Source organism: Heterodontus francisci, chromosome 41, assembly GCF_036365525.1.
Source record: "Heterodontus francisci isolate sHetFra1 chromosome 41, sHetFra1.hap1, whole genome shotgun sequence".
Taxonomy (NCBI): Eukaryota; Metazoa; Chordata; class Chondrichthyes; order Heterodontiformes; family Heterodontidae; genus Heterodontus; species Heterodontus francisci.
Window position 1 is genome coordinate 16,233,252 of NC_090411.1, and position 71,779 is coordinate 16,305,030.

At 45.4% G+C, this 71,779-nt stretch overlaps 3 protein-coding genes across 6 annotated transcripts in view; 1 reads left to right on the forward strand and 2 right to left on the reverse strand.

Moving 5' to 3' along the window:
* Nucleotides 1-3,243: 3,243 nt before the first annotated feature.
* Nucleotides 3,244-44,009, reverse strand: LOC137353269 (alpha-N-acetylgalactosaminidase-like). 4 transcript variants are annotated; one of them, XM_068019358.1, is made up of 9 exons: nt 43,726-44,009; nt 28,082-28,259; nt 26,621-26,795; nt 23,944-24,121; nt 22,200-22,294; nt 14,951-15,112; nt 11,927-12,124; nt 10,410-10,553; nt 3,244-7,879 (listed from the first exon to the last, which is right to left on the reverse strand). In XM_068019358.1, exons 2-9 carry the CDS (start codon nt 28,234-28,236, stop codon nt 7,712-7,714), a joined length of 1,275 nt encoding a protein of 424 aa, XP_067875459.1. In that variant the 5' UTR covers nt 28,237-28,259; nt 43,726-44,009; the 3' UTR covers nt 3,244-7,711. The 4 variants fall into 4 exon arrangements, with proteins under 4 accessions (XP_067875459.1, XP_067875457.1, XP_067875456.1 ...); XM_068019356.1 differs by lacking the exon at nt 43,726-44,009 and adding an exon at nt 29,192-29,250; XM_068019355.1 differs by lacking the exon at nt 43,726-44,009 and adding an exon at nt 29,070-29,170.
* smdt1b (single-pass membrane protein with aspartate-rich tail 1b) lies at nt 43,789-59,158 on the forward strand. The gene is made up of 3 exons (XM_068019361.1): nt 43,789-43,982; nt 52,518-52,662; nt 57,826-59,158. Exons 1-2 carry the CDS (start codon nt 43,821-43,823, stop codon nt 52,653-52,655), a joined length of 300 nt encoding a protein of 99 aa, XP_067875462.1. The 5' UTR covers nt 43,789-43,820; the 3' UTR covers nt 52,656-52,662; nt 57,826-59,158.
* Nucleotides 59,159-62,037: 2,879 nt separating this feature from the next.
* The window catches only part of ndufa6 (NADH:ubiquinone oxidoreductase subunit A6), a 16,533-nt gene continuing 6,791 nt past the window's right edge, over nt 62,038-71,779 (reverse strand). The window contains exons 2-3 of the mRNA XM_068019359.1: nt 71,127-71,242; nt 62,038-62,232 (exon numbers count right to left, since the gene is read on the reverse strand). Coding sequence (XP_067875460.1) covers nt 62,101-62,232; nt 71,127-71,242 — 248 coding nt within the window. The 3' untranslated portion in view covers nt 62,038-62,100. The remainder of the gene's footprint in view (nt 62,233-71,126; nt 71,243-71,779) is intronic.

Genomic DNA, 71,779 nt, shown 5'->3' on the forward strand with positions numbered 1-71,779 from the left:
TGGCTTTCCTGCTATTCTAGTCAGTGAGTTGCTCCCTCCATGTGGGCTCCGGATGGCCTTGCAGTGTATCCTGATGGTCCTCATCGATCTCCACCTCCTCCGATGAGGCGGAGCACTCTTCCACATAGTCCTCATCCAGTTCTACTCCTCTCTGCAGGGCCATGTTGCGCAGCAGACCCTTGAAAAAAAAAATTCCTCAACCAGAATCACGTAAAAAAAATGAGCTAATTGTGCACGTTTGTTGTATACAAATTAGCAGTTCCAATTATTTCTGATTTCTAAAGTTTACACTTTAAAAGTTGGCTGAGTTTGTTTATTCAAAAAAATACTTTGTTCATAACATTTGTATAACATAACAGTTCAAACTTGATCAATCAGTTTTCTTCCATACAGAACATGAGGTACCTCACTACATTTGCCATTACAGATTATATTTACAACGTACATTTACATTACATGTCAAACATTTTCTGGTGCATACAGCCCGAGGGGTTTTCAATAGGTTCCAGCCCCTCAGTTCACTATGGTTGGAGGACCTTACACAGTGGCTTCTGCCCCAAACTTTAGTGCGTCCCTCAGCACGTAGTCCTGGACCTTGGAATGTGCCAGTCTTCAACATTCGGTCATCGGCAGCTCTTTGCACTGGAAGATCAGCAAGTTTTGGGTAGAACAAAGTGCGATGTGAAGCCCACAGATAGCATGGCCTCCTAGTCCTTCTTGTCATCTATCACGGAGGTCTTAGCTGACAGGACGCGGGAGAGTCTGGATAAACCGCTAACTGGAGTTGACGAGCTGACAAAGCACGTCAGAACCTTCGAGACAAGTAAAAATCCTGGAAGTGACGGTTAACCGGTTGAGTTGTATTCGGCCCTGCGGGACTGGGTCGGCCCGGACCTGCTGGAAGTATACGAGAGTATGCTCCTGGCCGGCAGCATGTCAGAATCCATGAGGAAAGGCATCATCACCCTCATCGACAAGCGGAAGAGGGAGAGGGTGGAAATCAGAAATTGGCGGCCCATCTCACTGCTTAATGTTGACTCCAAGATTCTGTCCAAAGTCATCGCCAGTCAGGTCAAGTCTGCTCTGGAGTTGGTGATTCACCCTGACCAGACCTGCACTGTACCCAGCAGGAAGATCTCTGATATTCTCACGCTAGTCAAGGATACGATCGCCTACGTACGGGACAGGAGGGTGGACACCTGCCTCATCAGCCTGGACCAGGAGAAGGCTTTTGACAGGATATAACACACCTACATGATGGACGTGCTCTCCAAAATGGGGTTTGGGGAGGGAATCTGCAGTTGGATCAAACTGCTGTACACAAACATCAGTAGCACAGTCTCAATCAATGGGTGGGAATCAGAAAGTTTCCCAATCAAATCTGGAGTCAGACAGGGCTGTCCTCTCTCCCCGGTCTTGTTTGTTTGCTGTATTGAACCCTTTACTGAGTCTATTAAGAAGGATGCGAGCATAAGAGGGGTGACAATCCCAGGCAGCGGAGGCACTCAGGTTAAAACCTCCCTGTACATGGACAACATCATCGTCTTCTGCTCAGATCCACTATCCATTCGCAGGCTGATGAGCATCTGTGACCAGTTCGAACTGGCCTCGGGAGCCAAAGTTAATCACGGCAAGAGCGAGGCCATGTTCTTTGGGAACTGGGCTGACCGATCCTTTGTTCTTTGTACCCTCAAGTCAGACTATCTGAAGGTGCTGGGGATATGGTTCGGAGGGGCCGGGACGTGTGCCAAAAACTGGAAGGAACGAGTAGCCAGGGTACAACATTAACTGAGCATGTGGGAGCAGCGATCTCTCGCCATTGTGGGTAAGAACCTGGTCATCAGGTGTGAGGCGCTCATGTTGTCACTGTATGTGGCGCAGCTCTGGTGCGTATCCTACTCCTGCCGTGGCGGTCACCCGAGCCATCTTCCATTTTATCTGGAGATGGAAAATTGACCGGGTCCGGAGGGACACGATGTTCAAACCTCTGGATAAAGGGGGGTAAAGTACCCAATGGATGCATCAAGCTGTGCGTAGAAACCCAGTACGCAAACCCCAAGTGTTATTACATGCTTAGGTTCTATCTGTCCCCGGTGTTGCAAAGGATGGGTCTGGCCACATTGCCACGGAACGCTCCATCCAGTTGGACCGTGTCGTACCACCTATCCCTCGTGAAAAAGTTTGTGCAGAAAAACACCTTTGACCACCAATCCATCAGGCAGTGGTCCGCATGGAATGTCCTTGAGGCCCTGCAGGAAAAGGATAGGGTGAAACCTGTCGGATGGTTCCCCAAGCAGACTGCCAAAGTCATTTGGCGGAATGCCTCATCGCCAGAACTTTCAAACAAACACCAAGATGTAGCTTGGCTGGTGGTGAGAAGAGCCCTCCCAGTCAGATCCTTCCTGCACGCCCGGAGTTTCACCGCCTCCACACTGTCCTCAAGGTGGCTGTGGTGGGGAAGAGACAGTTGCCCACCTCCTTCTGGAATGTGTCTTTGCAAGGCAGGTGTGGAAAGAGACACAGGGATTTTTGTCAAAGTTCGTCCCGAGCAGCTCTGTAACACAGGAGTCTGTGCTCTACGGGCTGTTCCCAGGAATGCACAAGATAAATGTTAACTGCTGCTGGAGGACCATCAACTCGGCGAAACTTGCTCTTTGGTCTGCTGTCATTCCAGGGAATATTTTTCCTCAGAATTTAACCCTTGGAGTTCAGCAATCATTCTGGTAAATCTGCATTGCACTCCCCCCAAGGCCAATAGATCCTTTCTAAGGTGTAAGACCCAGAACTGCACTCAGTCCTCCCAGGTTGGTCAGCCTCTGTGTATTCAACCAATAACAGGTTTTAAATCAAATATGTAACAGAACATCACTAATAAATCACTAACTTAAACTGAAAAGGAATCTTAACAAATCCAATTGAAATAACATTCCCAGGGATGGTGATGCACTCCAGACCCTCCGGTGCCCCAGCTGTGGTCTAACCACGGTTTGTACACGTGAAGCATGACTTCTACCTCCTTGTGAAGAGGCATTTTGCTGCAGTGCCTGTTAAGTTACAGCAGTGAAGGGGGTCCAGTGCCCACTGCAGGCTGCTTTCATAGAGTCATGATTACATAGGAGGCCATTCAGCCCATCGAGTCCATGCCGAACTGAAGTACATATTCCTGAACGGAATCCTTTGCAGTGTGGGCTGAAATTCAACATCATTGATTCTTTGAGACTTAAAAAAAAAATAAGCTGGAAGAACTTTGGATAACGAAACTTTAATGCAAAAATCACAGAGGTAACAATTCAACCGAAAAGTGTTATTCATTATATAACTAACAGGAAATTTTAAACAGCTTAACGTTAAAGCAAATCAATTTTGCTTCCTGTGAGTGAGTAATCTCCCTTTGTTGCAGACTGGCACATTCCAAGGTCCAGGACTACGTGCTGAGGGACGCACTAAAGCTTGGGGCAGCCGCAGCAAAGGCTCAATGGGGAAAGACCACAGTGTAAGGTCCCCCCACCAAGCTGAACGGAAGGGCTGGATCCATGGGAAATCCCTCGAACTGTATCGGGAAAATTTCATGCGCTGTAAAATGTATATGGCATGAGAAATGAAATGGAAGGATTGTGAGGCAACTCATGATTGGTTTGAAGGAAACTGACCTCCTTTGCACTGTTTGTAATTTTTGACTTGGTGCTTTTTGGAACTGTTTTGTGATGTATTTTTGTTTTTTTTACAGATTTTGATGAATAAAGTATATTTTGGAAATAAAAAGTAATCTCCCTTTGTCAGCCTCATTGTTGTCTTCAATAGAGGCTGACTGGGAGGTTAAGGGGTGATTTGATCGGGAGAACTGACATGGTAGTTAGGGAGAAGCTATTGCTGCCGGTTGAGGAGTCTAGGAATAAGGAGCATAGTCTAAACATTAGAGCCAGACTTTTAAGGGCAGAAGTTAGGAAACACTTGCATACACAAAGGGTGGTAGAAGTTTGGAACATTCCCACAAACAGATTTCAAATGATCTACAATTTAGATTTACTCTGTATTTCTCTTGTAGCAAAATTTTTAAAGGCACTTCACAGAGGTGTGGTCAGGTCAAACTAGACACCGAGTCAAGGGAGAGATTAGGTAGAGTGACCTAAAGCTTGATCAAACAGGGAAGTTTTAAAAGAGGTTTACCAGGATGTTGCCTGGTCTGGAGGGCGTTAGCTATGAGGAGAGGTTGGATAAACTCGGATTGTTTTCACTGGAACGACGTAGGTGGAGGGGCGACATGATAGAGGTTTAAAAAGTTATAAGCGGCATGGACAGAGTGGATAGTCAGAAGCTTTTTCCCAGGGTGGAAGAGTCAGTTACTAGGGGACATAGGTTTAAGGTGCGAGGGGCAAAGTTTAGAGGGGATGTGCGAGGCAAGTTCTTTACACAGAGGGCGGTGAGTGCCTGGAACTGGTTGCCGGGGGAGGTGGTGGAAGCAGGTACCATAGCGACGTTTAAGAGGCATCTTGACAAATACATGAATAGGATGGGAATAGAGGGATACGGTCCCCAGAAGTGCAGAAGGTTTTAGTTTAGGCAGGCATCAAGATCAGCGCAGGCTTGGAGGGCCGAATGGCCTGTTCCTGTGCTGTAGTGCTCTTTGTTCTTTCTTGTTCTTTGTTTTAAAGAGGGTCTTAAAGGAGAGAGAGAGAGAGTACAGAGGTGGAGAGGTTTAGGAAGAGAATTCCAGAGCTAAGAGCCCAGGCAGATGAAGAAACAGCCGCCAGTAGTGGGGTGCAAGGAGTGGGCGATGCACTGGAATTGGAGGAGCGCGGGAGGCTTGTGGGGCTGGAGGATGTTAGAGGTAGGGCAGGGTCATGGAGGAATTAGAAGACAAGGATGAGGATTTTAAATTGGAGGCATTGCCAGACTGAGAGCCAACATAGGTCAGCGAGCAGATTGGCAATGTGCGAGCAGGGCTTGGTGCGAGTTAGGATGCAGATGGCAGAGTTTTGGATGAGCTGAAGTTTGTGAAGGATGCAAGATAAGCAGCAGGCCAGGAGAGTAATGGAATAGTTAAGTCCAGAGGTAACAGAGGCTTTGATTGGAGTTTCAGTGGCACAGTAAAAGTAGGTGGACCTATGGAGGTGGAAATAGGTGATCTTTGTGTTTTCCCAGGATACTAACATTCCCGGAGCTGTCACTTGACTCACCCTCGTAATCCCACCCCCCCCTCTTCCCCACCCCATGTCTGAACTCAAAGACATAGGTGAAAATAGCTGGGTTGTATGTGCCCCCTGCCAATGTGGGGCACATCAACACCATCTCACCCCAGGTTAAAATGTGATTAGTGACTCCCGTCATGGCGGGTGCCCCCAATAGAGCAGCAAGATCCCACTTGCAGTCACCGTATCGGTGGAGTTAGCTGATTGCTGTTAGGGCAGAGTGGGCCAGTCAATCTTGACACATGACATAAAGGGACCATTAAATAAAAAGAGAACAAATTATAACCCAGACATCACTGCGTTTGCGAAACTTGGGGCTTAATTGACAAGAGGTGAGACAGGGAGAATTTGTTTTGAACTCGGTGAGTTGCAGTGATCTGGAATGCAAGGCTTGAAAAGGCGGTGGATGCAGATCCAATAGTAACTTTCAAAAGGAAATTGGACGGCTCTTCTGAAGAGCCAGCACAGGCACAATGGGCCGAAAGGCCTCTTTCTGTCCTGTATCATTCTATGACAGACATTGTTCAGCAGCAACAATCCTTCCCCCAGTCAGATCCACTCAGTAAATGGTTAGCCACGTTCCCCTTGCACAGTCCTGAACGGCACGGATGAGATGCAGAGTAAAACTGTCTCCATTCACCCCCACTCCCTCTCTCAAGGTCATCCAACTGAGGCCATGGAAGCCGTTTCTGTGTTGCAGATTCTGTGAAATGTGTTCACCTTGATACAGTATAAACACATCAGGGATTCCACGTTGCCATATTTAAACCAGTCAGAGTGTACTTGAAACACAAGGCACTGACTTCAAATTGAAAGGTCAAACTTTTCTTTTCCCAAAAGCATGGATCCCATTCCCGCCAACTTGAAAGCCCGGGAGCGGCTGACCCTTTCCGGGGTACAAGACCACTGGTACAGGCTGCTCACCATAATCGTGCTTCATCGGTGAGGGGCAAACAGGAATATCAGCAACATTTTCGACCATGGAATGATACATCTGAGAAATGATCCTTTTGCAGAGTCTCAGACAGCAACCTGCACACAGCAGGTCAAACTCGGCATATTATCCTAAGTGCAGAGATTAGGAAACAGGGAGATGTTTAGTTCGAAGCAAATTTGGGAGAGAGACAGACAGAAAGAGGGCATGGTGGGGAGGGTGGCGAGAGAGAGAGGGGGTGGGGGGGGGGGTGTGAAGGGGAGATCATGTGACCGAGCAGAGGGCATCTCCACTGTCAGTTTAACCAGTACTGCCACATGTGTAAATGCAGCCTCATCGACTGAAACTGTCTGTGACGTCTCAGGCAGCTGCCAGTAATAAAGATGGCACAGCTCAATTTGGCACAAAAAAAAAACAGAACTAAACCCAATTCCCCTTACCCCTCAATGGCCACGATCACCGTGTCCTCAACCAACACTCCCCCCAACAGTACCCCGCTTCCTCCTGCGATCTCTGCCTCAATTTCCCGCTCCCTCCCACGCCCACCTTCTCGCCGCTCCATCCTGCCGCTTGCTCTCCACCAGGAGAAGTGGCAGGCAGGAAGTGAGCAGTAGGATGGAGCAGCGAGCAGGTGGGAGCGTGAGCAGTCGGGAGCAGCGGGATGGAGAGTCGAGCAGTCGGGAGCAGCGGGATGGAGAGTCGAGCAGTCGGGAGCAGCGGGATGGAGAGTCGAGCAGTCGGGAGCAGCGGGATGGAGAGTCGAGCAGTCGGGAGCAGCGGGATGGAGAGTCGAGCAGTCGGGAGCAGCGGGATGGAGAGTTGAGCAGTCGGGAGCAGCGGGATGGAGTGTCGAGCAGTCGGGAGCAGCGGGATGGAGTGTCGAGCAGTCGGGAGCAGCGGGATGGAGTGTCGAGCAGTCGGGAGCAGCGGGATGGAGAGTCGAGCAGTCGGGAGCAGCGGGATGGAGTGTCGAGCAGTCGGGAGCAGCGGGATGCAGAGTCGAGCAGTCGGGAGCAGCGGGATGCAGAGTCGAGCAGTCGGGAGCAGCGGGATGCAGAGTCGAGCAGTCGGGAGCAGCGGGATGCAGAGTCGAGCAGTCGGGAGCAGCGGGATGCAGAGTCGAGCAGTCGGGAGCAGCGGGATGCAGAGTCGAGCAGTCGGGAGCAGCGGGATGCAGAGTCGAGCAGTCGGGAGCAGGCAGGCGCGGGAGGGAGTGGGATACTGTTGGAGGGGATGGAGACGGCGATCACAGCCATTGACGGGTGAGGCGACACTTGGGATTCAGAACGTGATGATGTTGATGTGCGCATCACACAGGCAAGCAGGCAAATGCTCGGATGCACTGATGACGTTGGCGATCGCTCTGCGCATGCTCTGCATTGTCGGGAAACACTCCGAGATCAAAACAGGTCCCCCAAAAAGGAAAGAAACCCAGGAAAGCTTGACAGAAAATCAGCTGTCGCTTGGGTGCATCACTGAGCTTTCGAAATATGCTCAATTTAAATAAAAATGAACATTCAAAGTGTCAGTACACCTGAGAGGAATAAAACAAATAAGACTAGCTGTTGCCATGGTGACCAAAGCCTCTTTACAGCAGCAATGGGCCGGCTTCAGATCTCCTATTGCCCTGGTCCAGCCTCAGTCGCTTTTCGGGATACAGATAGAGCATCACCACGCCGCTCGGGTTGATAGTGACGGTGAACGTGGTATCGACCTCCAGGTCGTGCAGGACCCACCCAGTGTACACGTCTTGCGCCTAAGTCCAGAAGAAACAGAAAGAGAGACAGAACACGTCAGGGCATCACCCACACACTGGACAACACACTGGTTTCCTCTTGCAGAAAAAATGTTTCAGAAATAGAATTAAAGAAAAAGAACTTCCATTTCACAACCCCGAGATATTTCACAGCCAGTGAAGTATTTCTGAAGCACAGTCACTACTGGAATGTAGGAAACCCTTTGCAGATAATTTGTGCACAGCAAGCTCCCACAAACAGCAATGTGATAATGACTAGATAATCGTTTTTTTTAGTGATGTTGGTTGTGGGATAAATATTGGCCCCAGGACACCAGGGAGAATTCTCCCTGCTCTTCTTTGAAACAGTGCCAGGGCATCTTTCCCGTCCACCCGAGGGGGCAGTCAGCACTTCGGCTTAACATCTCCTCTGTAAGACTGCTCCTCCGACAGTGCAGCACTCCCTCAGTACTGCACTGGAGCGTCGACCTAGATTACGCGCCCAAGTCTCTGGAGTGGGACTCGAACCCACAACGTTCTGCCCAGAGACTCATGTGCTGCCCCCAATGAACCACAGCTGACACCCAGGTCCGGGGCCTGGGCTTCCCGACTTGTCAGTGAGTTCTATTTTGACTACTGGATGCCCGCCAATTCTGGTAGCGAAGGGACCACCCGTATTCGAGGCCTAATGATCGGCTGGGGAGTCACCAGCAACGTAAGCTAAGAGCTCGTGATTGCGATGGGTGGGGTGGGGGTCACAATTGCAGAGGGTGGGTGTTCCCGGGACGACAACAGCCCGGATTATCTTTGGGGGACCCCAGATGTTCAATCCTGCCCACAAAAATAATTCGACACTTAGCTTTGGCCAGGCCACTTCTTTCTCCATCACCTGCAGGACTGGACGGAGTGACCATGGCATGGGCTCCCACCAATTCCAACCTAAAATGGCAAATCGGGATCCTGTTCACCTCAGCAGCCCCTGATTTCCATATTAAAAGGGGTCAATCAACTGAAACAGGCGCTACCTTGGACACCCAGGGGAAGGCCCCTTTTAAAATGGTACCAGTGGTAATGGGCCACTGAGGCGACTGACCCCATTTTGAGGCCGTTACACCCTCACCCCATGAACGCCAGGCGAAAGCAGTGAAAGCCGACTGCAATGAGTTTACTCAATGAGTAATGAGCTAGATGGACCAGGAGGAACCCTGGTCTGTGCTGACCTGAGCTGAGCTACAGTTGGCCACAAAATCAGCCATAGTTCCCACTCTTGATGGTTGTCCAGTGATTCCCTCCTGCCTGAGTCTGACCCGGTGGTCCAAGGTGGAGGAATAGCTGGCACCCATTGTCCAAGTTCACACCTGAAGCATGGGCACTTGAGTCAAGTACTAATGGGTGACAGAAACCCAGCAAGACCCAATGCCTTCAGTAACTGTGATAAATTGCGAATTAATGATTTCAATTGATTATAAATATCAAACTGGTTCATTTGGCTTGTTTCATTGGGGAGGTCTGTCCAATAGCTACACTAGTCAATCTCCTATATGGGCAGTTGTAGAATCATACAGCACAGAAGAAAGCCATTCAGCCCAATTTGCCTGTGCAATCCAAGAGCTATCCAATTTAGTCCCACTTCCCCCAGTCTAAAGGTGAGGCTGGGTTACAGGGTGGGGGGAATAACTGCAGCAGAGCATGCATCAGAAACATTTCAAATCCCATTTTAAAGACGTACACATTGTTCTTAATGTTGTATTTCCATTATAAATTTCCTTGTCCGCAATTATAAGGAAAACAGCCTATGTAAACTTATCAGGCTGTGATTATAGCCTCCGGCCAGTGAGGGTGCTGCAGAGGGCAGGGTATAAATACTGTGACAAGTTTACATAGGGAGTTTCCATAGTGGGCCTCTGATTGATGTGATGTGTCAAGTACGTAAGCACAGTTAGTCTGCTTGACACCTCTCACTTGCAGCTCTCACCGCTGGCTAGCGGTATAAGTATTGCAAAAAAAGAGCTGAGTATGTAAGCTTCTCCCTGCCATTCTACAGCATCTCCATCAGCAAGTAGCGTCTCCCTGTGGCGACTTGCGTAAACTGGGTAACCCGCAGTACCAGGCTAAACTACAGGAGACTCTGAGGAGGCCCGACCCCCAGAAGCATGGCATGCAGGCCCATGAACAAGAACACCAGCTATGGGAAAATAGCCACACTGCCTTGTGGGTGTCTCGGGAGAGAAGGAGCTAAGGGAGTAAACCAACAACAGGAAATCCAGAGTGGAGTCCTGCAGGAGGTGACCCAGTTCCCTGGGGGACGGCAGAGAGGTGGCGCAGTTCCCGGGGGAGCGGCAGAGAGGTGGCGCAGGCCTGTGGTTGTGGGGGGGCAGCAGTAAATCAACTGTTCTGGTTAAATGTGGAGAAAATGCCTCTAGTAAAAGGTCACTGATGCCCCTTAAAGGTGCTGTTCAGATCCACACCCTCTGAACAGAATCTGTGTATCTGTTTTGCACTCTCTCCAGTGCCTCTATACCCTGCTCAAACTACAAAATGGAACACTCACCGCAAACACCTCAGGGGCAGTGATGTTGAGCTGGCTCAGTGATGTACTGTAATGGTAAGGCAGGTCTGTGCGTTGACTGAAGAAAGCCAGGGCCATGGCCAATGAGGAGAGTTCTCGCATCCAGACTTCAATATTGTTCTTACCCTAGAGGTGGAGAACAGGAATAATCAACACTGGAAACAAATCAACCGTAACTTGCTGGAAAAAAGTGGCATGTTAACGACGCACAGCATTATTGATGGGAAGATCAGCTAGCAAGTTCATGGGATTAAGAGATACGCCATGAATTACAAATCTTGAGAACTTGCTGGTTGATTTACTTTGTGTATCTGCATTACACCAGTAGCCTTAGCCTCCCCGTTATTTTAAATAACTTGCTGGATCCATACATTAATTGCCCATTAATCTTGCCACATAAAATTAATTCTGCTTAACAATGTAAGTACCTTACAATGACATGATAATGTTAATGACTCTCAGTCAACCTCTCTGGCCCAGAAAAGGAACAATTTAAACTGTTCAATCTCATTCCTTCAGGTAGTCAGTTGTTATTGAAGGTTTCAAAAATATCAAATGTGACATTTTATTCTTTTCAGTTCCTTTTTTCTTTCCTTCTCTTATTTCTCTTTCGGTACCTGATTTGACTCGAATTCACCCTCCTTCTCAGTCCTTTCTCTGTTTATTTCACATTTCTTAAATCTCATTGGTTAAGGAGAAACGCTGTTGGTCATGTCATTCACTAAGGTCCCAGATGCCCCATTGCCATCGCCCCACCGTTCTCAGCTCGCACTCCCAGCACAAAACACTGTTCAAGCTGTAGGTTAGATGAACAAGCCTTAATAAATGACGCACTGCGAGATTCCCCACTCCAGAAAGTTCCAGCTAATTGTGTCACTATAGCGGTCAGTGTAGGCCTGATTTCCGACGAGTGAGCAACCATCAATCTCTCCACTCTGTACCTCTTTCAAACAGACTGTTCCATTATAGCTGGGGTCACAATCATGGTTGCTAAGCAAGACCTGGTCTCATGACCTTTGACCCCTGTTGCTAACCTCTAACATCCATCTCCCGCCAAGTCTCTGCCACATCTGGGAACCAAGGCTGGGACCATGAAATAAAATGAAAAGTGCTGGAAATACTCAACAGGTCTGGCAGCATCTGTGAAGAGAGAAGCAGAGTTGACTTTTTGAGTGAGATATGACTATTCTGCATAACCATGAACTCCACTGTTACTGGTAGTCAAACTGAAACTGCACATTCGTGCACAGATGTCACACACATGCCTATTCTAGCGCCTCTAATCTCGGCCTAACTGAGAATGGATAACTCAAAGGTTCAAAAATGACCTGTGACCTTTCAGCCCGTGTGGCTTAATGGCGCCCTGGGCCTTTACTCTTTCAGCCACAGGGAAAGCTGCAATCCCACGTTCCTTCACTCTTATTATGTACTTTGGTACTGGGCCCAATCCCTCCTAAAGCCCCTCGTCTCCACGCAGTTCCCTTCTACCTGTCCCTCACCTTCAGTAACATACGGCCCTGCAGTCCCAGTGGATCCTGGTTAATCTTGATCAGCAGTTTGTTCTGTAGAATAGATGAGTCCTTTTCGGAGATAGCTCGCAAGTCATTGGACATGAAGAGAGGAGCAGCTAGAATGGCCCACAGAGCCATCTGCGACTTGGACTGCTCATAGCTCAGGCCAAAGTTCCCAATAATTAACTGAAGAGAAAAACCAAACAGTGTGAGAGGGATGGAGTCAGCACACCTCTGATAAATGTAATAAACTGCATTTATATAGTGCCTGTAATGTAGCAAAACATCCCAAGACTCCTCACAGTAGTGTAATCCCGACATAATTTGACACTGCGCCACACATGGAGACATTGGAGCGGATGAGGTCAGTTTTAAGGAGTGTCTTAAAGGAGAGGCAAGAGAGGTAAAGAATTGGAGAGGTTTCAAGAGTCAAGGGCCTAGGCAACTGAAGGTACGGCCACCAATGGTGCAGCGATGGAAATCAGGGATGAGCAAGAGGCCAGAATTGAAGGAGTGCTGAGATCTCAGAGGGTTGTAGGGCTGGAGGAGGTCACAGAGATAGGGAGGGGCAAGGGAATTGAAAAAAAAGGCAAGAATTCAAGGCACTGTAGGTTAGCAAGCTCAGGGGTGATGGGTGAACGGCTCTTGGTGCGAGTTAGGATATGGGCAGCAGAGTTTTGGATGAGCTGAAGTTTACGGAGGGTAGAAGGTGGGAGGCTGACCAGGAGAGCATTGGAATAGTCCAGTCTGGAGGCAACAAAAGTGTGGTTGAGGATTTCAGCAGCAGATGAGCTGAGGCAGGGACAGAGCTGGACAATGTTTCAGAGGTGGGAAGTAGGCGGGCTTGGTGATGGAGAGAATATGAGGTTGGAAGCTCAGCTCAGCGTCAAATAGGATGCCAAGATTATGAATGGTCTGGTTCAGTCTCAGACAGTGACTAGGGAAAAGGATGGAGTCAGTGGCAATGATGCCAAATGTTTGAGATTATGTTGTGCGATGAGGGATAAGAACACAAAGCGTTAAACCAACCAGTTAACATTTCCTTTAAGGAATTTCACACAAACCCTGATGGACGTGGTCTACATGGACTTTAGCAAGGCTTTTGACAAGGTCCCACATGGTAGGCTGGTCCAAAAAGTTCAAACACATGGGAACTAGGGTGAGCTAGAAAATTGGATACAAAATTGGCTTGGTGATAGGAGGTAGAGAGTGGTAGTGGAGGGTTGTTTTTCAGATTGGAGGCCGGTGACCAGTGGTGTGCTGCAGGGATCGGTGCTGGGCCCTCTGTTGTTTGTCCATATATATTAATGACTTGGATGAGAATGTAGGGGGCATGATTAGTAAGTTTGCAGATGACACCAAAATTGGCGGTATAGTGGACAGTGAAGAAAGTTGTCTAAGGTTACAACAGGATATAGATAAACTGGGAAAGTGGGCAAGGGAGTGGCAAATGGAATTTAACGCAGACAAGTGTGAAGTGATGCATTTTGGGAAGTTAAACCAGGGCAGGAAATATACAGTGAATGGCAGGGCCCTGGGGAGTGTTGTTGAGCAGAGACACCTTGGGGTGCAAGTACATAGTTCCCTGAAATTGGCAACACAGGTAGACAGGGTGGTGAAGAAGGCGTATGGCATGATTGCCTTCATCGGCCGCGGCATCGAGTACAAGAGTTGGGACGTCATGTTATAGTTGTACACAGCGTTGGTTAGGCCGCATTTGAAGTACCGTGTGCAGTTCTGGTCGCCGCACTAAAGGAAAGATGTGTTTAAGCTAGTGAGGGTGCAGAAAAGATTCACAAGGATGCTGCCTGGTTAGGAGGGCTTGAGTTATAGAGAGAGATTGGATAGGCTGGGTCTGTTTTCCCTGGAGTGAAGGAGGCTGAGAGGGGACATGATAGAGGTATATAAAATTATGAGAGGCATAGATAGGGTAGATAGCCAGAGTCTGTTTCCCATGGTAGGGGTGACTAGAACTAGAGGGCATAGATTTAAGGTGAGAGGGAGGAGATTTAAAGGGGATCAAAGGGGTAAATTTTTCACACAAAGAATAGTGGGTATCTGGAATGAGCTGCCAGAGGAGCTGGTGGAGGCAGGAACAGTAACGACATTTAAGAGGCATCTGGACAGGTACTTGAATGAGCAAGGCATAGAGGGATATGGAATTAATGCAGGCAGGTGGGATTAGTATAGATAGACATTATGGTCGGCATGGACGCGGTGGGCCGAAGGGCCTGTTTCTATGCTGTACGACTCTATGACTCTATTACCTCTCCCCCTTCCTCCTCCTGCCAATGGGATTAGCAGCGCCATGAGGTTCCACACAACTGCACAGAATCCAATCTCCAGCTGCCAAGGCTGGTTACAGAGACCACCTGGGGCTGACTGTAAGGTCTGTTACACCCAACACTACTGCAGCAGAGCTGTGCCATCTGCTGTAAGGACAGAGAGAAAGAACTTGCATTTCTATAGCGCCGTTTACAACCTTTACTTTTGAAGTGTAGTCACAGTTGTAATGTGGGAAAGGCGGTAGCCAATTTATGCACACTGCAAGATCCCACAAACAGCAATGAGATAATGACCAGATAATCTGTTTTTAGTGATGTTAGTTCAGGGATGTACTTTGTCCTGGGCACTGGGAAGAACGACCCTTCCTTGAATAGTGCCATGGGATCTTTCACATCTACCCAAGATGGCAAGTTGAGCCTCGCTTTAACACATCCTTCAAAAGGCAGCACCTCCAACAGTGCAGCACTCCCTCAGTGCTGAGAATGAGCCTGGATTATGGGTTCAAGTTTCTGGAGTGGGAACTGAACCCACGACCTGAATCGAAATTGGCAGTTTCCATTTTAAAAGTGGACGCAGAATGTATAATAGAAATATACAAAGGACATTAAAATAGGGACTGAGTTCCTACGGCGACTCCTGGCCTTTATTTAACCCTGCTTCACTGGAAGATTCCCATTATGTGGCAGCGCAATATGTGCAGCAGCAACGTAAAGTGAGGCAGGGTACCATGTCTGGGTCGTTCCATCTCCCTGGGCCAGCCACGGGCTGCAGCACATCCTGGTGGCGTGAGTACCAGTTAATGATGCCACGAACACTCTCCCACGAGTCGTCAATATCATCGTAGTTCCTCCAAAGGTTGCAGATCTGCCCCAGGAGCGTGTAGTTCACCTGCCAACAGCACATTGGGACAATGAGTCAATGTTAAACACCCGGATACCAGAACCCACTCTTCATTCAGATCAGAGTTTGCCCGCTAATCCGTCAAGGCCATAGTGCAGTGCGGGGGAGAGAGAGAGAGAGAGAAAGTGAGGGGGTGTATAAGTATGCCAGTGAGAGTGAGTGTGAGAGAGAAAGGGAGTAAAAACGAACTGTATGTTATATGTTATATATTGTTATACTATCTGTAAAGTGTTAGGAACTAATTAACTAGGAACTAGTTGTTATGTGTAAGTGTTCCGGTAGGGGGCCACATTCACAGCTGCACTACGGAGTCATGTTATATGTAACACAAGAACCAGTGGAATCAGGTTCTACAGCACAAAGCATGGTGCTGAATAAACAAGACACACTCCAGTCTTTTCCAAGTTTAAAGTGTGATTCTTTCAAACATCTGGGAACCAGAAAACAACATAAAGACGAAACATGGTGGTAGAGAGTGTCTATGAGTAGAAACATTGAAAATAGGAGCAGGAGTAGGCCATTCGGCCCTTCGAGCCTGCTCCGCCAATCATTATGATCATGGCTGATCATGCAACCTAGTAAACCTAGAACATTTTTAAAAGCATCAGTGAGAAAAGTGACCCAAATTAGTGCCAGAGAGAAAGAAAAACTGAGTGACTCGTGCGAAAATTCTGGAAAAAAAAACGAAATGTCAGCCGAGACAGGAATGAATGCACTGCTACAGCCCAACATGAATTGGGAAGCTGATGCTGTCGTAGAGGCATTTGAGAAGTTTAAACAAAGGTGCAATTTGGCATTCAGTAGTTTCCTAAAAGGCACTAGTGAAGAGGAGAGGGTCAGCTATATCCTTCTGTGGGCTGGAGATAAAGGATTAAATTGTAGCAAGATTGAAAAATGCAGCCAGAAAATATAAGTTTAAGGACACAGATGAACGGCTAATAGATCAGCTCATTTGGGGTTCTGCACATCCTGAAGTACAGAAAGCTCTAATCAGACAGGAAAAGCTCACAATATCGCAGGCTGTAGACACTGCCAGAGCAGATGAAGCCATGAACAGACAGATGAAGACTCTGACCTTACAAATGGCTAGCCTTCAGTTAAACCAAGAGACAGGCAGTGGGGTCGATGCAGTGAAACAACAACTAAAGAATGTACACCAGACGTGCAGGAGCTGTGGATGACCACATGAATTGACAGATAGAAGGAAATGTCTAGCAGATGGAACAACCTGCAGAGCTTGCGGAAAGACCAATCACTGGGGAAAGATGTGCAGAACAAGGCAAGAAGGTGGTAGACGAATCATCAGAGCCAGAGTAACAGGGTGAAGGAATAGTGAAAGAAACCAAAACATCCATACCCTGGAAGATGACGATGGGTTTGAGAACATGATATAGACACAGGAACCATAGAATTTGCATGAAATGTCTGGATGTGACAGTTCCCAGAGAAAAGAAATTCACACAACCATTCAGATCAGGGAGAGGGTGAGAAATAAGCCCACAATGATAAATCTGAAGGTGAAGATTGATACTGGAGTGCAGAGTAACATCATCCCGCTCAGACTATACCAGAAGGTCTTTCCTGAAAATCTGGAGAAAAATGGTTATCCAAGGGAAGGTGCTCTGAAACCAAACGACGTCATGCTAACAGCATACAGGGGAACTGAGATTCGACAACTAGGAACAACCCAAATCAGAGGGACACACAAAGGAAAAGATATTAACTGTATGTTCTGTCACAGAAACAGATGATCCAGTTATCCTGGGGTTGAGCAGTTGTGAAGAGCTGCAGATTATCTCAGTAAACCATGAGGTGAAGGAGGCGACACTGAGGGTTGAAGACAGTACACCCATTGAAAAGCTCCCTCCGATAAGAAGCAAAGAAGATCTGGTACAAATGTAAGCAAAGTGTTTTGATGAGACGGTTGGATGCTTCAAAGATTTTGAGTATCACATCACTATTGACCCAGCGATGAAACCAGTGATTCATCCCCCATGTAAAGTACTAGTAGAACTAAAAGGAAAGTTTGAAAGAGAGCTCCGAGAAATGGAAGAAAAGGAGGTGATCGCTGGAGTCACAGAGCCTATAGATTGGGTAAATTCCATCGTGGTGAGAGAGGAGCCAAATGGACGGCTAAGAATTTGCCTAGATCCCAAAGATCTTAACCAAGCAATAAAGAGGGATCACTACCCTATTCCAACACTAGAAGAAATCACACCAGCACTGGCAGGGGCAAAAGTTTTCAGCAAGCTTGATGCCAGTAATGGCTGCTGGAATGTGAAACTAGACACAGAATCTTCACTGTTGACAACATTCAATACACCCTCTGGACAGTACAAATTCCTGCGCCTACCCTTTGGCCTCAAAGTGAGCCCGGATGTGTTCCAACAGGAAGTAGATGAGACATACAGGGAATGCAAAGGAGCAATCAGCATCGTTGGTGATATCCAGATATATGGCGTAGATGGAAAAGATCATGAAAACCATCTACATGAAGCCATGGAGAGAGCCAGGAAAGCTGGGATTAAGCTAAACACAGACGAATGCATTGTGAAAGTGACAGCATGCCAGTTCTTCGGATGGTATACACACCTGCCGAGCCCTGAAAGAATCTCAGCCATCTCGGGGATGGAAGCCCCAAGAGATAAGAGAGAGTTGAGAAGTTTCCTTGGTTTGATACAATACATGAGCTCCTTTATTCCGCACATGTCGGAACACAAAGCGAACCTGTGGGAGCTGATGAAAGAAGATGTAGAGTACCAGTGGTCAGAGTCACATGATAGGAGTTTCAACAAACTCAAAAAGGTAGTATACAAGGAGACAAGTCTGTCATACTACAACAGAAAGAAACCTGTCACTCTGCAAGTAGATGCTTTCACAAAAGAACTGGGAGCAGCCCTGGTGCAAGAGGGAAAACCAATAACATCTGCATCAAAAGCTCTAATATCAGCTGAGACAAGATATGCCAACATATAGAGAGAACTTTTGGCAGTTGTGTATGGATGTGAGAAGTTTCACACATATCTCTATGGGAGAAAGTTCACAGTGGAGAGTGATCACCGTCCACTGGAGCAGATCTACAAGAAAAATTTATGTAAAGCACCAGCAAGACTGCAGAGGTTACTCTTGAGGCTTCAGAGTTATGATTTCACCCTGAAATATAAGCCAGGAAGAGAAATGGTGCTGGCAGAAACCCTATCTCAATTGGCACCACAGGAGAAACACGAGATAGAAGATTTAGGTATAAAGATTCATCACCCAGTGAATGTAACACCACTGAAACTGAGTCAAATTAGAGATGAGACCAGCAAAGACGAGGAGTTACAGATGCTATCTCAGCAAGTGATCCAGGGATGGCCTGATAGGATACAGCACATACAGCCAGCAATATGGCAGTACTGGTCTATCAGAGATGACATCTCACTAGAAGATGGTGTTCTGCTGGCTGGATCCAGAATAATCATAACTAAAACAATGCAGGAAGAACTTCTCCAAAAGATACACAAAGGCCATATGGGAATGGAGACGTGCAAGCTCAGAGCCAGATCAGCTGTGTACTGGATAGGCATATACAAAGACATTGAAAATACAGTGTCTACATGCAATGTATGCCAGAAGTACAGAAATTCACAACAGAAAGAGGAGATGATAGCTACTGAAGTACCACCCAGACCATGGCCATACTGTAGGAGTCGATTTATTCACACATAATCAAGAATGGTATCTCATAGTCGCAGACTACTACTCAAAATTCCCTTTTATCCGGAAGATGAAAGACTTGAGAGCCACAACAATAATCTCAGCAGTACGAGTTCTGTTCACTGAGCAAGGGATTCCTGAAAGGTTAATATGTGACAATGGCACACAATTTACATCCAGAGAATTTAAGGAATTCGTTGACCAGTATGAGCTCAACACCATCACCTCATCACCATCACTACCCACTGGGACATGGATTTATAAAAAGACACGTCCAGACGGTCAAAAAAACACTGTGAAATGCCGAGAGACGAAGGAAGACCCAAACCCGCCCTTATTCTCACTCTGATCCACACCTTTCAAGGCTGACATGAAACCACCTGCAGAGATGTTGAATGGAAGAAAATATAAGACAACTCTGCCAACCAGGAGGAAGCGAGACAACAACTCACTGAAGCACAGGTAAGAGGAGAGCAACACTTCAACAAATATGCTAAATCCCTACCCAAGCTGTTGAAAGTACAAACTGTACACGTACAGGATCCAATCATGAAAACCTGGAGCCCAGCAAATGTTGTTAATGAAGCTGAGACTCCAAGGTCATATATCATTGAGAGTGAAACCGGTAATCAAATGAGAAGGAACAGAATCCATATTCCACCTACAGCTGAGCTGGAACAACAGAAAAGACCATTAACAACACCGGAAACATCACTATCGAGCGAGACAACATTAACAACATCACCAGCAAGTGACACAACATCACCTGTAGTGTACCAACTCACCACTGAGAGCAACAAATGCCAAATCTACAAGATGGAGGCACATCTTACCACCCAAGCGATATCATGAATAATATTTTTTTTAAAGAATACACGCTATAAAAGACTCTAAAAAGGGGTTCAGATTATTCCCACAAGTCGGATAATCATCTTTTTTTAATTTATATTGCCAGTTATATTGATTTGTGTTTTAAAGAAAGAGAGATGTTATATATGTTATACATTGTTATACTATCTGTAAAGTGTTAGGAACTAATTAGCTAGGAACTAGTTCCTATGTGTAAGTGTTCCAGTGGGGGGGGGGGCCTCATTCACGGCTGCACTGGGGAGTCATGTTATATATAACACAAGAACCAGTGGAATCAGGTTCTACGGCACAAAGCATGGTGCTGGAATAAACAAGGCTGACTTCAGTCTTTTCCAAGTTTAAAATGTGATTCTTTCCAACATCTGGGAACCAGAAAACAACGAAGACAAAACACTGGATTTCTATAGGGTCTTTCGCAATCTCAGGACATTGCAAAGTGCTTTTATGCCAATTAAGTACTTTGTGAAGTGTCATCATTTGTAATAGGAAACATTACAACATAAGTGAGAGACTAGGAGCTGTGCAGGAACAAAGGGATTTAGATGTCCCTGTACACAAATCACCAGAAGTTAATGCACAGGCCTTTATCTCAAGGTGCCTGAAATACAATGGGGAGGAAGTTATGCTTCAGTTGTAGAGAGCCTTGGTCAAACCCCCTCTGGGTTCTGGGTATTACAACTCAGTAAGGATATTTTGGCCTTGGAGGTGGTGCAGTGCGCATTTACCAGAATTATACCATGGCTCAAAAGGTTAAGTTATGAGGACACGTCACACAGACGAGGCTTGTATTCCTTTAAATTTAGAAGATTGAGGTGTTTAAGATGATTAAAGGATATGATCGAGGGGGAATAGCCTTAAAATTAGTGCCAGGCCATTCAGGGGTGATTTTAGGAAGCACTTTCACACAATGGGTGGTGGAAATCTGGAACTCTCTCCCCCAAAAGGCTGTGGGATGCTAGGGGACAACTAGAGGTTTCAAAACTGTCATTGATCGAGTAAGGGTATTGGGATATGGATCAAAAGTGGGTAAATGGAGTTAAGGTAAGATTAGCAATGATCTGACTGGCTGGTGGAACAAAGTCAACAGGCTGAATGGCTTTCTCCTGTCCTATTCTGGATTCACCACATGATCACCATTTAACAGATTCCATTCCTCAGCTTGTCCTTTAACCCTCCCCCCCATGTTGTGAAGCTTAAGCTTTTGTAATATTTCCTCATGGTTCATCCCTTCACACTTGGAGTGTTTCTGCTGCCTGCACCTTCCTGAGTGTGGTAACAAGTGCTTTATAAACCTACAGCACAATCTCCAGATTTATCCTCCAGCAGCCTATTCCTCAGGACTGGCACTGGGAGAATCAGCATGCATTTTTGTGCCCGGGTCTTCGGAGAGGGCCTTGAACCCACTGAGAGCACTGTCTGCTGAGCCAGGGCTGACAGCCTCTTTGGGACCACTGGTCTAGCAAGGAATGCCTCATTTATTATATGAAAACACCACTGGCACAAGAAAGACTGGGAGCTTGACCAGGTTCAGAGATTAATGGGCTTGTTGTACAATAAAACTGTACATTCGAAGAAACCAGGAGAAGGCAGCTGAAAGGGGAAAGTAAAACAAGCCCATTTATGGCTGTTCTGCCCAGCAACAAACTGGAAAAAAATATAAAAACATTGGCTCAGTTTTTTTTTTAAAGGAAAACCGCATGTAACGTTCAGAATAAAATGACATGGGGCGGAACCTTCTCGTTTCCCAAGAAAAAGGTCTTCATCACCCCTTATTGCACTCACTAGAAATGGTTGTATGGGAAGCTACTTACTTTCTGGTAAAAAATAATGTTAGAAAACTACTACACTGTCCCACTTGGTTCTTTCGCATTCTGAACTAAAGAGAGAGGAGAAAACATTACAACGTACACTACTGCTATGTGGGAGCCAGTCCTGTAATCTGCAGAGTGAGACTGAACAGCCTGGGACTCCTTCCTCCAGAAAAGTGAAGGCTGAGGGGTGACCTGATAGAGATGGTTAAAATTACGAAAGGATTTGATAAGGTTTGACGGAGAGAAGACGTTTCCCCTTGTGGCTGAATCCAAAATGAGGAGTCACTAATCCAACGGGAATTCAAAAGAAACTTCGATACCCAGAGAATTGGTTTGAATGTAGAACTGACTACCACAAGAAGAAGTTGAGGCGAATAGCGTAGATACATTTAAGAGGAAGTTAGATAAACATGCGAGGGAGAAAGAAATAGAAAGTTGTGCTGACCTGCTGAGGTGAAGGGGGTTGGGAGGAGGCTCATGTCGAGTACAAACACTGGCAGGATTCTATTTGGCTGAGTGACCTGTTTGCATGTTGTACATTCAATGTAATTCTGTGCGACTAGATCCCTCCCGACCCACAAAACTGCTCCAGGACCCAAGAGCTCCATTCACCCGCAAATCCCTGGCTCACCCTGGCTGCTCCCCCACCCCCCACCACCTGTAAGAGAGGTGAACACTGCCTTCTGTGGCTTTACCTGAGGGGGCAAACCTCCTTCATACGCTGGCCAGCTACAAGAGAAGGCGATTTGGCGGCCTGTGGTGTTCAGTGCTTTTGACATTAGTGGATAACCTGTTCAAAAGAGAGTTTAAAAAAAAAAAATCCATCATTCTGCAGCTTTCTGCTGTCTGCGAGAGCTTAACCCAGAAACAGGAAGGAAACTGCTTCCACTCCTCTCACCCATCTCCCCGTAACATTTCCCCACCCCACACAACCCTCGCCCCAAGTCTGTGCTAAACCAGAGTACAAACAGGAGCATCACAGTTCGTTAAGCGTCCTGGGTTTGGGAGCAGTGGGGAAATCGGCCAAGGCTCAGTACCAGTAGCTTCTGCTGGAAGGGCCTATGCAAATCGATTTCAGGCCAGGACAAGATTGGGCTTTGATACGCTGCCGCCTGCAGTGGAATAGCTTATAGCACCTTTAACAGAAAAATGCCCCAAGTTGTCACTTAAATAGTATCAAAAAATATCTGTTTACTGCCACTTACTCTTGTCGTGATTTTGGTCACTCATTTGCAAGAATGTTTAACATTAAAACTGCCTATGTAAACAATTTGAATTGAAAGTGTAACAGGACAATTACAGGCTGTGGCCACTAGGTGATGATGTGGAGCAATTTCTTTCCCAACCACTGTGTTTTCCTTGGTAAAGAATTTCTTCTGAATTCCCTATTGAATTTATTGGTGACTATCTTATATTCATAGCCCCTAGTTTTGGTCTATAAACTTGCACTTCTATAGCACCTTTCAGCATGTCCCATAGCACTTTACAGCCAATGAAGAACTTTTGAAGTGTAGTCACTGTCACAATGCAGGAAACATGGCAGACAATTTGCGCACAGCAAGCTCCCACAAACAGCAATGAAATAATATCCAAATAATCTGTTTTTTTGTGATGTTGGTTGAGGGATAAATATTGGCCCAGGACACTGGCAAGAATTCCCCTGTTTTTCTTCGAATAGTGCCATGAAACCTTTTACATCCACCGAATGACAGGGCCTCAGTTTCTCATCTGAAAGATGGCACCCCCGACAGTGCAGCACTCCCTCAGTACTCCACTGGAAGCGGCAGCCTGGATAATGGGCTCAAGTCTCAGGAGTGGGGCCTCAACCCACAACCTTCTGACTGCAAGGCGAGAGGACTACCCATTGAACTTTCCCGAGGCACTGCTTCCGAGACAGAGAACACAGATCAGGCCATGTGGAGGTCAGCGCTCCCGACTGTCCTGTCATTAATTTACAATGACGAATAGAGAAAATAAGGAAAAACTGTTTCCAGTGGCAGGAGGGTCGGTAACCAGAGGACACAGATTAAACAGACTGGGCAAAAAGAGCCAGACAGGAGATGAGAAATTGTTTTTACACAGCGAGTTACGATCTGGAATGCACTGCCTGAAAGGGTGGTGGAAACAGATTCAATAATAACTTTCAAAAGGGAATTGGATAAATACTTGAAGGGAGAAGATTTAGAGGGCTATGAGGAAAGAGCAAGGGAGTAGGACCAATTGAATAGCTCTACTAAAGAGCCAGTATCAGCACGATGGGCTGAATGACCTCCTTTTCTGATTCTATGAACATTGTGCCGCCAGTCGAGAGCACCGATTCTCTAATCCCACTGAACCATATTCCGCGCCGGGATATCTCGGAGTTTTTACCCTCTTAAAAGCTTCATGGCGCTCTCGAAATGGAGCTGTGCCAGCCTGGCTGGTGGCTCCTGTTCTTACCTGCAGCCTTGGTGGAGGAGTTGGAGTAGCAGCCGTCCAGCTTCAGCATGTCCACTCCCCAGGAAGCAAAGGTGTGAGCGTCCACCTCAACCAGGTCCAGCGTGGTGCCCGGATATCCACCGCAGGTGAAGGTGCCCAGGTCTGCGTAAATGCCAAGTTTCAAGCCTTTCGAATGGACCTTTGAAATAAAATGTTGATGAACGTGTTATTTTTGCTAGGCAAGGGTATTAAAGTGCAGATGGAGTTACGATACAGATCAGTCATGATTCATCCAGTTGGCAGAGCAGGCGCGAGGAGCTGAATGGCTGCCTCCCGTTGCGATGTTTATCTCCCTGGCGGCATGAGAACAAATTTACCAGCCATCTTGGATTCCTGGTGCTGCCTTAATCACAGAAAATGGGCAAATCCTCCCATTTAAATGGTGGCCGGATATCCTTGCCCGCAATAGCCTCAAACCTATTTTGTGCAGGAGTCTTACATTCAACAATAAGATACCCAGGTTGGGGGTGGGGGCGGGGCAGGGGCTTCCATCCCATCAGTGTGGGCTGGGTCAAAGTTAGGCCCAAGAGGTGAAAGGTCAGTGATGTCAGCCTACTGAAGCAAAGCAGCAATGTGCAGTGGAGCCCACCGAAGGAACTGCCAGTCAGTGCGGACCTCAAACTGGTACAATGGCCTCAGTCAGTGAGGAACAGAAGGCGAGCAAGGCACTGTACAGCTGGTAACCCGAAGCCATGGCCTTCAATAGAGTGGCAGGGCCTGGATGAACAGGCTGGAAAGGGAAGGCGGGGACCTGGTTTAGTTGTTTTGTACTTTCTGTCAATATTTCTGTCTCTTGAAGGATTGATTAGGACTTTGTTGAGACACAGGTAGAGGAGGGAAGGGGTCACAAGCTTCACGAAAGCTCCATGAGTGGGAACTACACCTCAAGGGAGTGTGTTGGGGAATTGGGGCGTGAACCTCTGTGACATGAGAATACCAATGGAAAATATAGCATCATAGAACTGTAGAATGCTTACAGCACAGAGGGAGGCCATTCAGCCCATTGTGTCCATGCTGGCTCTCTGCAAGAGCAACTCCCCTAATCCCATTCCCCTGCCATTTCCCAGTAGCCTTGCAATTTCCTTCCTCTTCAGGTATTTATCCAATTCCATTTTGAAAGCCCCATTTGAATCTGCCTCCACCACACTCTCAGGCAGTCTTTCTAGATCCTAATCACTCACTACGTAAAGAAGTTTTTCCTCATATCGCCGTTACTTCTTTTGCCAATCGCCTTAAATCTGTGTCCTCTGGCTCTGTCCCTTCTGCCAACGGGAACAGTTTCTCGCTGTCTACTCTGTCTAGACCTCACAGGATTTTAAACACCTCCATCAAATCTCCTCTCAACCTTCTCCTCGCTAAAGAACAGCCCCAGCTTCTCCAATCTATTCAAGTAAATGAAGTCCCTCATCCCTGGAACTATTCCCGTAAATCTTTACTGCACCCTCTCTAATGCCTACACATCCTTCCTAAAGTGCAGTGGCCAGAATTGGACACAATATTTCGACTCCCTAGCACCTTGTCCAAGGACACACCCTCTCCATTAGTCAAAGGGGTGGTGAGGGGAGCTGAATGACCTGCTCCTGTTCCTTCCCTCCTTTTGAATACAAATGCTTGAAGTTGGCAGGACAAGTTGAAAAAGCAATCGGGAGCCTTAGCTGAACAGAGGAAGAGAGTACAAAGCAAGATTAGACGAAGAGGGGTAGCAGAAGGAGTATAAACATGTGGAGTATAAACAGCAGCCTAGGCAGTTGGATTGAATGGCTCGTTCTTGTGCTGTAACCTCTGTGTAATTCTACATAAGGAAGTTAAGCTAAACCAGCATCTGTGGAGGGAGAAACATAGTTAACATTTCAGTTCTGTGACCTACAACCAGTGGACGTCGATTCCATTGTAACTTTCGAAAGGGATTTGGGTAAATACTTAAAGGCGAATATTTAGAATTAGGGGGGGGAAGAGTAGGGGGAATACGACTAATTGGACAGTTACTTCAAAAAGCCAACACAGGTAGGATGTGTCAAACGGCTGACTCAAAATTATGACAGGTTCAGATACGGTAGACTAAGAAAAGCTGCTCCCATCAGCTGATAGTACAAGGACCAGGGAACACAGATTTAAGGATTTGGGCAAGAGATGCAGGGGGAGGATGTCAGGAAGAACCTCTTTATGCAGCGAGTGGTAATGTCCTGGAACTCGCTGCCTACAAGGATGTTGGAAGCAGAGATGATGAATGATTTCAAAAGGAAATTGGAGGCACTTGAGGGGAAATAAACCTGCAGGGCTACGGGGATTGAGCAGGGGAATGGGACTGATTGAGTTGCTCTACAGAGAGCCGGCATGGACTCGATGGGCCAAATGGCCTCCTTCAGTGCCACATTGACTCTGTGATTTTATGATCAACTTTAGAACTAACATGTTCCTCTTTTAAGCAGAAGCCAGGACTCCGAACACACATTGCAGTAGGAGACTGACACCACAACCCGACTTATTCATCACCCAGGTCAGCAGCAAAACCAACCAATGCCTCCTGAGGTAGAGTGGTACCGTCAGGGAGAGGAAGAACAGGTAAGGGGGATGGGGTGGGGGGGGTGGTGGAAGAGTGAGAGACAGGGTGAGGGAGAAGAGCAAAATCTACACTCACATATTGAGCCAAAGCTTTAATTCCACTGGGGAATCGTTGGGGATCAGCCACCAGTCGCCCCTGTGAGTCCCTCTTCTTTGCTGCCCAACAGTCGTCTATGTTCACATACTGATAACCAAGCTCCTTCCAGCCGTCCTCTGCCAACCGGTCAGCCATGTCCATGAACAGATGCTCACTGTTTGCAAACAGAGGCAAAAGGACAAAGAGTTAGACTTCTTGCCCACTGGTCCCAGCGCAGGGCACTGCCGGCACACACCCCAGTGGGAGCCCCAATGGGAGGCCCAGGCCCATCAGCTAAAAAACTCTGCTGTCCTCAGGCAGAGGCCAGAGTTGGAATACAGATCCACGTGTATCCCTAAGCTGTCAGATGTGGCTCAGTGGGTAACACCGACACCTCGGAGTCTGAAGGTCTTGGGTTCAAGTCCCACTCCAGAGACCTGAGTGCATAATCCATAATGACAAAGGGAGGGCTAGATATTTGCAAACATTAACTCATCTTCCCACTCACATGGAGGCAAAAGATCCCATGGGACTATTCTGAAGGGCAGGGGAGTGCTGAAGGGAGCAGGATCAAATCTAACGAACAGGGCTCACTGCAACATGAAATGCTCCAGCAGGTTCTGGGCTGTTACCTTAGATATAGGGGTCAGGGGGAGGTCAACAAGTTGGGATGTGGAAAAGAGGGGCCCAACCACATGCTCTTCAATGAACTTCAGTCGTCATTTATCAGGACCAATGCAAAATCCATAAGGCGGCCAAGCAGATCAATTCATGAGGATAGGTGTCACATGATGTGATATTGGCCAATAGTTCTCAGGAAGACCCCAGTTTGGACCCTTGTCTCAGCTTGTCAGCTGATAGTCAATATCTACGATAGGAGGGGAAAGACAAAACCTTCCTGCTCCTGAACCCAATCCTCGAGTCTGAATGGCAAGTGTGGGCACTGAGTGAAGACAAGATTGGTTGGACTTTGTGATGCTCTCTGGGTCCAATCACCGCAGACGCACAAGATCTATGTTTACATACGGCAACAGAGATGAGCTAATGGAGGTAGCTAGTATTCTTGAGGAACTGAACTCCAAAACTAGCCAGAGGGAATGGAACCCGTACCCCAGTGAGAGTCAGTGCTCATGGAACTGTACCCCAGGGACAGTCAGTGCCCGTGAAACTGTACCCCAGGGACAGTCAGTGCCCGTGAAACTGTACCCCAGGGACAGTCAGTGCCCGTGGAACCCGTACCCCAGGAGAGTCAGTGCCCGTGGAACCCGTACCCCAGCGAGAGTCAGTGCCCGTGGAACTGTACCCCAGGGACAGTCAGTGCCCGTGGAACCTATGCCCCAGCGAGAGTCCCACGTTCACCTGCAATTTTGTGGGGGACATTGGGGCCCAATTTGCTTTTCCGTCCGGGTTTCCTTTGGTGTTTCTGAGGGGTTGGGAGTGAGGTTCCGGTTCCAGCCTCACCTGATGCAGTTTTTGGGGTCGGTGATGCAGTCAATGTTGCAGCGGAAGCGTTCCCATGCCAGCCATCCCATAGGTGGGGTCCTCATTAGGCCGTTGTCCAATGACAGCCCGGAGCTGGCGAGAAGCAACGCCAGGGGCACAAGCAGCAACTCCATCCCTGGTGGAGACAATCGCTTACCTGTAGCATCAGCAACAGAAAATACGCAGTCAGACAGGGATAGAATGATATAGCACTGCATAGGCCAGTCGGCCCATCGTGCCTGTGCCGGCTCTCTGAAGGAGTTGTCCAATGAGTCCTACTCCCCTCCTCTTTCTCCAAATCCCTGCAAATTTTGCCAATTTATCCAATTCCATTTTGAAAGTTACTATTGAATTTCCTTCCGCCACCCTTTCAGGCAGCGCGTTCCAGATCACAACAACTCGCTGTGAAAAAGTTCTCTTCACATCACCTCTGGTTTATTTGCCAATTCTCTCAAATCAGTGTCCCTCTGACTTCTGCCACTGAAAACAGTTTCTCCTTATTTACTATCAAAATCCTTCATGATTTTGAACTCTATTAAATCTCCCCTTAGTCTTCTCTGCTGTAAGGAGAACAGCCCCAGCTTCTCTAGTCTCTGCACTTTGAGGACTAAACAGATATGTCTTCTTTTAAGGTTTCTCCACCTGCCCCCCAACTCCCAATTGCGAGTCCCCTGTGTCGGATCCTGTCCCCTACCTGCTGTCAGTGAGTGGGCTCCAGGCGGCGCGATTTTCCACTGCAACCCCCCGCCGCCTCTAACCTCCCCAACTTCGACCCCTCAGACTTCAGACAGCAGGAACAGGAGGGCCAGAGCGAGAGCTCACTCAGAAACCCAACCGTCCCTAGATCTATTTCCCCTTTAAATCCTCAGCAGAACATCGTAACTGTTGGCGCTGGGTCTGCAGCAGCTGTTTGTACAAAACCACTTCCCCGTCCAGCACATCGTTAACTGTGCTCAGCGATACTCACTCCCTCTCTCAGCACCAACCCACGCCACAAGTACCCGCTCGGCTCTGGGCGAGAAATCCCCCCCACACGTCCGAGAATCCCGCCCCCCCGTCGCTTCTGCTTGCTTCCTACAATTCAGTTACCAGCAAAACCAAACAGCTCAACCTATTCAGCCCAGCCGGTCACCTGACTTGTGTCATATGATCACTCCTCTGAGCCTTTGATCAAACCTTCCCCCTCACCAGGATACTGGGAGAAAGCCACTTCCTTCAGAACCACAACCAAGGCTCCTGCAACCAGATAACCAGCTGAGGCTCCAAAACTCCAGAGACACTGGCAGCTGACAGGGACCAATGTTTAATCCTTTCCAAGTCTCAGTGAGAGTGCCACCTACTAATGGTGTTTGTATTCATACTGCACAAGTCTCACAAACAACAAAAAGATGCATGGCCAGTTTGTCTGTTTGCTTCGTTCAAGTCCTGCTCCAGAGACCTGAGCATATAATGCAGGCCGACGCCGGTGTAATACTGAGGCAGCACTGTGCTGTCACGAGTCATTAAACTGGGGTCCCATATGCCCTTTCAAGTGGATGTAAAAGATCCATTGGCACTATTTGAAGAAGAGTTTTCCCTGGTGTCCTGGCCAATACTTATCCCTCAACCAACACCTAGAGCTGGATTTTACCTCAGGCGAACAGGACTTCGCCACCAACGTAAAAGTCAGTGGCAAACCCACTTCCGCCTAGCCCAGGGATCCGGCCCACATTTTATGGGTCTCCGGGTTTTAATTGTCCCAAGGCAGGACTTCCACCCACCTGAGGGAGGAGGTCCCGCCTCACTGAGCTGCCGGCCAATCAGCGGGCCAGCAGCTCTTAGACCAGCAGCACCACCAGGAGCGGTGGCCACTGCTGGGACTGCAGCCCAGCCGACTGAGGAGGAAGCCATGGAGCTGGGCTCCAAGGTAGGTTTGCAATGCCTCAACAAGTGAATCGGTCACGCCTCGGTGAGGCAAGGATGGTCGTTTGGGGAGAAGAGGGGCATCCTGGGAGGTGGGGCAGCCCTCAATCGGGCAACCTGTGCCTAACTGCCATGGCACCCCCAGCGCGCAGAAAGGCCGGCAGCAATTGCTGGGTGGCTTTTCACATCCCCAGCACGCCCGCTTGCCACAGGTAATATATCTGTGGGTGCGAGCGAGGGCCCTTAAGTGGCTGTTAAGTGGCCACTTAAGGGCCTTGATTGGCTTTGGGCGAGCGGTAGCTTCTCTTTCCCACCCCCCCCCACCCCCTCCGTCCCACCCAACTGCCATAAAGTTGGCGGGAGCAGGGCGGGAAGGACTCCTGCTAAATTTAACGCCGCCACCATCCAACCCACTGGCGCGGCGTAAAATTCAGCCCCTAAAAACAGATTATCTGCTCATGATCTCATTGCTATTTGTGGAATCTTGCTGTGCACAAATTGGCTGCCATGTTCTTTGCATTACAACAGTGACCTCAGAACAAAGGTAATTCAATTGTTGTAAAGTGTTTTGGGACATCATGAGCTTGTAAAAGGTGCTATATAAATGCAAGTTTATCTTGTGTGTTACAAAGTATTTCACAGGCAATGGAATATTATTTACAAACAACATCAATGGCTTGGATGAAGGGACTGAATGTATGGTAGCTAAATTTGCAGATGACACAACGATAGGTAGGAAGGCAAGTTAACAAGAGGACAAATAATCTACAAAGGGATATAGATAGGTTAAGTGAGTGGGCAAAAAATTGGCAGATGGGAGTATAATGTGGAAAAATGTGAACATGTCCACTTTGGCAGCAAGAATAGAAAAGCAACATATTATTTAAATGGAAAGAGACTGTAGAACTTTGTGTCACAGAGGGATCTGGGTTTCTTGGTGCATGAATCACAAAAAGTTAGTATGCAGGTACAGCAAGTGATTAGGAAGGCAAATGGAATGTTGTCATTTATTGCAAAGGGAATAGAATATAAAAGTAGGAAAGTTTTGCTACAGCTGTACAGATCCATCTGGATTACTGTGTACAGTTTTGGTCTCCTTACTTAAGAAAGGATAAAATTGCATTCGAAGCATTTCAGAGAAGGTTCGCTCAACTGATTCCTGGGACGAAGGGGTTATGTTATGAGGAAAGGTTGAACAGGTTTGGCCTATTGTCATCGGAGTTTAGAAGAATGAGAGGTGATCTTATTGAAACATATAAGATCCTGAGGGGACTTGACAGGGCGGATGCTGGAAGGATGTATCCACTAATGGTGAGACGGGAACCAGGGGACAGAGTTTAAAAATAAGGGGTCTCCCAGTTAAGATGGAGATGAGGAGAACATTTCTCTCTGAGAGTCATTAGTCTGTGGAATTCGCTTCCTCAGAGAGCAGTAGAGGCTGGGTCATTGAATATATTCAAGGCTGAGTTAGATTCTTCATAGACAAAGGAGTCAAGTGTTATGGGTGGCAGACAGGAAAGTGGAGTTGAGGCCACATTCAGATCAGCCATGATCTTATCAAATGGAGGCGCAGGCTCAAGGGGCCGACTGGCCTACTCCTGCTCCTAATTCATATGTTTGTACTGTTGAAGTGTAGTCACTGTTGTAATGAAGGAAACCTCCAAACAGGGTCCTCCAAACAGAAAATATTTTTTGGTGCTGTTGGTTTGGGTAAACTAGGAGAATTTCCCTGCTCATCTTTCAGTAGTGTAAGGGGATCTTTTATATTCACTGCAGAAGGCAGACCTCGTTTCATATCTCATCTGGAAGACTGCACATCTGACAGCGTGGCATTCCCTCTGTACTGTCTGCCAGTGCGGTGCTCCCTCGGTACTGCCCCTCCAACAGTGCAGTGCTCCCTCGGTACAGCCCCTCAAACAGTGCAGTGCTCCCTCGGTACAGCCCCTCAAACAGTGCAGTGCTCCCTCGGTACAGCCCCTCAAACAGTGCAGTGCTCCCTCGGTACAGCCCCTCCAACAGTGCAGTGCTCCCTCGCTACAGACCGTCAAACAGTGCAGCATTCTTTCAGTTCTGTCCCTCTAACAGGACAGCACTCCCTCAGTAGTCCCTCCAATGGTACAGCATTCCCTCAGTACTGTCCAATAGTACAGTGCACCCTCAGTAATGCACTGTTGACAGTGAAGCACTCCCTCATTACTGCCCCTCCGACAGTGCTTCATTGCCTCAGTACTGTCTGTCAGTGCAGTGCTTCCCCAGTACAGATTCAGATTGAACTACTTCATGTAGGGTGTGATGAATGTACAGACTTTAAGCAGCTGAAGAGGACAGACAATTATGTTTTTCAAAAAGGATACGGAAGCACTGGAAAAGAACAGAAATGATTCACAAGGATGTTACGAAAATTGAGAGGATGCAACTATCAAGAGCAGGCAATGAGAAGACTGAGAGAAGACCTGATAGAAGACTTTAAAACGATGAAGGGGTTCGTTGGGGGCATGTGGAGAAAGAGTTTCCCCTTGTGAGTGTGTCCAGAAGATGGGGAGGGCGGGGGGGAAGGTGGAAAATTAGGACAAATATTAACAGATCGAATTATGAATTTGGAGGAATATCTTTCGACAGAAAGCAATGAGAACATGGAATTTGCTGCCACGTGGATTGGCTGAAGCAGATACATTTACATAGAATATACAGTACAGATACAGGCCCCTCAGCCCCTTTAAGAAAAGGATTGATGCACAAATGGGGAGAAAGGAAGAGAGGTATATGGAGCAGAGGCAGGGTGGAAAGGGGCAATTAAAGAGTGGGAGGAAATTCGTGTGGATTATAAACAGCAGCACAAATCATTTGGTCCGTTTCTGTGCCAATAATTCTGTGTAATTTGAAGTAAACAGTTTATTTGCTCAGTGTCCGACTGGATTTTATAAAATGTGAAGTGGATTTCAAGGGCTGGGTTTTCCCAGGCAATAATTGTGCTGAAATGACGGAGCCCGCCACCAGATGCAGGGAATCAGCTCATTTTAAACAGCGCTGGGAGGTCTCCAATTGGGATTGTCCTCCCACTCGGGAGCCTCACTGGGAGAGGAATGCGAGGGGTAGGGGGAGGAAAGAATATCATTGCACCAGGCCTGGTACAAGGGCAGATTCTGCAGAGGGCAGCTGAAGGCGGCAGCCAATTGTGTTTGAAGTTTAAATAGGCTACAGGTTGAGTGTAAACCGAGGAGAAATATTTCCACAGGCAAAAGTAATTGGCAAAAGTGCTGGGGGTGTGGTTCGGAGAATTTGTTTTGTACTCAGTGAGTTGTTATGAGCTGGAACCTGAAAGGATGGTGGAAGCAGATTTCATTTTCAAAAGGGAATGGGATAAATACTTGAAAAGTAAAATTTTGCAACGGCAGAGAAATGGGACTAATTGGATGGCTCTTTCAAAGAGCTAGCATGGATACGATGAGCCAAATGGCCTGTTTCTGCATAGTATGAAGCTCTGATTCTATAATCATTTAGCTCTGCAAGCAACCTAGCTCAGCATGTGATGCACTGACAAGTGAAACTCGCCTCCTTCCCCGCTTAGTAATGTTGAATGTTGGAACAAGGCGTTGTCCCTAATGACGAGTGCTTCTAAGGAGTTAATGAAGTGTTGCACCTGCCCGAAGTGGGGGTGGGAGGTGATGTGTCGTATTTCTTCTCTACACTCTTCCATTGCCTAGCATCTGTGCTGATCCTTTACACAATTTCTTATATGTAACTCCTAAACAGCATCCATTCTCTGATTTCAGTGTCTCTAATAATCCTCTTGCTATCACAATAAGGGTGGGCTATAATAACGTAGAGTATTTAACAACAATTTATGAACAGAAATATATCATTTGTTGCTTGCAGTAGCATAAAGAAGTTATAAAGTTGTTACTTCAGGCACAGTTTGTCTCTCTCCTAAACAGACTGCTGCATTGTCTGTATGGGGGTGTTTTGTTATGAATTGACCTTTGAGAGATAAAGTTAACAGAAGGTATATTTACAACCAATTACATATTAAACACTGAATGTTGAATAACCAATTGTGAGAATAAGAAATACTGAAATGTTGTTTCTACAGCTTGTGGAAAATTACCAAGAAGTCATTTTTATACAGCATAATGAAATCACTGAAAAAGAGAACTGATAAGGGTATGTAAGTAAAGACCTTGAGACAGTACAGCAGTTAAAAATTGTGCTTAGGCAGAGAAAAGAGAAACAGCAAGAGTTAGAACAAAGGATGTAGTGAATAAGAAACTGCCCCACTAAGATAAAGGCTGACAGCTGCAAGTTAAAACACACAATGGAGAGCCAAATAAGGTAAAACAACAACAAGAGTTAGGGGCTAGAAAGTTAGAGTAGGGGGAGAAGTAAACAGAGGAGGAGACTGTAGCAACTATAGGATAGGTTAGTGTCATAATATGTTATAACCAATAATGTAAACTAAAGGCGTGGAAAAATGGATTTGTATTGTATAAACATGAACTGAATATGTTGATCGGTGTGCCTGCTTGTAGGACACCCGATCTTGCAAGAACGTTAAATAAACTTACTTCTTCAGAGTTTGACTTGGTGTAAATTATTATCAAGTGGGCTACGTTTCTCACAAGTGATAGATAAAGAAAAATAAAAAAAAGGGAGGTGGTGGCCTTACAGAAGGAAAATATGTTGTTTGACACACTTCCTTCAGTAAAATCCCAGAAGTGGCAGGGATGGAGGGGCTCTGGGGAAATCACTCTCTCCCTGCATTCCCACTCACCCCTCTCCTCCCCAGCTGCTCAATATTGTCTCAGAATAGGTGGAAAAGTTGAGAAAATGGTCACCCTAAGTCTTGTTTAAAATAAAAGTACAATTTATCCCACTTAAATCTAAGGTCAATGATTTGGATTTTTTATTTAGAGATTTTTTTTAGCAAATTTTCTTCACCAACGAAACACTAATTCACAGAATCGTTACAGTGCAGAAGGAGGTCATCCGACCTATCATGTCCGCACCGGCTCTCCGAAAGAGCAATTTACATGGTTCCATTCCTGCGCCTTCTCCCCGTAACCCTGCATATTCTTCCTTTTCATAAAACAGTCTAATTCCCTTTTGAATACTTCAGTTGAACCTGCCTCCACCACACTCTCAGGCAGTGCATCCATCAGACCGTAACCACTTGCTGCGTGAAAAAGTTCATCTTCATGTCACTTTTGCTTCTCTTACCAAATACTTTAAATCTGTACCCTCTTGTTCTCGATTCTTTCACAAGTGGGAACAGTTTCTCTCTATCTACTCTGTCCAGACCCCTCATGATTTTGAATACCTCTATCAAATCACCTCTCAGCCTCCTCTTCTCCAAGGAAAACAGTCCTAACTTCTCCAATTTATCTTCATAACTGAAGCTCCTCATCCCTGGAACTATTCTCGTGAATCTTTTCTGTTTTTGTTTATTCATTCATGCGATGTGGGCGTCACTGGCTATGCCAGCATTTATTGCCCCTCCCTAATTGCCCTTGAGAAGGTGGTGAGCTGCCTTCTTGAACCGCTGCAGTCCATTTGAGGTAGGTATACCCACAGTGCTGTTAGGAAGGGAGTTCCAGGATTTTGACCCAGCGACAGTGAAGGAACGGCGATATAATTCCAAGTCAGGATGGTGTGTGACTTGGAGGGGAACTTGCAGGTGGTGGTGTTCCCATGTATTTGCTGCCCTTGTCCTTCTAGTTGGTAGAGGTCGCGGGTTTGGAAGGTGCTGTCTAAGGAGCCTTGGTGCATTGCTGCAGTGCATCTTGTAGATGGTACACACTGCTGCCACTGTGCGTCGGTGGTGGAGGGAGTGAATGTTTGTAGATGGGGTGCCAATCAAGCAGGCTGCTTTGTCCTGGATGGTGTCGAGCTTCTTGAGTGTTGTTGGAGCTGCACCCATCCAGGCAAGTGGAGAGTGTTCCATCACACTCCTGACTTGTGCCTTGTAGATGGTGGACAGGCTTTGGGGAGTCAGGAGGTGAGTTACTCGCCTCAGGATTCCTAGCCTCTGACCTGCTCTTGTAGCCACGGTATTTATATGGCTACTCCAGTTCAGTTTCTGGTCAATGGTAGCCCCTAGGATGTTGATAGTGGGGGATTCAGCGATGGTAATGCCGTTGAATGTCAAGGGGAGATGGTTAGATTCTCTCTTGTTGGAGATGGTCATTGCCTGGCACTTGTGTGGCGCGAATGTTACTTGCCATTTATCAGCCCAAGCCTGGATATTGTCCTGGTCTTGCTGCATTTCTGCACGGACTGCTTCAGTATCTGAGGAGTCACGAATGGTGCTGAACATTGTGCAATCATCAGCGAACATCCCCACTTCTGACCTTGTGATTGAAGGAAGGTCATTGATGAAGCAGCTGAAGATGGTTGGGCCTAGGACACTCTCTAATGCCCTCACGTCTTTCCTAAAGTACGATGCCCAGAACTGGACACAATACCCCAGCTGAGATTGAACTAGTGTCTTATATAAGTTCAACATAACTTTCTTACTCTTGTACTCTACGCCCCTATTAATAAAGCCCATGATACTGTCTGCTTTATTAAACGCTCTCTCCACCTGCCACCTTCAATGACTTATGCACATATACATTTAGATCCCTCTGCTCCTGCACCCCCTTTAGAATTGTACCCTTTATTTTATATTGTCTCTCCATGTTCTTCCTACCAAAATGAATCACTTCACGTTTCTCTGCATTGAACTTCATCTGCCATCTTTCTGCCCGTTCTACTAACTTGTCTATGTCCTTTTACAGTTCTACGCTATCCTCCTCATAAAAACAAATGCCAGAAATGAAGTTTCCTGCATTTACCAACAGTAACCACACTTCAGAAGTACTTCATTGGCTGTGAAGGACTTTGGGACATCCCAAGGTCATGAAAGGCGCTATAGCAATGCAAGTCTTTCATTTTTTTAATTATGGCTTATGTTTAGTAATTGAGAAGAGAATCACCACAACCTTGGAAATACAGTGCGTCAGTGAGGATTTAATTGCTGTGTGTGGTATAGATAGGAATGTAACTCTGCTCCACCCCTAACCTGCCCCTGACTTCAACTTTGGATTCCAGAACAGAAACCGATTCCAATGTCACCCCTAATGATTTTATGACATTGTAAGAAGGTGCAGAGTGACAGGAATTGAGACTCTGCCTCTGCCTCAGCTTATTCTGCTGCTGCAACCCTCTTCCATGCCTTTGTTCCCTCCAAATTTGACTATTTCAATGCTCACCTGGCTCATCTAAAACTCGTATCTGCCTGTATCCTAACTTGCACCAAATCCCATTCACCCATCACCCCTGTACTCACTGACTGACACTGGCTGCCAGTCCGGCAACGTATCAATTTTAAAATTCTCATCTTGGTTTACAAATCTCTCCATGGCCTCGCCCCATCCTACCTCTGGAACCCTCTTCAGCCATACAACCCTCCAGGCTCTCTGTGCCCCTCCAATTCTGGCCTCTTGTGCGTCCCTGATTTTCATTGTTCCACCATTGGTGGCCGTGCCTTCAACGGTCTAGGGCCTAAGCTCTAGAATTCTATTCCTAAATCTCTCTGCCTCTCTCTCCTCCTTTAAGACAATCGTTAAAACTTACCTCTGCCACCCCATCAGTCTGAATATCTCCTTAGGTGGCTGGTGTCAAATTTTGTTTACAACATTAAAGGTGCTATGTAAATGCCAGTTGTTGTTTGTTGTTGTTTCACCATTGATTATTTATACATAATATTTGAAAAAGACTATGTGTGCAATTGCCGTCAATATTACAATAAATTCTTGCACCCACATTTGAATGGAAACTGCTGACATCAACTTGTCACGTTGTAATTGCAGTCTCATGTCAATGGAGGTGCTGCGGTGCCATGACTGATGAGAAGTTGCAAATGTAGTATAACATGTTTGCATGGGCAGTTTCCATTAAAATGTGCTCATATGGGACAAAGTAATGTACAATGGAAATTTAAAGTGGGGACTGCATTATGTCTGCACTCTTGTCCAATTACCCTCATCCTCTGGACTACACTTGGTCTTGACTGTCAATATGCAACATCCTTTGTTACTTAAGACCAATTATGGGTGAGAAAGAACTTACATTTATAAAGCACCCTTCGCAACTTCAGGAGGTCCCAAAGCACTTAGAATCATAGAATGCTTACAGCACAGAAGGAGGCTATTCAGCCTACCGTGTCCATGCCGGCTCTCTGCAAGAGCAACTCAGCCATTCTAACTCTTCCACCTTTTCCCTGTAACGCTACAAATTTTTTCTCTTCACGAAATTATCCACTTTACAGCCAACAAAATACATTTTGAAGGGTAGTTACTGTAGTAATGTAGAGAAAAGGTCCTTGGATTTATCTAGCCCACTCCTTCCACAGATCCTGTGCAATCTAGCCTGTCATAGGAATAGGAGGCCATTTGGGCAGAGAGTCGGGATCAATGGGTCTTTTTCAGGTTGGAAAGCCGTAACTAGTGGGGTGTCACAAGGATTGGTCCTAGGGCCTCAACTATTTACTATTTATATTAATGACTTGGAGGAAGGAACAGAGTGTAGTGTATCCAAATTTGCTGACGATACAAAAATAGGTGGGAAGGCATGTTGTCATTAAGACACAAAGAATCTGCAAAGGGATATAGATAGGTTAAGTGAGTGGGCAAAAACTTGGTAGATGGAGTTCAATGTGGGAAAGTGTGAGGTCATTCATTTTGGTAGGAAGAATAAAAAGGCAGATTATTATTTGGAAAAAGACTACAAAATACTGCAGTACAGAGGGATCTGGGTGTTCTTGTACATGAAACAGAAAAGGTTAGCATGCAGGTGCAGCAAGTAATTAGGAAGGCAAATGGAATTTTGGCCTTTATTGCTAGGGGGTTAGAGTTTTAAAATAGGGAAGTCTTGTTACAACTGCACAGGTGAGGCCACACCTGGAGTACTGTGTATTGTTTTGGTCCCCGTATTTAAGGAAGGATATACTAGCATTGGAGGCAGTTCAGAAAAGGTTCACTAGGCTGATTCCTGGGATGAAGGGATTGTCTTATCAAACATAGAAACACAGAAAATAGGAGCTATGATCATGGCTGATCATCCAACTTGGTAGCCTGTTCCGGCTTTTGCCCCATACCCTTTGATCCCTTTAGACCCAAGAGTTATATCTAACTCCTTCTTGAAAACATACAATGTTTTGGCTTCAACTGCTTTCTGTGGTAGCAGATTCCACAGGCTCACCACTCTCTGGGTGAAGAAATTTCTCCTCATCTCAGTCCTGAAAGGTTTACCCCGTATCCTTAGCTATGACCCCTGGTTCTGGACTCCCCCACCATCGGGAACATCCTTCCTGCATCTACCCTGTCAAGTCCTGTTAGAATTTTATAGGTTTCTATGAGATCCCCCCTCACTCTTCTGAACTCCAGCGAATATAATCCTAACTGACTCAATCTCTCCTCATACGTCAGTCCCGCCATCCCAGGCATCAGTCTGGTAAACCCTCGCTGAACTCCCTCTATAGCAAGAACATCCTTCCTCAGATAAGGAGACCAAAACTACACACAATATTCCAGGTGTGGCCTCACCAAGGCCCTGTATAATTGCAGCAAGACATCCCTGCTCCTGTACTCGAATCCTCACACTATGAAGGCCTTTTTTACTGCCTGTTGCACCTGCATGTTTACCTTCAGCGACTGGTGTACAAGAACACGCAGGTCTCGCTGCATATTCCCCTCTCTCAGTTTATAGCCATTCAGATAATAATCTGCCTTCCTGTTTTTGCTACCAAAGTGGATAACCTCACATTTATCCACATTATACTGCATCTGCCATGCATTAGCCCACTCACTCAAATTGTCCAAATCACCCTGAAGCCTCTCTGCATCCTCCTCACAACTTACCCTCCCACCCAGTTTTGTGTCATCTGCAAATTTGGAGATATTACATTTAGTTCCCTCATCTAAATCATTAATGTATATTGTGAATAGCTGGGGTCCTAGCAATGATCCCTGCGGTACCCCACTAGTCACTGCCTGCCATTCAGAAAAAGAACCATTTATCCCTACTCTTTGTTTCCTGTCCACCAACCAATTTTCTATTCATTGCAATACACTACCCCCAATCCCATACGCTTTAATTTTACATGCTAATCTCTTATGTTGCAAGCCTTCTGAATGTCCAAATAAACCACATCCACTGGCTCCCCCTCATCAACTCTACTACTTACATCCTTGAAGAATTCTAGTAGATTTATCAAGCATGATTTCCCTTTCGTAAATCCATGCTCACTCTGCCCGATTCTATCAATGTTCTCCAAGTGCTCTACTATAAAATCTTTGATAATGGACTCTAGAATTTTCCCCACCACCGATGTCAGGCTGACTGGTCTATAATTCCCTGCTTTCTCTCTACCTCCCTTTTTAATTACATTAGCTACCCTCCAATCTGTAGGAACTGTTCCAGAGTCTCTAGAATCTTGGAAGATGACCACCAATGCATCCACTATTTCTAAGTGCACTTCCTTAAGTACTCTGGGATGCAGATCATCAGGCCCTGGAGATTTATCAGCCTTCAATCCCATCAATTTCCCCAACACCATTTTTCTACTAATACTGATTTCTTTCAGTTCCTCTCTCTCTCTCTAAGCCCTGTGTTCCCCAACATTTCTGGTATGATATTTGTGTCTTCCATTGTGAAGACAGAACCAAAGTATGCATTTAGTTGGTCAGACATTTCTTTATTCCCTATAATAAATTCCCCTGTTTCTGACTGTAAGAGACCTACATTTGTCTTCACCAATCTTTTTCTGTTCACATACCTATAGAAACTTCTACAGTCAGTTTTTATGTTCCCCACAAACTTGCTCTTGTATTCTATTTTCCTCTTCTTAATCAATCCCTTGGTCCTCCTTTGCTGAATTCTAAACTGCTCCCAATCCTCAGGTCTGTTGTTTGTCCTGGCAAATTTATATGACTCTTCCTTGGATCTAATGCTATCCCTAATTTCCCTTGTAAGCCATGGTTTGGCTACCTTTCCCATTTTACTTTCGCATTGCAGTTCATCCATGTGCTCTTTAAATGTTTGCCATTGCCTATCCACCGTCATCCCTTTAAGTAACGTTTCCCAATCTGTCATGGCCAACCCGCGCCTCGTACCTTCATAGTTTCCTTTACTAAGATTCAGGACCCTTGTCTCAGAATCAACTACGTAACTCTCCATCTTGAAGAATTCTATCATATTATGGTCGCTCCTCCCCAAGGGGTCTCGCACCATTAGATTGTCAGTTATTCCTCTCTCATTACACAATACCCAGTCTAGGATGGCCTGTTCTCTAGTTGGGTCCTCAACGTATTGGTCCAGAAAACCATCCCGTATACACTCCAAGAATTTCTCCTCTGCGGTATTGTGACTAATTTGATTTGCCCAATCTATATGCAGATTAAACTCACCCATAATTACAGATGCTCCTTTATCGCATGCATCTCTAATTTCCTGTTTAATGCCATTCCCAACATCACCACTACAGTTTGGAGGTCTATATACAACCCCCACTAACGTTTTTTGACCCTTAGTGTTTCTCAGCTCTACCCATACAGATTCCACATCGTCAGAGCTAATATCTTTCCTCACTATTGCATTAAATTCCTCTTTAGCCAGCAATGCAACTCCACCGCCTTTTGCTTTTCGTCTGTCCTTCCTAAATACTGAATAGACCTGGATGTTCATTTCCCATCCCTGGTCAACTTGCAGCCCTGTCTCCGTAATCCCGACTATATCATACCCATTTATATTTAATTCTGCGATTAATTCATCCACTTTATTGCGAATGCTCCGCGCATAAATCACAAAGCCTTAAGGCTTGTCTTTTTAACATTACTTGTCCTCTTCCCACTGGCACTTGATTTCTCTGCCTATCACTTTTCTTATTTTACCTTACTATCTTTTGTTCTTGTCTTTGATCCCCCTCTCCTCTGACTCCATGCAAAGGTTCCCATCCCCCTGCCATTTTAGTTTAAACCCTCCCCAACCACTCTAGCAAATACTCCCCCTAGGACATCAGTCCTGGTCCTGCCCAGATGTAAACCGTGCAGTTTGTACTGGTTCCACCACCCCCAGAACCGGTCCCCAGGAATCTAAAACCCCCCACCTCACACCATCTCTTCAGCCACGTATTCATCCGATATATCCTGCTATTTCTACTCTGACTAGCATGTGGCACTGGTAGTAATCCTGAGATCACGACCTTTGAGGTCCTACTTTTCAACTTATTTCCTAGCTCCCTATATTCTGCTTTTAGGATCTCATCCTTTTTTTTTACCTATGTCGTTTGTACCAATGTGTACCACGACCACTGGCTGTTCACCCTCCCCCTTCAGAATGTCCTGTAACCGCTCTGAGACATCCTTGACCCTAGCAACAGGAAGGCAACATATCATCCTGGAGTCTCTTTTGCGGCCACAGAAACACCTATCTATTCCCCTTACAATTGCATTCCCACAATTTTTACTCCTCCCCTGTGCAGCAGAGCCAACCATAGTGCAACGAATTGGGCTGTTGCTGTTTTCCCCTGAGAGACCATTCCCCCCCAACAGTATCCAAAGCAGTATACCTGTTTTGCAGGGGAACAGCGACAGGAGATTCCTGAACTGCCTGCCTAGTCCTCTTGCTCTGCCTGGTGGTCACCCATTTCCCTCCTGCCTGTGGGGTCTGAGCCTGCGGTGTGACCACCTCTCTATACGTGCTATCCACAATACTCTCCGCCTTGTGGATGCTCCACAGTGTCCCCAGCTGCCGCTCCAGCTCCGAAAGCCAGGCTTCCAGGAGCTGCAGCTGGACACACTTCCTGCACACATGCTGGTCCTGGGTACTGGAAATGTTCCCGGCTTCCGACATGGAGCACGAGAAGCACACCATGGCTTTGAGCTCTCCTGCCATGACTTAACCCTTTTAAATTAACTTAAACCTTCTGGAAGATCTTAATGTCCAATAATATCAGTTACTCTAGGGCCCTTCTTCCCTGGTCCTCGTTACTACAGAACTCCCTTAAAAAAAACACTACTTACTATATTTGAAATAAACTTTAAACTTATAAACTTTTCTTACCTGAGATACTTACCCAGCTATTTAGAGCTATAAGAACGGCTAAACAGGTTAGGCCTTTATTCATTGGAGTTCAGAAGAATGAGAGGTGATCTTATTGAAACATATAAGATGGGGGCTTGACAGGGTAGATGTTGAAAATATGTTTCCACTGGTGGGGGAATCTTGAACTAGGCGACATAGTTACAGAATAAAGGGTCACACATTTAAAACTGAGATGCAAAGGAATTTCTTCTCTCAGAGGGTGATGAATCTCTGGAATTCTCTACCTCAGAGAGTTGTGGAGGCGAGATCAGTAAATGTGTTTAAGGAGGAGATAGATTTTTGAAATCTCGGGGAGTCGAGGGTTATGTGGAGCAGGCCCAAAAAAGGAATTGAGGCCTGGGACAGATCAGCCATGATCCTATTGAATGGTGGGGCTGAACGGTCTACTCCTACTCCTGCTCCTATTTCTTATGTTCTTAATGCCTCCAGCCTGTTCCAACATCCACTGACTCCATCACCACACCCTAATATCTTTACCCAAAGAAAATCTATCAATAACACTACCCAATCCATTAAGTACAACCGGGTTTGAAGACTCTGGATGTTAATTATTAAAGTGTTGATTGTGGGACCATAGTTACCATGAGAACCTGGGCACCGGTGTCAAAGGGCGCGCAGCCTCTGTTAAATCCCTGTGACGTCAACTGACAGCTTCTTCCTCCTTCCTTGCACGAAGATGGCGGCGGTTGGACGGTGTCTACTTGGGCTCGGTAGCTCCCTGAGGCCTGGGGTAACCCGGGGCCTTCTGAATCCACGAACTAAACCTGGTAGTCAGCTCATCTCTTTCAGAAACGTGGTGGTGACAAGATCGGGAGCCATTTTACCCAAACCTATGAAGGTGAGGCGAACGAGCCGGCCGGGGAACTGTTGGGGCGGGGGCTACTTTGTTTGACGGCGCGCTAGTCCAATTGCCGAGCGCGGCGTGGTGATTGACGGCTGTTGTGGCCATTGACGGACCTGACTGATGATGGTACCGTCTACTGATCGGTGATTGATGTATCCCCGGTGATTGACGGCTTTATCCACCAATTCATGTCTAAGGTGTTGATCATCAGCTGAACCGTCTAACCAATCAACTGAGATTAGAAATGGGAAATAAAAACAGAAAACTTTGGAAATACTCGGGTTATGGAGTCATTACGGCACAGAATGAGGCCATTTGGGCCGTTGAGCCTATGCCAACTCTTTTTAGAGCAATGCAATCAATCCCATTCCCTCACGAATCCCCATTAGCTCAAAATTTGTTTCCCTGGATTGGTCAATTGGTATCACCCTCACTGCCACTCCTCCAAGTTTAGCATCAGCAAATTTTGAAATTTGACTTTGTATTCCAATATCCAAGTCACTTATAGCAAAAAAAGCAGTGGTCCTAACACTGACCCTTGGGGAACACCATCCTCCAGTATGAAAAACAACCATTTACCACGACTTGCTGTTTCCTCTCCTTAAGCCAATTTTTTAAATCCTTGTTGACAGTGACCCGCCTATTCCATGAGCCTCAATTTTGTTAGCCGGCCTTTTATGTGGTACTTGGTCAAATGTTTTCTTAAAATCCACTTAGACAACAACCATTACTTTTCGTTCATCAACCTTGTCTGTTACTTTATCAAAAAATTCAGTTCGCTTAGTCGAGCCCAATCTGCCTTTTACAAATCTGTGCTGGCTTTCCTTAATTAACTCAAACCTCTCCAGGGCCTGTTGATTCCCCCCCTGATGATTATTCTTGAAACTTTACCTGACTGACCTGTAATTACTAGAAATGTCCTGACACCCTTTCTTGAATAAAGATGTCATGTGCCACTTTCCAATCCTCTGGCACCTGCCCCATATCTAGGGAAGATTATGGCAAGCCTTCTCGCTACCTCCACTCCCACTTCCTTTAGCAACCTGGGATGCAAACCATCTGGACCAGGTGACTTATCCATTCTAAGCATAGCCAGCCTTTCCAGTACATCCTTCATATCAATTTTCACCCCATCCATTACCGCTACCATCTTCACGTCTATCGATTATTTTGTCAGCATCCTCTAGCTTAGTAAACACTGATACAAGATACTCTTAAGTATTCTAGCCTTGCCCTGTGCCTCTAAGCATATATCACCCTCTTTGTCCCTACTAGGCACCACCCCACTTCTTACTTCCTGCTTATTATTTACATGCCAGTTGAAGAGTTTTGATTTCTATTTCATGTTAACTGCCATTCTATTCTCATTTTCTCTCTTTGCCAGTCTTATTTTCCTCTTCCCTTCCCCTCTCAACTATTGTATTTGACCTGGTTCTCACTTGAAAATTTTACCTGACATACATTATACACTTTTTTTTTTGTTCATATTCTCTATCTCCAAGGAGCCCTTTCCTTACCGTTTTGTCCTTGTTGGAATGTACCTGTACCTGAAATATCTCCTCCATAAAGATTACCCATTGTTCCGTTAGAGCTTTTCCTGTCAATCTTTCATTTCATTTTACCCTGGTTAGATCCCTTCTCATCCCTTTGAAGTTAGCCCTCTTCCAGTTTAGAAGTTCTACCATAGATTGTACCTTGCTCTTCTCGGTTACTAATCTAAACATTATGATACAATGATCACTCTTGCCCAAGTGTTCCCCCACAGACTTGGTCCACCTCATTCCTCAGCACCAGATCTAGCAATGCCTCCTTCCTAGTTGGACCGAGACCGAGGATGTTCTCTGAATACATTTCAAAAATTCCTCCCCCCTCCTTACCCTTTACTCTTAACATTATCCCAGTCGATATTCTGCTAATTAAAATCCCCCAGTATCACCACTCTATAGTTCTTGCATATCTCTATGATTTCCCTGCAGATTTGCTCCCCTCTCATTATTTGGAGCCCTATAGAATATCCCAGTAGTGTGATCATACCTGTTTTGTTTCTCAACTCTAACCAAATGGATTCTGTCTTTGCCCCCTCAAGGACATCCTCCCTTTCCAACATTAGTGTCTTCCCTAATCTGTACTACCACCTCATGTCCCTTTTTTCCTTCCCTATCTTTTCTGAACACTTGAATATTAAGCCTCCAGTCCTCACCATTTTTAAGCCATGTTTCTGCTATTCCCACAGGGCTATTTGTGCTTGTAGCTCACCAACCTCAATCACCACACTTTGTGTGTTTACATACATGCATTGCAAACCCGTCTTTGTATTCCTCATAGTCCTTCTTTGTCTTGTCCTATCTAATATGGTACTACTTCCTTCTCTAGTGCGATCCAACACACTCTTACTCTTCTTTTCTACCTCTATATGCTGATGCCCATCCCCTTGCCAATTTACTTTAAACTCTCCGTACCCACGCTAGTGAACCTCCTCACGAATGCATTGGTCCCAGTTCTGTTGAGGACCTTTTGAATAGATGCCTGCTGCCCCAGAACTGATCCCAATGTCCCAAGAATGTGAATCCCTCCCTCCTGCACCATTGCCACACATCGATCCTCCCTGTCTTCCTATTTCTGCTCTCGCTAGCATGTGGCACTGGGAGTGATCCAGAGATTACTACTTTTGCGCTCCTACTTTTTAAATTCCTCCCTAGCTCCTGGAAATCTGACTGTAGGACCTCAGTATCTGCTCTCTCTATGTTGTTGGTAATGACATGTACCACAACTTATGGCTCACTCCCTTCCCCCTGCAGAATATTCTGCAGCCTCTCCTTAATGTCCTTTACCCTGGTACCAGGGAGGCAACACACCATGCAAGTATCACGATGACAGTTACAGAAATCCCTGTCTGTTCCCTTAACTATGGAATCTCCTATAATAACTGCATTCCTACTCTTTGCTGTTCCCTCCTGTGCACTCCCTTGCCCATTGGTGCCATGGTCTGGACTCCTTCAAGATGTTGCCACTCCCAGCAGTCTCCAAAGCAGAGTGCCAGTTTGAGAGTGGTACACACCCCGAAGACTCCTGCACTTGCTGCCTCTTCTTACACTTCCGAATGGCCACCATCTACTATCCTGAATGTCACTGTCTGTGGGGTGACCACCTCCTGGAGTGTACAAAATAGGAAACTCTCATCCTCCTTGATGCTCCGCAGTGACTCCAGCTGTCCCTCAAGCTCGGAAATCTTGAGCTTGAGCTCAAGCAGCCAGAGCCATTTCCTACGCACATGGTCCCCCAGGACACATTAAGTGTCCTGCAGTTCCCACATGGTGCAGGAATTGCAAGAAACAGGTCTCAGCTGCCCATCCATGATCTAAAAAAATCTCTATTCCCTCTTTTTATAATCTAGTTAATACCTTGTACAAACTATTCATTTGAATTAATGCCTTTAGACCTGTTAAAATTAGCCCAATTGAAATTTTATTAATTAGTTTAACTTAAGTTATAAATTTAATACAGTACTTTAGAGTTTCCCAGTCCTAGTTTAAACCACTGCCCTAGTTTTAAAAAAAAACTAACACTCACTAGCCAGTCGCCTACTTGCTGTTCTCTGACATCACTCCTTGCCTTTTTGGAAATATGTTGATCAGGTAAATGCTGCTCCCCCGCACTCTCTCATTTATCCTCTGCCACTGCTGCTGGTGTCTCTGTTCAGGTCTGCGCTGTTCCACCACGCGCTCTATCTCTCTTATTCTCCGCTGCTGCTGGCGTCTCTGTTCAGGTCCGCGCTGTTCCACCACGCGCTCTATCTATCTTATTCTCTGCTGCTGCTCGTGTCTCTGTTCAGGTCTGGCATTATCTGTGGAGAGAGAAACAGAGTTAGTGTTTCAAGTCAATTTCCTTTCATCCGAACTGCAAAACGTTGGAGTTATAACTGGTTTTGAACAAGGATGGAGGCAGGGAAAGGGTTGGGGGGTGGAGGGGGGTGGTAAACAAAAGTGAAGATCTGTGATAGAGTGGAAAGCAAGAGATTAAATGACAGAACGGATGATGACAAAAGGAGATAGTACAAATTAAACAAAACATGACTCTAGAGGGGTTGTAGATGGGAAAGGCAGATCGTCACCAACAACTGTTGTTGGAAAACATGGGGACACAAGTTCTGATCTGAAATTATTGAACTCAATGTTGATTAATAGCCTGTCACCGTGGATGAATAAAGGGACATGGGCAAAAGGGAAACTAAAGTAAAAACCATACACGGTAGAGAAGATGACAAAAAGGAATACAAAGAGATTAGGAAAGAAGTCAAAAACAATTTAAGGAAAAGAAATATTATAAAATGAAATTATCAAAGAACTTAAATTGTAAAGTATTCAGGCTCAAATAATCATAGAATGGTTATGGCACAGAAGGCGGCTGTTTGGCCTGTCAAGTCCATGCCAATCACCTTATATCCTCTGGTTCTCGACTCTTCCGCCATTAGGAACAGTTCCTCTCTGTCTAGACTCCTCATGATTTTGAACACCTCTATCAAATCTCCTCTCAACCTCCTCTGTAGGGAGAACAGCTCCAGCTTCTCCAATCTATCCACATAACTGAAGTCCCTGGAACCATATAAAAGCAAAACTAAGATGGGGATAGGGTAACTAAGGGATACGCAAGATAAACTCTCAGTTAATGACAGTGATTTGGCAAAAATATTGAACAATTACTTTACCAGGGAGACTAATCAGTGGACGTGACACTAGATGAGATCAAAAAAGATATCAAGACATTTAAGATTTAAAAAAAAGTTGGTGGGGGTGGGTGGAGAGATAATAAACTAGGTGGACTTAGAGAGGATTAAACCCCTGATTTGGATGGATTACATCTGTGCATGCTAAAAGAAGCTAGGGAAAAACTATCCCTATATTTAAAAAGAAAAGTAGACTGAAAAAATAAGGGAACAATAGACCAGTTAGCTTGATGTCAATGGTAGAAAGGATAATGAAACCTTTACCCAATATCTAACAGAAAAGTATTTAGAAACCTGGGTCAAAATCCTGGAACTCACTTCCTAACAGCTCTGTGGGTGTACCTACCCCACATGGACTGCAGCGGTTCAAGAAGGCAGCTCACCACCACCTTTTCAAGGATAATTAGGGATGGACAATAAATACTGGCTTAGCCAGCGACACCCACATCACATGAACGAATTTTTTTAAAAAAAGGAAACATCATGAAGAATAGTTTGCACGGATTGCAAATGGGAATGTCATACTTGATCGACCTTATTGAATTCTTTTGAAGAAGTAGCCGAAAGAGTAGACAAGGTAATATATCAAAAGGCCTTCGATAAGGTACCGCGGAATAGACTCACGACTAAGGTGAAGTCAAAGGACCCAGTAGCACAATGGATAGCAAGCTACCTACACAGAAACCAGAGTAGGTATTTACTCAGACTGGTGGAAAGTGGTGTTCCACACGTATTAGTACTGGGACACTGTTGTTCACCATTCAGACTTGGGAATTGAAGTGCATTGTCAAAATTTGTAGATGACATCAAGTTGGGAGGTATAGTTAATACAGATGAAGACTAAGACAGGAAACGAGCATTACGCTTACAGAATGGGCGAGTAAAAGGCAAATTAATTTCAATGGAGCATTTTAGTAGGAGGACTAAGGAAAATAAGAGTCTAAATTGTGTGGAAGAGCAAAGGGATCTAGTGATTCAAATTCACAAGTCATTAAAAACACAAACAAAGCACTGGGGGTAATATCCAGAGGAATAGAATTGAAAAGCAGGGAAGTTATGTTAAACTTTTATAGAACCTTGGTTAGAGCATACTATGCTGCACAGTTTCAATTTTACAAAAATTATGTAGGGGTACTGGAGAAAGTACACAAAAGATTTACAAGGATGATACCAGAACTAAGAGGTTATAACTACCAGGGAAGACTGAGCAGGCTGGGACTCTTTTTATTCCTCTAGAAAAGAGAAGACTGACGGTAGACCTAATCGAGGCCTGTAAAATTGTGAAGGGTTTCTATAGGATAGGTGTGGAGAAGATGTTTCCAGTTGCATGGGATTCCAGAACGAGAGACTAAATATAAGATAAATCTACTAATAAATCCAGTAGGGGATTCAGGAGAAATTTCACCCAGAGAGTTGTTAGAATGTGGATCTCGCTACCACAACAGGGAGTAGTTGAGACGACTAGCAAAGATGCATTAAAGGGGAAGCTAGATAACCACATGAGGGAGGATGGGAAAGAAGGATGCATTGATGGAGTTAGATAAAGGAAGGTGGCTCATGAGCATAAATACTGGCTTAGACAAGTGGGGCGAATAGCCTTTTCCTGCTGTAAATTCTCCATATGTGTATGTGTGTGGTAATCAGGAAGGAAATTCTTTTGATCCCAGGTGCTGCTAATGGACATTTTTTTTTAGATCCCTGTAGCAGTCTCTCTCCTTTTTCTGTGCTTGTATCACTCTCTAATTCATAGAATCTTACAGCACGGAAGGAGGCTGTTCAGTACTTGTAGCTGTGCTGGCTCTTTGAAAGAGCTATCCAATTAGTCTCACTCTCCTGTTGTTTATGCATTGTCCTGCAAAAATTTCCCCTTAATGTATTTATCCAGTTCTTTTTTGACATTGCTATTGAATTTGCCTCCACCACACTGTCAGGCTGTGCATTCCAGATCACCACAACTCACTGAGTAAAAACAATTATAGAATCCTAGAAAGTTTCCAGCGCAGAAAGAGGCCACTTGTCCCATTGTGTTGCGCTGACTGAAAAACAAGCCTCCCAGCCTAATCCCACCTTCCAGCATTTGGTCCGTAGGCCTGCAGGTTAGGGCACTTGAGTTGCATATTCAGGCACCTTTTAAATGAGTTGAGGGTTTCTGCATCTACTACCCTTAGCTCAGCTCCTGACCTCATTACAGCCTCGGTTCAAACGTGGACAAAAGAGCTGAACTCAAGAGGTGAGGTGAGAGTGACTGCCTTTGACATCAAGGCAGCATTTGACTGAGTATGGCATCAAGGAGCCCTAGCAAAACTGAAGCCAATGGGAACCGGGGAAAACTTTCCGCTGGTTGGAGTCATACCTAGCGCAAAGGAAGATGGTTGTGGTTGTTGGAGGTCAAGCATCTCAGCTCCAGGACATCGCTGCAGGAGTTCCTCAGGGTAGTGTCCTAGGCCAAACCATCTTCAGCTGCTTCAATGACCTTCGTTCAATCATAAGGTCAGAAGTGGGGATGTTCACTGATGATTGCACAATGTTCAGCACCATTCGCGACGACTCAGATACTGAAGCAGTCTGTGTAGAAATGCAGCAAGACCTGGACAATATCCAGGCTTGGGCTGATAAGCGGCAAGTAACATTTGCGCCACACAGGTGCCAGGCACAGACCATCTCCAACAAGAGAGAATCTAACCATCTCCCCTTGACATTCAATGGCATTACCATCACTGAATCCCCCACTATCAACATCCTAGGGGCTACCATTGACCAGAAACTGAACTGGAGTAGCCATATAAATAACGTGGCTACAAAAGCAGGTGAGAGGCTAGGAACCCTGCGGCAAATAACTCTCACCTCCTGACTCCCCAAAGCCTATCCACCATCTACAAGGCACAAGTCAGGAGTGTGATGGAATACCCTCCACTTGCCTGGATGGGTGCAGCTCCAACAACACTCGAGCTCAACACCATCCAGGACAAAGCAGCCCGCTTGATTGGCACCCCGTCCACAAACATTCACCGCCAACGCAAAGTGGCAGCAGTGTGTACCATCTACAAGATGCACTGCAGCAAGGCACCAAGGCTCCTTAGACAAACCCGCAACCTCTACCAACTAGAAGGACAAGGGCAGCAAATGCATGGGAACACCACCACCTGCAAGTTCCCTTCCAAGTCATACACCATCCTGACTTGGAACTATATTGCCGGTCCTTCACTATCGCTGGGTCAAAATCCTGGAACTCTCTTCCTAACAGCACTGTGGGTGTACCTACCTCCCATGAACTGTAGCAGTTCAAGAAGGCAGCTCACCACCTTCTCGAGGGAAATTAGGGATGGGCAATAAATGTTGGCCTAGCCAGCAACTCCTACGTCCCATGAATGAATTAATGTGGAAAATCATTTATGCACAGCAAAATAATCTTTGTGATGTTGGGTGAAGGATGTCAGAACACCAGGGACAACTCCCCTGCTCCTCTTCAAAATAGAGCCATGGGAGGCAGACGGGGCCTTTGTTTAATGTCTCCTCTGAAAGATAGCACCTCTGACAGTGCAGCATTCCCTCAGTACTACATTGGAGTGTCAGCCTAGCTTGTGGGCTCAAGTTGGACTTGAAACCATGACCTTCTGACTCTGAAGCCAGGGTGCTACCCATTGAGCCGCGGCTGACGTCTGTGTTTATGTGAAGGTCAGGTCAAGCTCGGCCGTCAAACAGGCCACTAACATTATCTTAGTGCACCATTGAAATACAATCTAGTATTGTGGAACTTCAGAGTTGACAAGGATATGTTTTAAGCTTTTATTTTCTCCCCCCCCCAGACTTCCTTTGGTCTCATGAAAGTCTTTATCGTGGTCATCCCGTTTTTGTACATGGGCACTCAGATCAGCAAGAGCTTTGCCTCACTGCTGGAGGAACACGACATCTTCGTCCCGGTCGATGATGATGACGACGATTAACTGATGGGTAAGGAAACGTTTCCCTAAATTTACTACCGGTGACGCCACAAACTGATGGAGCCTTCTCATTGGGCGATTGTAAGACACCTTTAACGCGGTGGTGTAAGTACATGGCCTGGGGTTAGACTGACCTGGAGACAGCATTAGGATGCTTTTCTACTTTAAAGGTGCCATGTAAAGGTCTACTAGTGCTGATTGCTGCTGATGACAAGAAACTCCAACTGACCCTAGTGTCCTGAGTGCTGATCACAATCTGGGATCCTTGCCTGAAAACTGAGCAACGGGTAGGGAAAGGAGGGGTGGGCTCAGCCTGTTGGAGGCCCAGCATGATCTCTGATCCGTACTCTGGCATAAGGCTGTGCCTTCGGGAAGGGAGGGGGAGGAGAGGATACATGGGGTAGTTTCAGAATAGATCTAGCAGCTCAAAAATGGGCATCCATGTGGTGCTGTGGGTCGTCAGCAGCAGCAGAATTGTATTGTGCCACAGTCTGTAACCTTGTGGCCTGGCATATCCCTCACTCTACCATTACCATCAAGCCAGGGGACCAACCCTACTTCAATGAGGAGTGCCAGGAGCAGCACCAGACCTTCTTGAAAAAGAGGTGCCAACGTATTGAAGCTGCAACACAGGACTACATGCATGTTAGAGCTAAGCGAACGCACAACCAACAGATCAGATCAAAACTCTGCAGTCCTGCCTCATTCAGTCATGATGGTGAACAAATGAACAACTAACCAGAGGAGGAGGCTGTATGGACATCCCCATTGTCAGTGATGGCAGAGCCCAGCACATGAGTGCAAAAGACAAGGCTAAGACATTTGCAGTCATCTTCAGCCAGAAGTGCTGAGTGGATGATCCATCTCCCCCAGCTTGAGATCCCCACCATCAAAGGAGCCAGTCTTCAGCCAATTTGATTCACTCCACTTGATACAAAGAACAGCTGAGCACATTGGACGCAGCAAAGGCTATGGATCCCAGTTTGTGGTGCTGAAGACTTGTGCACCAGAACTAACCATGCCCCTAGCCAAGCTGTTCCAGTACAGCTATAACACTGATATCTGCCCAGCAATGTGGAAAATTGCCCAGTTATGTCCTGTCCACAAAAAAAAAAAGCAGGACAAACCCAATCCGGCCAATTACCACCCCATCAGTCTACTCTCAATCAGCAGTGTGATGGAAGGTGTTGTCGACATGCTATCAAGCAGCACTTACTCAGTAATAATCTGTTCACTGATGCTCATTTTGGGTTCCACCAGGGCCACTTGGCTCCAGACCTCATTACAGCCTTGATCCAAACATGGACAAAACAGCTGGATTCCAGAGGTGAGGTGAGAGTGACTACCCTTGACATCAAGGCAGCATTTCATCAGGTGTGGCATCAGGAGCCTTTGTAGAATTGAAGTCAATGGGAATTGGGTTAAACTCTCCTGGAAAACTGGCTACAATCATAACCAGCACAAAGGAAAATGGAAGCCAAAAATTTTTTTTTAAACCTCAGGACATCGCTGCAGGATTTCCAAAGGGCAGTGTTGTAGGCCCAACAGTCTTCAGCTGCTTCATCAACGACCTTCCCTCCATCATAAGGTTAGAAGTGGGAATGTTCGCTGATGTTTGCACAGTCTTCAGTTCCATCCATAGCTCTTCAGATAATGTAGCAATATTTGGACCTTGCTCTACGGCAGCGAGGCCTGGACAACATATGCCAGCCAAGAGCGACGTCTCAATTCATTCCATCTTCGCTGCCTTCGGAGAATACTTGGCATCAGGTGGCAGGACTATATCTCCAACACAGAAGTCCTTGAAGCGGCCAACACCCCCAGCTTATACACACTACTGAGTCAGCGGCGCTTGAGATGGCTTGGCCATGTGAGCCGCATGGAAGATGGCAGGATCCCCAAAGACACATTGTACAGCGAGCTCGCCACTGGTATCAGACCCACCGGCCGTCCATGTCTCTGCTATAAAGACATCTGCAAACGCGACATGAAATCGTGTGACATTGATCACAAGTCGTGGGAGTCAGTTGCCAGCATTCGCCAGAGCTGGCGGGCAGCCATAAAGACAGGGCTAAATTGTGGCGAGTTGAAGAGACTTAGTAGTTGGCAGGAAAAAAGACAGAGGCGCAAGGGGAGAGCCAACTGTGCAACAGCCCCGACAAACAAATTTCTCTGCAGCACCTGTGGAAGAGCCTGTCACTCCAGAATTGGCCTTTATAGCCACTCCAGGCGCTGCTTCACAAACCACTGACCACCTCCAGGCGCATATCCATTGTCTCTCGAGATAAGGAGGCCCAAAAGAATTTGGCCACTTATCAACCCAAGGCCGAATGTTGTCAAGTAACATTCGAGCCATCTCCAAATTCCCTCAACAACAACATCCTGGAAGGTGGGGCGGAGGTTACCATTGGTCCAGTTCAGTTTCTGGTCAATCATAGAAATACTGTGACTACAAGAGCAGGTCAGAGGCTGGGAATTCTGCGGTGAGTAACCCACCTCCTGACTCCCCAAAGCCTTTGTCATCTACACAACACAAGTCAGGAGTGTGATAGAATATTCTCCACTTGTCTGGATGGGTGCAGCTCAACAAAACTCGAGAAGCTCGACACTATCCAGGACAAAGCAGCCTGCTTGATTGGCACCCCATCCACCATGTTAAACATTTGCTCCCTCTGCCACCAGTGCACAGTGTGTACCATCGACAAGATGCACTGCAGCAACTGAGCAAGATTTCTTTGACAGCACCTTTCAAAGCCACAACCTCTGCCACCTATAGAAGGACAAGGGCAGCGGACACGTGGGAGCATCACCTGCAAGTTCCCCTTCAGGTCACATGCCATCCTGACTTGGAAATATATCACCGTTCCTTCACTATTGCTGGGTCAAAATCTTGAAACTCTCTACCTAAGAGCACTGTTACTTCACCACATGGACTGCAGGGGTTTAAGGCAGCAGCTCACCACCACCTTCTCAAGGGTATTGGGGATGGGCAACAAATGCTGGCCTTCCATTGACACTCACATGCCATGAACTAATAATAAAAAAAAAATACCCGCACACGCTTGGTTGGTTAGCTGGCCACAGCCTTCCAGCACTTGTTCTCGGTGAGACTGTCACCATTACCAGTTCTCCCATTCCATCCTGTGCAGTATTCCCTGGCCAAGAGGACAAGTTGGCGACCTTCTACCATGCCACTGCCAATGCTGCTTTGAAAAACACTATGTTCTGGAGTGACTTTCCTGGTATGTGATCTTCAGCCTCACGGCCCAGCCAGGTCCAAGGGCTTGGAGAGTAGGAGGCTGTGGACACAGATTACAACACTGGCACAATATCTTTTTTTAATTAAAATTAAAGTGTAGATGTTTAATTAAAAACTTCCAAACCATCTATTTTTCAGCCCAGAGTTTGAAAAGTGATTAAGCTAGAGGTCTATAAAATGATGAAAGGGTCCAATTAAGTTGATGTGGAGAAACTGTTTCAATTTGTGGGTGGGTCCAAAATAAGGGAATGTAAATATGCAGTAAGAGTGTGGAATTCACTGCCACAGAGTACAGACAGCATTGCTGTGTTTAAGGAAATAGAGGGTTATGGTGGGGTGGGGGCGAGACAAGGTGGGAAGAGACAATTGGAATAGGAGGAGGCTTGTGTGGAGTTCATACACTGGCACAGACCAGTTGGATCGAATGGCCTGTTCCTGTGCTAAAGAATCTCTCATTCCATATATACAGCTACAAGCTCCTGCAGCATTCTGGCAGCAAAAGGCAAAGACTGAAATACTGATTCAGTCCCCTTTCCAGCCCAACCAGCAAACCAGTCAATTACAATTGCATTGAATAACATTTCTCAGAATGAACACTCTCCTCTCTCCCATTACATGATTCTTAAACTAGCAACATTCCCTTCAGTTAATCCTTCTCCATTTTATTTATACATGAGTTATTTAAAGGTAGATTATTTCTAGGTGAATATTTCAATCCATTGTGGGTCCCATCACCCGGCCCTGGCATAGTCTTGGCACTGGGCCCATTGCCAACAGGAAAACTAACTGAATTTTCCATTACGTTACTGGTGTTGATTTTCATTGGTCAGGTGAGGGAAGTAATTTTGATGCAAATCATAACATATTTATCATAAAACAACTCTGTTTAACCTGAATTAGGACCTACTTTATTTGCTAGTGCAGTGACTGAGTTCCTTGCGGGACGTTTTTCTAGTACTGTTGGGGAAGGTTTAAACTAGTTTGGCAGGGGGATGGGGACCTGAGGGTAGACTCAGTTGGGACAAAATCAGAAATGTTTTTCTATTTATATGCTTCGACCAACATCATTAAAACAGATTATCTGGTCATTATCACATTGCTGCTTGTGGGATCTTGCTATGTGCAGATTGGGTGCTACATTTCCTGCATTACAACAGTGATTACATTTCAAAGAGGACTTCATTGGGTGAAAAGCTCTTTGGGACATCTCGAGACTGTGAGATACAAATCTGTCTGTCTTGTTGCTCTGTGAAGATGCTGGGTCGCCATCAACTGTGTAGTGGTTTAGTACAAGAGTGTCTTGCTTGAGCTTATAAATTTTAAATAAATCCAACAGGAAGTTCAGGAGAAAGTTCTTCATGCAAATAGTGGCTAAAATGTGGAGCAAGGAATAGTTGAGGTGAATAACATAGATGCATGAGGGAGGGGGGAATAGAAGGATAGGGTTAGGTAAAGAGAGGTGGGAGGAGATGGAGCATTAATGCCAGCATTGATCATTTGGGCTGACTGGTCTGCTTCTGTGCTATAGACTCTGTACCCCGGAACGGGTAAGGATGGTTTCCTTTCCTGAAGGACATTGGTGAAACCAGTTGGGTTTTTACAGTAATCTTTACTGATAACCAGCTTTTAAAACCAAATTCAAATTCTCAAACTGCCATGGTTGCATTTGAACTTTTGTTCACTGGATTATTCATCCAGGTTCTCTGGTTTACTAGTCCAGTAACATAACTACTGCATCACTGTACCCCCAGTCAGCAATCAAAAGTGTTCTGTGGCTCTGGCTATTCAGGATTAGTGTCTGCCGCTAATGGGTAATAGGTTGTAGTCCCATTGCCAAGAAAAATTTGGGAAGGGGATAAATCCTTTCCGAACAGAAAGAAAAAGTGAAACTCTCTCTCCATTTTTGTCTTTCAGATTTCTGCTGGGTTTACGAGCTGTTCTCATTGGATTGAAAGCTATTGGAGCTACTAACTACATATTCCAGTACCTGAAGCCTCCCAGCTCTCTCCAGCTAGGAAGAGATATGAACACTGAGGAGGGAATGCGATCAATCCATGAGCATATCTTGCATGTGTTGTACATAGTGTGTGTGTTTGTGTGTGGGGGCGGTTTGGAGGGAAAATTAGCACTTTTTAAAGAGACAGTGTCCATTCTGGTGGTTTGTAAGGGCTGCATCCAATTGAGAACATTTTATCAACTTGGTTCCTTTTAAGACTAGAAAGGTGACTTTTTTTTTTGTTTCCTCCCTGTCTGAGAAAACCTCAGTGGGATCACTTTCCCCAGAGAGACATTGATTCAAACAAGGGCCTCTATTACTTCCAGTCGTCTGTGGTTTTTAAAAATTTGATTCTCTCTCCCTTTTCCCCACTTCCATCTGAAGACAGAACAAATCTCCAGGCTGGAGTATGACCCAGTGTAAATGGCCTGTCACACTGACCCATGTGTTCCCGTTGCCTCAGAGTTGTGGAAGAGTTGCTGTGGGTAATTGTTGGTATCCTGTGCTTTGTGTCAATTCAACCAATTTACAGTCCCCATATTTTATAGCGGGCATGTTGGTGTAACCTGATGGCTGGAATGCTGGGGTTGGGCGGCAGTGGGGTGATGGACTGAGCTGCAAAGTGCATTTGGTGGTGTAGACCTGAAGAGCCTGATCTCTTGCTTTATTTAAGGGAAGTTTAATTTACATAGAAAAACCTAATTATTTGAATGCGGATGACTAGATGAAAGCTCTGCCTTGAAGCAAACACTTGCAATAATTCAAGTTCTGATGTTTAGTATTTGAATTTCAAAGGCAACAAGTGGATTGAAATGTGACTAATGAGTAAACTGTTTCTGCCCAAAATAATCGGAGCTCTTTAAGGTTCTGTAACAGGTAACATAGAAATCGACAATGCAAATAGATAATGGTTTTTGATTTTTGACAAAATAAACGCCTGGCCATTTCCAGTGGTGGGGAGTGTATAAGCCGTGGAATGGAGGCCGTCTAACTCCAGCGACTGTTCATACCTGTATCTTACTGGGTGCCTGCTTTCTGTTTCTTTTCTAGACTCCACATTTTATTTAATTGAAGTGCACAAAGTTGCAGGGCTAAATGCTTTTATTAACTTGTCTCCTTAGTTTAAAGATTTGCTCAGCGTGTTGTTTGAATGGGCTGCAGCTGCCTGTGTTGTCTGACGAGCTAGAACCTTCTGTGGCAATGTCTATAATCCACAGCAATAAAACTGGTGGAAACCAACTCCGTCCCTCATGTGTTTCTGCTACATTACTGAACAAGCCGCAGTTTTGGCTCTTTCGTGCCACTTGAACAATGCAGAATTGCAGCTTTATATAGTGCGGAGAATATACAGCATAGAAATGTGCCATTTGCTCCAACCAGTCCAGGCTGGCATTTATGCTCCACTCAAGTCTTCTCCCAACCTTCCACATCTAATTCTGCATAACTCTCTATTCTCTGCTCCCTAATATGCTGATTGAGCCTCGTCTTAAATGCATCTATACTATTCGCTGCAACCACTCCTGATGGTAGTGAGTTCCATATTCTCACCACTCTGGATAAATAAGTTTCTCCTGAATTCCCTATTTGATTTCTTGATGACCTCTAGTTTTGGTTTTCCCACAAGTAGAAACACACTCTGTCTACTCTTATAATTTTAAAAGGTCTCTATTAGGTCAACCCTCAGTCTTCTCTTTTCAAGAGTAAAGAGACCCAGTCCATCTTTTCCTGATTAGGTATAACCTCACAGTTCTAAAATGCTTGTAAATCTTTTTATGAACCTCTCTAGTGCCTCTATATCCATTTTATAATATGACAACCAGAACGGTACACAGTGCTCTAAGTGTGGTCTAATCAATATTCAATGCAACTTTAGTGTAAATTCTCTACTTTTCAATTCTATCCATCTAGGAATAAACCCTAGTGCTTAGTTTGCCTTTGTTTTGGCCTTGCGTGTCACAGCTTTGTGATATGTGTATTTAGAGTCATAGAGTTTTACAGCACAGAAACAGGCCCATCGTGTCCGTGCCGGCCATCAAGCACCTAACTATTCTAATCCCATTTTCCAGCACTTGGCCCGTAGCCTTGTATGTTATGGCGTTTCAAGTGCTCATCTACATACTTTGTACTCCCTTTGCTCCTCTATCCCATTTAGATTCATATTTTCCAAGCAATATGTAACCACCCTATTTTTCTGATGAAAATGTAACACTTATCTATGTTGAAATTCATTTGTTAATGGCCCAAATCTTTCACCTCCCCATGCATTGACTGGATTTATTTTGCAGTTCTGATGTAGGAAAAGGTGGGAAGTTATTTGGAATTTCTGTCTTTCCTGAGGTGCTGGGCTGGGGGGGAATGCTGATATGTCAACTAGACACACCCTCCAGATAGTGGGGCAAGGACTCTTTGTTCAGAGAGGCTTTTGAAGCCTGTGCGAGCACTTGGACCACAAAACCCAGTACTTCTACCAGTCTCCCCTTTCTCATTTTGTTTTAAAACCTAACCTCACCATATTCTCAGTCTCTAGTTTCCCCTTTACTCCTGAGGTACAGTTCTACAGGCAACAAGTGCACAACAATACCTCTTTCCCAAAGAGAGTTGGCAGGATATTTAACCATTGGGAGCCTCACAGGTGGAGCTTCCTCACCAGACATCCACATATGGGCACAGGAAATGGGGGGAGCTTCTGCTATATTTCCCCTCATAATCCTAGGGTATTGATGTTGCTGGTAGCTAATTTCATGCAGCCTGGGAACCTTCTAGTCTGTATGGCTTAATGCACACTATTGACTTTGGCATTGTCCTACACAATGGGCCTTTGAAAGATTTTTCCATTTTGGTTAAAAAGAGAGCCTGGTTAAAGTGTGCAGCTTTTCCAGCACTCCTATTTTGCTCACCCCAAACTCCCCCTGGCAACTTCCCTACAGGGTCATTTTCCATGCATGAACCTGGCTTGCAAGTGATGGGAGACTATTTGACTTGGGACAAAAAGAATCACAGACAAGACTAGCTCGCATACAGTATCACTATAGTACAGGCCAGCAGGGTCCACTGACTGAAAATCAGTAGTAGGAACCTTAACTGAGATCTGGTGGCTGATCCTGAAATTCAGGAGGCCATTCAGCCCATCGTGTCCGTGCCGGCTGGCGAAAAAGAAAAACTAGCTGCCCAATCTAATCCTACCTGCCAGCAGCTGATCCATAGCCTTGCTGGTTACAGCACTTCAGCTGCATGTCCAGGTACCTTTTAAAAGAATTGAGGGTTTCTGCCTCCACCACCCTCTGGGTGAAAAAGTTTTTCCTCATATCCCCTCTAATCCTTCGACCAATCACCTTAAATCGGTACCCCCTGGTAATTGACCTCTCTGCTAGGGGAAACCGGTCCTTCCTGTTTATCTAGGCCCCTCATAATTTTGAACACCTTTATTAAGCCCCACCTCAGCCGCCTCTTCTAAGGAAAACAACCCTAGCCAATCTAATCTTTCCTCAGAGCTGCAAATTTTGAGCCCTGGCAACATTCTTGTAAATCTCCTCTGTCCACTCTCCAGAACAATTATGTCCTTTCTGTAATGTGGTGACCAGAACTGTGGCCTAACCAGCATTTTATACAGTTCCAGCATTACATCCCTGCTTTTGAGTTCTATACCTTGGCCAATAAAAGAAAGCATTCCATGTGCCGCCTTCACCACTCTATCTACCTGTCCTGCCACCTTCAGGGACCAGTGGACATGCACTCCAAGATCTCTCACTTCTTCTGCCCCTCTCAATATCCTCCCGTTTATTGTGTATTCCCTTGCTTTATTTGCCCTCCCCAAATGCATTACCTCAAACTTTTCTGGATTGAATTCCATTTGCCACTTTTCTGCCCACTCAACCATTGATATCTTTCTGGAGTCCACGGCTATCCTCTTCACTATCAATTACCTGGCCAATTTTTGTGCTATCACCAAATTTCCCACATTTAAGTCCAAATCATTAATATATACCATAAACAGCAAGGGCTCCAACACTGTCCTTTTTGTGGGATAGTTCTGAGTAACTAGACCTCAGGATACCCAGGTATTTTTGGACAGTGAAATACAGAAGCAACCACCAACCTCCCTATAACTACAGACCATTAAATCCAGCACATTTAATGTCACAGGGTTTATTTTTGAATACATTTATTTTACAATAGCCATTTTCCCTCATTATTTACACATCATGTCCCCCATAGAACCTGGAGAGGAAATCCGTGGGTCGGGGTATTTCTGTTTCATGGAAATAACGCATGATGTGTGTCCGTTGCTTCCACACTTTAATAGTTTCTTCAAGATCCATTTTACCCTGAAAAGGGAAATCAGCAACATGAGAGATCAGAGAACCGGGAAGAACAACAGTGACAGGATTAGGGAAGTTTACAGCACAGGAAGAAGCCATTCGATCTATACAGCAATCTAAAACTAATCCCACTCTTCTAGTAGCCCTTTATCAATTTAAAACTATTTATTTGGTTATTCCTTGATAATTTCATCTTGTAATTCCTCTTTGCCGCCTTTACTCTTTTCTAAACCCTTTGTATTCCCTTTTCTCATCCTCCTTTATTGTCTACGTACTTAGTATACGCCTTTTTCTTTAATTTCAGTTTTACTCTCATCTCTCTTTATTTATCCATGGAGCTTCATTAGCAGCTTGTTTCTTCCCAGTTTTCTAAGAATATGTTTCTCTTGAATTTTACCGATCACCTTTTTAAATATTTCCTACCACTGTTTGTCAATTTTTTTTCAGTTCTCCTTTCCCAGTTCCATTCTCATCCCCTTAAAATTAGCTTTTTTCCAATCTTTTACTTTGGTTTCCCTTAGTCATCTTAAACCATATTCTGTTGTGAGCACGATTGCCTAGATACTCCCCTATACTTCTCTTATCTGCTCTGCTCATTTCCCATTTCTGGATCCTGCAGTGATTCACGTGTTGGGCTTCTTACATACTGGGTAAGAAGAGTCCTGTACACACTTAAAAACTCCATTCCCTTTTCCCCTTTCACTACCTCTTCTTGGCAGCTTATTTGGAGTAGTTGAAACCACCCATGATTATTATTCTATGTCCTTTACTCATTTCATAAATTAACCTACATATTTCACCCATTTTCCTTCCCCTATTAGGTCTATAGTATACCCTTATTAGAATGATCAATGGATCTGTTTATATCCTAATGTTAGTTTTGTCCTTACACAGCTACCCCTTCTTCCTCCCCTATCCTTTCTAAATACATCATATCTTGCAATATTTAACTGCCAATCCTACTATTTATGCAGCCATGTTTGTTATTCCTACTACATCTGGTTCCTCTCTACAAATTATTGCCTACAAATCAATCCCCAATTTTGTTTCAGATGCTGTGAAAATTGCTGTTTTGACAATTTGTTTTTATTAATTGTCTTGCATTTTATTGTTGTACTCATTTCATATACTTCTACGTTCACTGACCATTTGTTACTGTTATTCCATTCCTTGGTCTGACCTTTACTCAGAACTCCTATTTCTTTTGTATTTAGACTCGGGGGAGGCAGTGGTGTAGTGGTAATGTCACTAGACTAGTAATCCAGAGCCCAGGCTAATGCTCTGGGGATATGGGTTCAAATCCCACCACAGCAGATGGTGAAATTTGAATTCAATTAATTAAAAGAAATCTGGAATGAAAAGCTAGTCTAATGGCGATCACTGAAACCATTATCGATTTTAAAAACCCATCTGTTTCACTCATGTCCTTTAGGGAAGGAAATTTGCCGTCCTTACCTGGCCTACACTCCAGACCCACATCAATGTGGTTGACTCTGAAATGGCCTAGCAAGCTACTCAATTCAAGGGCAATAAATGCTTGCCTAGCCAGCGACACCCATATCCCACAAATGAATAAAAAACTATGATTTCCCGAGATTACCAACCATTGGGTCCTGCTTTTTAATTTAGATAGCTCCTGATACTCCCTTAGCAGCCTGCCTCCCTATTAACATAAGGGACAGGAGTAGGCCATTCAGCCCCTTGAGCCTGTTCCGCCATTCAATAAAGATCATGCCTGATCTGATTGTGGCTTTAACTCCATTTTCCTATCTGCCCCCACCCCCTTGACTCCCTTGGAGATCAAAAATCTGTCTACCCAGCCTTGAATACATTCAATGACCCAGACTCCATTGCTCTCGGAGCTAGAAAGTTCCAAAGATTAATGACCCTCGAAGAGAAGAAATTCCTCATTTCCGTCTTAAATGCCTTAAACCCCTTACACTGAAACTGTGCCTCCTAGTTCTAGATTCCCCATCTGAGGAAACATCCTCAGCATCTACCCATGAAGACCCCTCAGAATCTTATATATTTCAATAAGATCACCTCTCATTCTTCTAAACTTCAGTGAGTATAGGCCCAAACTGCTCAACCTTTCCTCATAAGACAACCCCTCATCCCAGGAATCAACCTCATGAACCCTCTCTGAACTGCTTCCAATGCAGGTATATCTTTCCTTATTTAAGACCAAATCTGTACACAGTACTCTAGGTGTGATCTCACTAATGCCGTGTACAATTGCAGCAAGACTTCCCCACTTTTATATGCCACCCCCCCTTGTAATAAAGGCCAACATTCCATTTTCCTTCCTAATTACCTGCATGCCAACTTTGTTATTCACGGACAGAGACACCCACATCTCTCTGAACATCAGCATTCTGTAGTCTCTCTCCATTTAAATATTTTGTTTTTCTATTCTTCCCAAAAGGGGATAACTATTATACTCCATCGGCCAAACTTTTGCCCTCTCACTTATCCGATTTGTATCCGTTTGCAGACTCTGTGTCTGCCTCACAACTTGCTTTCCCACCCATCTTTGTACCTTCAGCAAATTTGGCTACAATACACTCTGTCCCTTCATCCAAGTCATTAAGATAGATTGTAAATAGCTGAGGCCCCAGCAGTGGTACCTGTGGCACTCCACTAGTTAGTTTGCCAACCTACAAATGACCCATTTATCCCAAATCGGTTTCCTGTTAGTTAGCCAATCCTCTACCCAAGTAACCTTCTATGTGGCACTTTATTGAATGCCTTTTGGAAATCCATTCACTACATCTACTGGTTCCCCTTTATCCACCCTGCTAATTACATCCTAAAAGAACTCTAATAAATTTGTCAAACACTATTTCCCTTTCATAAAACCATGTTGACTCTACCTAATCGAATTATGATTTTCTAAATGTCCTGCTACTACTTCCTTAATGATGGATTCCAGCATTTTCCCAATGACAGATGTTAGGCTAACCGGCCTATCGTTTCCAGCTTTCCATTTCCTTCCTTTCTTGAATAGAGATGTTATATTTGCTGTTTTCCAATCTGCTGTGATCTTTCCTGAATCTAGGGAATATTGGAAGATTACAACCAATGTATCCACTAGCTTTGCAGCTACTTGTTTTAAAACCCTAGGATACAGGCCTTCAAGTCCAGGGGACTTGTCAGCTTTTAGCCTCATTAGTTTTCCTGGTACTTTTTCTCGAGTGATAGTTTTAAGTTCCTCCCTTCCTTTTGCCCCCTGAACTTCTATTATTGGTATGTTTTTAGTGTCTTCTACCATGAAGACTGATACAAAGTACTTGTTCAAAGTCTGCCATTTCCTTGTTTCCCATTATTAATTCCCTAGTCACATCCTCTAAGGGACCAATGTTTACGTTAGCTACTCTCTTTCTCTTTAAATACTTGTAAAAGCTTTTGTCTATTTTTATATTGCTCATTTACTCTCATTTTAATTTCTCCCTCTTTTTGTCATCCTTTGCTGGTTACTAACATTTTCCCAATCAGCTAGCCTACCACTAATTTTCACAGAATTGTACAACTTTTCTTTCAATTTGATAATATCGGTAACTTCCTTAGCTAGCCACTGATGGTTCATCCTTCTCGTAGAGTCTTTCTCAATGGAATGTATCTCTGTTGAGAGTTAAGAAATATCTCAATTTTTTTTAAAAATTCGTTCATGGGATGTGGGCGTCACTGGCTATGCCAGCATTTATTGCCCATCCCTAATTGCCCTCGAGAAGGTGGTGGTGAGCTGCCTTCTTGAACCGCTGCAGTCCATGGGGTACACCCACAGTGCTGTTAGGAAGGGAGTTCCAGGATTTTGACCCAGCAACAGTGAAGGAACAGCGATATAGTTCCAAGTCAGGATGGTGTGTGACTTGGAGGGGAACTTGCAGGTGGTGATGTTCCCATGCATCTGCTGCCCTTGTCCTTCGAGGTGGTAGAGGTCACGGGTTTGGAAGGTGTTGTCTAAGGAGCCTTGGTGCGTTGCTGCAGTGCATCTTGTAGATGGTGCACACTGCTGCCACTGTGCGTCAGTGGTGGAGGGAGTGAATGTCTGTGGATGGGGTGCCAAACAGGCTGCTTTGTTCTGGATGGTGTCGAGCTTCTTGTGTTGTTGGAGCTGCACCCATCCAGGCAAGTGGAGAGTATTCCATCACACTCCTGACTTTGTGCCTTGTAGATGGTGGACAGGCTTTGGGGAGTCAGGAGGGGAGTTACTCGCCTCAGGATTCCAAGCCTCTGACCTGCTCTTGTAGCCACGGTATTTATATGGCTACTCCAGTTCAGTTTCTGGTCAATGGTAGCCCCTAGGATGTTGATAGTGGGGAATTCAGTGATGGTAATGCCATTGAATGTCATGGGGATATGGTTAGATTCTCTCTTGTTGGAGATGGTCATTGCCTGGCACCTGTGTGGTGCAAATGTTACTTGCCGCTTATCAGCCCAAGCCTGGATATTGTCTAGTTCTTGCTGCATTTCTACACGGACTGCTTCAGTATTTGAGTCGCGAATGGTGCTGAATATTGCACAATCAGCGAACATCCCCACTTCTGACCTTATGATTGAAGGAAGGTCATTGATGAAGCAGCTGAAGATGGTTGGGCCTAGGACACTACCCTGAGGAAGTGGTGCAGTGATGTTCTGGAGCTCAAATGATTGACATCCAACAACCACAGCCACCTTCCTTTGCGCTAGGTATGACTCCAACCAGCAGACAGTTTTCCCCGATTCCCATTGACTCCACTGGTACTCAAATGTCTGCCACTGCAGTACTTTTCTTACAAGCATCCATTATTTCTTGATTTATATTCTGTCCTACAGTGTAGCTACTGTTGTACTGGCCTATAAACCACTCCCACCAGTGATTTCTTTCGTTTGCTATTCCTTATCTCCACCCAAACTGATTCTACATGATCTTCTGAGCCAAGATAATTTCTCATTACTATACTGATCTCATCCTTTATTAACAGAGCTACCCCACCTCCTTTTCCTTTCTTCCTATCCTTTCGAAATGTCAAATACGCTTTAATATTCAGTTCCCAGCCTTAGTCATCTTGCAATCACGTCTCTGTAATGGCTAGCATACATTTATTTCTATTTGTGCTATCAATTCACCTATCTTGTTATGATTGCTGTGTGCGTTCAGATAAAAAGCCTTTAATTCTGTCTTTCTGCTATTTTTCCCTACTCTGACCCTATTTACTGGTGCATTCTTATATTTGTACACTCTATACCTTCCTGTCACACTCTGGTTATCATACCCATATCACTACCCTATTGCGCTGTCCTTTCTCTTAAACTTTCTAAATTCCATCCCCACTATTTAGTTTGAAGCCCTCTCTACAGTCCTAATTATTTGATTTGCCCGGACACTAGTCCCAGCGCAGTTCAGCTGAAGATCGCTCCAAAAGAACAGCTCCCTCTTTCCCCAATACTGGTGCCAGTGCCCCATGAATTGAAACCCATTTCTCCCACACCAATCATTGAGCCATGTATTTAAACTCTCTGATCTTATTTACCCTATGCCAATTTGCTCGTGGCTCAAGTAGCAATCCAGAGATGACCACCTTTGTGGTTCTGCTTTTTAAATTTAGCATCTAGCTGCTCATATTCCCTTAGCAGAACCTCTCTCTTAGTCCTATCTATGTCGTTGGTCACTATGTGGAACACGACAACTGGATCCTTCCCCTCCCACTTCAAGGTCGTCTCCAGCCCCAAGACGTCTTTAATCCTAGCAGGCAATGCTCTCGGCTGCAGAGAGCAGTATCTATCCCCATTACTACTACTTTCCTTTTTATTCCCCCAGTTGAATGGCCCCCTGCACCACGGTGCTGTGGTCAGTTTGCTCATCCTCCCTGCAGTCCTGTTGCTCGTCCACACAGGCCACAACAACCTCGTACCTGTTGAACAAGTGCAAGGCCTGAGACTTCTCTATTGCGACCTTCTGGAGCCACGTACCTGGCCTCACTCGGAGTCACACCCTCCTGGCTTTGACCACAGACTAAATCTGAAGTACTCAACCTAAAGGTTGTGACTAACTCCTGGAACAAAGTGCCCAGGTAACTTTCTCCCTCCATGATGCATCGCAGTGTCCGAAGCTTGGACTCCAGCTCATCAACTGAGCCGCAGTTCCTCAAGCTGCAGACATTTGCAGCAGATGTGGTTGCTGTGGATCACACTGGTGCCTGCCAGCTCCTACATATTACAGCTGCAACACATTGCCTGCTCTGCCATCTCTATTGTATTTTATTTAACTAATTAAGGTTTCAAGCTTTGAAATGTCACTCAATGATCATTTGCAGCTATATTAAGTTGCTTAACTAGTTAAGCTATAAATTTAATACAGTACTTGGATCTCCCTGGTCCTAGTTTAAACTACCCAAGTTTAGAGAAAACTAAACATCAAACTCACCAACCAATCACCTATCTGCTCACCTAAATAATGCTCTAGACCTCAGGTCTTGCTCCCATTCTTGGACCGCTCGTTGTTCTTTTTTTAAAAAAGGACCAGAGTAGCTCTTCCCTCCGAATTCCCTGACTCACCAAATTGACAAGTTATGTATTCCGTAGCCACATACTGCATCAAAGTGGACTCCATGCTACTTACTCTGTGAGTTAGTAAAAGCCTCCTGTATATACAAAGATCTGAGTCAGCCTCTGCTGACCAGGTAACCAGTTCTAACTAGGCACCTAATTAACAACTATGTAGCTGCCACTAGCAGACAATATCACTGACTAACACTATGAAAGAGCCATGTTATGGTTAAAGTTAAAGTAATTGCAAAACCTCACTAGATTTTAGAAAGAGATTAACCTTTAAAACACTTGGAATTCCCTCACTCATTTAACAAATTCAAGTTAAGTAATCCGTGGACATGTACTCTGTCGAAATCGACTGTTACTTTGTATTTTGTTCGTTCTGACATGGACCCCGACAATTGGTTCTTACCTTTCCAAGTTCCTCTGGGACACCCATTACCTTTGCATCAAGTAGGCAACATACACTCCTGGACTCTCGGTCTTGACTGCAGAGGACACTATCTATCCCCCAAATTATCAAATCTCCAAGGACTACATTTCTAATCTGCTCACGCCTGCAACATCCCAGACTATCATTATCATCATTCCGGCCATCCTCCCTGCAGCCTTCATCCTCTCAGGTATCAAGGACATCGTACCCATTGGATAAGATAAGAGTCTGTAGGATCTCCTTCTTTGCCTCCCCGAGGTTCCCCCAACCCTGCTGACTGATAGTCACATACTCCCCTTCCTGCACCTGTGCTTAACTCTGAGGTGTGACTCTACCCTGGAGTAAACCAGCTAGAAATTCATACCCCTCTCTGTGTCGCAGTGTCTCAAGGCAGAGACATTTCCTACAGGTGTAGTCATCCTGGATAGTCTTGCTGTCCATAAGTCCCCACACTGGCTGTGCTGCCCTTAATAATCAGTTCATTTATTAACAGTAATTTATTTCTAGAATCACTGAAGGTCTAGCTAACATTTAATAGATGGATTTAGTTTGATTTCAAATTAATTAGTAATTAATTATCCCATAAAAGCAAAATACTGCAGGTGCTGGAAATCAGAACTGTTCTGATGAAGGGTCACTAACCTGAAACGTTAACTCTGCTTCTCTCTCCACAGAAGCTGCCAGACCTGCTGAGTATTTCCAGCATTTCTTGTTTTTATTTTTAATTAATTATCCAATTTCTTTTTACTTATTTAACTAATTACTTAAAGTTGATAGTTTGGTTTATGTTTAAAATTAGAGAATGGATTATAAGTTAAACATTTAGCTTGGCGTATTTTCAGATTTTCCCTTGCATTTGTTTTATTTCCGGCTCTCCTCACTCCTGCACTCCATTTATTTTATTCCAGGGACCTCCCTCTCATTACCACGGTTTATTTATTACAATGGCCTCTCCTGTGATGATCTGAGGTTTATGGAGGGTGAAGGATAGGAGGTTGGACAAGGCAGCTTTGGAATAGTCACGTCTGGAGAAGTCAAGGGCATGGATGATGGTTTCAGCAGATGAGCTGAGACAGGGCCGAAGACAGCCTATGTCATGGAGGTGGAAGCAAATGGTCTTGATGGAGAGGATACGGGCCGAAAGCTCAGCACTGGGTTGGATCGGCCGCCATGGTTGTGAACAGTCTTGTTCAGCCTAAAACCGTGACTGGGAGGGGAATGGAACTGGGAGGAAGCATATGGGGATTGTGTTGGGGCTCAAAGATGATGGCTTTGGGCTTCACCACATTTTAACCAGAAGAAATTGCAGCTCATCAAAAGGTTAGAAGTTTGACAATAGGGAGGCAACAGGAGATGGGGAAGCTAACCCCGACTGCACAGGTGATCTTGGCAAAAGGCAGCATATAACTGAGGAAGACAAGATAACCAAGGACTTGGGAGACTTGGTAAAGCTGCAAGGGCAGGGAGGAGAAGTCATTGCTGGAGATACTCTGGCTACGATTAGATAGGTTAAGAAGGGAATCAGGTAAGGGCAGTTCCACTCAAAAGTGGACAATGAAGGTGAGCAGTGTACAGAGGATGTCATTTATGACTTTGGTTAGGGCTGTTTCAGAGGCAGAAATAATACACTGCCCTGCGTGATACTGAGATATAAATATCAAGAAGGTAAAGAATTTGATGTCCCTAACTCGCATCAAGACCTATTCATCCATCACCCCTATGCTCAATGACCTACGCTGGCTCCAGATGCAGCAACATCCAAGTCCTATCTACACCTTCAGGGAGAGATGATGAGAAAAATCATTGGCTACACTATGACTAACAGGTGAACTGATGTCCATTTACATTGCATAAAGTCCCATTTCACAATGCTGGCACGCCTCCCATCACACAGTCAGGTTTTCTGCACAGTAATGGCAATCACAGTTTCCCGGACCTTAATCACCAGCATGTCGATAACCCGGGGATCGGTGACGTGGGCATTTTTCATGAACATCTCCCGTACTTTATCCCGTCCCTGTTTCACTGTGATATCCAGATAGAATTTCTGTACTGTAGCGAGATTGAAGAGAGATACAGAAAATCAAACAGTGGTCAAACATTGCAGAGTTGCATCCTACACATCACAAATTACATAGTTACATTTAATTATATTAAATTATGTAAATTATATTAAATTATTAAAAGATGTTATAGAAAAATTCAAGGTAATCAGGCACAGTCAACATGGTTTTGTGAAAGGGAAATTATGCTTAACCAACTTATTGGAGTTCTTTGAAGAACATATATAGCTGCCAGACCTGCTGAGTGAATCCAGCATTTCTTGTTTTTGTTTCAGATTTCCAGCATCCGCAGTATTTTGCCTTTATATATAGCTTCCAACTGCCTCACACTGAAATAACACCAAACTCTCAAACAACATGGGTGGCACAGTGGTTAGCACCGCAGCCTCACAGCTCCAGCGACCTGGGTTCAGTTCTGGGTCCTGCCTGTGTGGAGTTTGCAAGTTCTCCCTGTGACCGTGTGGCTTTCCGCCGGGTGCTCCGGTTTCCCCTCTCAGCCAAAGACTTGCAGGTTGATAGGTAAATT

Coding starts and splice junctions, on each gene's coding strand:
- LOC137353269 (XM_068019358.1), bottom strand. CDS start 28,236: ATGGAGTTGCTGCTTGTGCCCCTGGCGTTGCTTCTCGCCAGCTCCGGG. Junction 26,796..28,081: donor GACCCCAAAAACTGCATCAG/GTGAGGCTGGAA, acceptor GTTTGCAAACAG/TGAGCATCTGTTCATGGACA. Junction 22,295..23,943: donor CTCCTCCACCAAGGCTGCAG/GTAAGAACAGGA, acceptor TCTTTTGAACAG/GTTATCCACTAATGTCAAAA.
- smdt1b (XM_068019361.1), top strand. CDS start 43,821: ATGGCGGCGGTTGGACGGTGTCTACTTGGGCTCGGTAGCTCCCTGAGG. Junction 43,983..52,517: donor TTTTACCCAAACCTATGAAG/GTGAGGCGAACG, acceptor TCCCCCCCCCAG/ACTTCCTTTGGTCTCATGAA.